Source organism: Oncorhynchus kisutch, linkage group LG24 (genome assembly GCF_002021735.2).
Source record: "Oncorhynchus kisutch isolate 150728-3 linkage group LG24, Okis_V2, whole genome shotgun sequence".
Classification (NCBI taxonomy): Eukaryota; Metazoa; Chordata; class Actinopteri; order Salmoniformes; family Salmonidae; genus Oncorhynchus; species Oncorhynchus kisutch.
This window is the reverse complement of record NC_034197.2, coordinates 40,691,181-40,763,269: the sequence shown is the minus strand read 5'-3', so window position 1 is coordinate 40,763,269 and position 72,089 is coordinate 40,691,181. Positions and strand designations below refer to the sequence as shown.

Genomic DNA, 72,089 nt, shown 5'->3' with positions numbered 1-72,089 from the left:
CAGCCAGTCCTACAACACCATCCAACACCACCAGTCCTACAACACCATCCAACACCGCCAGTCCTACAACACCATCCAACACCGCCAGTCCTACAACACTATCCAACACCGCCAGTCCTACAACACCATCCAACACAGCCAGTCCTACAACACCATCCAACACCGCCAGTCCTACTACACCATAAAACACCGCCAGTCCAACACCGCCAGTCCTACACCGCCAGTCCTACAACACCATCCAACACCGCCAGTCCAACACCTCCAGTCCAACACCACCAGTCCTACAACACCATCCAACACCGCCAGTCCTACAACACCGCCAGTCCAACACCGCCAGTCCAACACCGCCAGTCCAACACCGCCAGTTCTACAACACCATCCAACACCACCAGTCCTACAACACCATCCAACACCGCCAGTCCTACAACACTATCCAACACCTCTAGTCCTACAACACTATCCAACACCGCCAGTCCTACAACACCATCCAACACCGCCAGTCCTACAACACTATCCAACACCTCTAGTCCTACAACACTATCCAACACCGCCAGTCCTACAACACCATCCAACACCGCCAGTCCTACAACACCATCCAACACCGCCAGTCCTACAACACTATCCAACACCTCTAGTCCTACAACACTATCCAACACCGCCAGTCCAACACCGCCAGTCCTACAACACCATCCAACACCGCCAGTCCTACAACACCATCCAACACCGCCAGTCCTACAACACCATCCAACACCGCCAGTCCTACAACACCATCCAACACCGCCAGTCCTACAACACTATCCAACACCGCCAGTCCTACAACACCATCCAACACAGCCAGTCCTACAACACCATCCAACACCACCAGTCCTACAACACCATCCAACACCGCCAGTCCTACAACACCATCCAACACCGCCAGTCCTACAACACTATCCAACACCGCCAGTCCTACAACACCATCCAACACAGCCAGTCCTACAACACCATCCAACACCGCCAGTCCAACACCGCCAGTCCAACACCGCCAGTTCTACAACACCATCCAACACCACCAGTCCTACAACACCATCCAACACCGCCAGTCCTACAACACTATCCATCACCTCTAGTCCTACAACACCATCCAACACCACCAGTCCTACAACACCATCCAACACCGCCAGTCCTACAACACTATCCAACACCTCTAGTCCTACAACACTATCCAACACCGCCAGTCCTACAACACCATCCAACACCGCCAGTCCTACAACACCATCCAACACCGCCAGTCCTACAACACTATCCAACACCTCTAGTCCTACAACACTATCCAACACCGCCAGTCCAACACCGCCAGTCCTACAACACCATCCAATACCGTAGGTCCTACAACACCATCCAACACCACCAGTCCTACAACACCATCCAACACCACCAGTCCTACAACACCATCCAACACCGCCAGTCCTACAACACCATCCAACACCGCCAGTCCTACAACACTATCCAACACCGCCAGTCCTACAACACCATCCAACACCACCAGTCCTACAACACCATCCAACACCGCCAGTCCTACAACACCATCCAACACCGCCAGTCCTACAACACTATCCAACACCGCCAGTCCTACAACACCATCCAACACAGCCAGTCCTACAACACCATCCAACACCACCAGTCCTACAACACCATCCAACACCGCCAGTCCTACAACACCATCCAACACCGCCAGTCCTACAACACTATCCAACACCGCCAGTCCTACAACACCATCCAACACAGCCAGTCCTACAACACCATCCAACACCGCCAGTCCTACTACACCATCCAACACCGCCAGTCCAACACCGCCAGTCCTACACCGCCAGTCCTACAACACCATCCAACACCGCCAGTCCAACACCTCCAGTCCAACACCACCAGTCCTACAACACTATCCAACACCGCCAGTCCTACAACACCGCCAGTCCAACACCGCCAGTCCAACACCGCCAGTCCAACACCGCCAGTTCTACAACACCATCCAACACCACCAGTCCTACAACACCATCCAACACCGCCAGACCTACAACACTATCCAACACCTCTAGTCCTACAACACCATCCAACACCACCAGTCCTACAACACCATCCAACACCGCCAGTCCTACAACACTATCCAACACCTCTAGTCCTACAACACTATCCAACACCGCCAGTCCTACAACACCATCCAACACCGCCAGTCCTACAACACCATCCAACACCGCCAGTCCTACAACACTATCCAACACCTCTAGTCCTACAACACTATCCAACACCGCCAGTCCAACACCGCCAGTCCTACAACACCATCCAACACCGCTGGTCCTACAACACCATCCAACACCTCCGGTCCTACAACACTATCCAACACCGCCAGTCCTACAACACCATCCAACACCGCTAGTCCTACAACACTATCCAACACCGCCAGTCCAACACCGCCAGTCCTACAACACCATCCAACACCGCCAGTCCTACAACACCATCCAACACCGCCAGTCCTACAACACTATCCAACACCGCCAGTTCAACACCGCCAGTCCTACAACACCATCCAACACCGCCAGTCCTACAACACCATCCAACACCACCAGTCCTACAACACCATCCAACACCACCAGTCCTACAACACCATCCAACACCGCCAGTCCTACAACACTATCCAACACTGCCAGTCCAACACCGCCAGTCCTACAACACCATCCAACACCGCCAGTCCTACAACACCATCCAACACCGCCAGTCCTACAACACCATCCAACACCGCCAGTCCTACAACACCATCCAACACCGCCAGTCCAACACCTCCAGTCCAACACCACCAGTCCTACAACACCATCCAACACCGCCAGTCCTACAACACCATCCAACACCGCCAGTCCAACACCGCCAGTCCAACACCGCCAGTTCTACAACACCATCCAACACCACCAGTCCTACAACACCATCCAACACCGCCAGTCCTACAACACTATCCAACACCTCTAGTCCTACAACACCATCCAACACCACCAGTCCTACAACACCATCCAACACCGCCAGTCCTACAACACCATCCAACACCGCCAGTCCTACAACACCATCCAACACCGCCAGTCCTACAACACCATCCAACACCGCCAGTCCTACAACACCATCCAACACCGCCAGTCCTACAACACTATCCAACACCTCTAGTCCTACAACACTATCCAACACCGCCAGTCCAACACCGCCAGTCCTACAACACCATCCAACACCGCTGGTCCTACAACACCATCCAACACCTCCGGTCCTACAACACTATCCAACACCGCCAGTCCTACAACACCATCCAACACCGCTAGTCCTACAACACTATCCAACACCGCCAGTCCAACACCGCCAGTCCTACAACACCATCCAACACCGCCAGTCCTACAACACCATCCAACACCGCCAGTCCTACAACACTATCCAACACCGCCAGTTCAACACCGCCAGTCCTACAACACCATCCAACACCGCCAGTCCTACAACACCATCCAACACCACCAGTCCTACAACACCATCCAACACCGCCAGTCCTACAACACCATCCAACACCGCCAGTCCTACAACACTATCCAACACCGCCAGTCCTACAACACCATCCAACACAGCCAGTCCTACAACACCATCCAACACCACCAGTCCTACAACACCATCCAACACCACCAGTCCTACAACACCATCCAACACCACCAGTCCTACAACACCATCCAACACCGCCAGTCCTACAACACTATCCAACACTGCCAGTCCAACACCGCCAGTCCTACAACACCATCCAACACCGCCAGTCCTACAACACCATCCAACACCGCCAGTCCTACAACACCATCCAACACCGCCAGTCCTACAACACCATCCAACACCGCCAGTCCAACACCTCCAGTCCAACACCACCAGTCCTACAACACCATCCAACACCGCCAGTCCTACAACACCATCCAACACCGCCAGTCCAACACCGCCAGTTCTACAACACCATCCAACACCACCAGTCCTACAACACCATCCAACACCGCCAGTCCTACAACACTATCCAACACCTCTAGTCCTACAACACTATCCAACACCGCCAGTCCAACACCGCCAGTCCTACAACACCATCCAACACCGCTGGTCCTACAACACCATCCAACACCTCCGGTCCTACAACACTATCCAACACCGCCAGTCCTACAACACCATCCAACACCGCTAGTCCTACAACACTATCCAACACCGCCAGTCCAACACCGCCAGTCCTACAACACCATCCAACACCGCCAGTCCTACAACACCATCCAACACCGCCAGTCCTACAACACTATCCAACACCGCCAGTTCAACACCGCCAGTCCTACAACATCATCCAACACCGCCAGTCCTACAACACCATCCAACACCGCCAGTCCTACAACACTATCCAACACCGCCAGTCCTACAACACCATCCAACACAGCCAGTCCTACAACACCATCCAACACCACCAGTCCTACAACACCATCCAACACCACCAGTCCTACAACACCATCCAACACCACCAGTCCTACAACACCATCCAACACCGCCAGTCCTACAACACTATCCAACACTGCCAGTCCAACACCGCCAGTCCTACAACACCATCCAACACCGCCAGTCCTACAACACCATCCAACACCGCCAGTCCTACAACACCATCCAACACCGCCAGTCCTACAACACCATCCAACACCGCCAGTCCAACACCTCCAGTCCAACACCACCAGTCCTACAACACCATCCAACACCGCCAGTCCTACAACACCATCCAACACCGCCAGTCCAACACCGCCAGTCCAACACCGCCAGTTCTACAACACCATCCAACACCACCAGTCCTACTACACCATCCAACACCGCCAGTCCAACACCGCCAGTCCTACACCGCCAGTCCTACAACACCATCCAACACCGCCAGTCCAACACCTCCAGTCCAACACCACCAGTCCTACAACACTATCCAACACCGCCAGTCCTACAACACCGCCAGTCCAACACCGCCAGTCCAACACCGCCAGTCCAACACCGCCAGTTCTACAACACCATCCAACACCACCAGTCCTACAACACCATCCAACACCGCCAGACCTACAACACTATCCAACACCTCTAGTCCTACAACACCATCCAACACCACCAGTCCTACAACACCATCCAACACCGCCAGTCCTACAACACTATCCAACACCTCTAGTCCTACAACACTATCCAACACCGCCAGTCCTACAACACCATCCAACACCGCCAGTCCTACAACACCATCCAACACCGCCAGTCCTACAACACTATCCAACACCTCTAGTCCTACAACACTATCCAACACCGCCAGTCCAACACCGCCAGTCCTACAACACCATCCAACACCGCTGGTCCTACAACACCATCCAACACCTCCGGTCCTACAACACTATCCAACACCGCCAGTCCTACAACACCATCCAACACCGCTAGTCCTACAACACTATCCAACACCGCCAGTCCAACACCGCCAGTCCTACAACACCATCCAACACCGCCAGTCCTACAACACCATCCAACACCGCCAGTCCTACAACACTATCCAACACCGCCAGTTCAACACCGCCAGTCCTACAACACCATCCAACACCGCCAGTCCTACAACACCATCCAACACCACCAGTCCTACAACACCATCCAACACCACCAGTCCTACAACACCATCCAACACCGCCAGTCCTACAACACTATCCAACACTGCCAGTCCAACACCGCCAGTCCTACAACACCATCCAACACCGCCAGTCCTACAACACCATCCAACACCGCCAGTCCTACAACACCATCCAACACCGCCAGTCCTACAACACCATCCAACACCGCCAGTCCAACACCTCCAGTCCAACACCACCAGTCCTACAACACCATCCAACACCGCCAGTCCTACAACACCATCCAACACCGCCAGTCCAACACCGCCAGTCCAACACCGCCAGTTCTACAACACCATCCAACACCACCAGTCCTACAACACCATCCAACACCGCCAGTCCTACAACACTATCCAACACCTCTAGTCCTACAACACCATCCAACACCACCAGTCCTACAACACCATCCAACACCGCCAGTCCTACAACACCATCCAACACCGCCAGTCCTACAACACCATCCAACACCGCCAGTCCTACAACACCATCCAACACCGCCAGTCCTACAACACCATCCAACACCGCCAGTCCTACAACACTATCCAACACCTCTAGTCCTACAACACTATCCAACACCGCCAGTCCAACACCGCCAGTCCTACAACACCATCCAACACCGCTGGTCCTACAACACCATCCAACACCGCCAGTCCTACAACACCATCCAACACCGCCAGTCCTACAACACCATCCAACACCGCCAGTCCTACAACACTATCCAACACCGCCAGTTCAACACCGCCAGTCCTACAACATCATCCAACACCGCCAGTCCTACAACACCATCCAACACCGCCAGTCCTACAACACTATCCAACACCGCCAGTCCTACAACACCATCCAACACAGCCAGTCCTACAACACCATCCAACACCACCAGTCCTACAACACCATCCAACACCACCAGTCCTACAACACCATCCAACACCACCAGTCCTACAACACCATCCAACACCGCCAGTCCTACAACACTATCCAACACTGCCAGTCCAACACCGCCAGTCCTACAACACCATCCAACACCGCCAGTCCTACAACACCATCCAACACCGCCAGTCCTACAACACCATCCAACACCGCCAGTCCTACAACACCATCCAACACCGCCAGTCCAACACCTCCAGTCCAACACCACCAGTCCTACAACACCATCCAACACCGCCAGTCCTACAACACCATCCAACACCGCCAGTCCAACACCGCCAGTCCAACACCGCCAGTTCTACAACACCATCCAACACCACCAGTCCTACTACACCATCCAACACCGCCAGTCCAACACCGCCAGTCCTACACCGCCAGTCCTACAACACCATCCAACACCGCCAGTCCAACACCTCCAGTCCAACACCACCAGTCCTACAACACTATCCAACACCGCCAGTCCTACAACACCGCCAGTCCAACACCGCCAGTCCAACACCGCCAGTCCAACACCGCCAGTTCTACAACACCATCCAACACCACCAGTCCTACAACACCATCCAACACCGCCAGACCTACAACACTATCCAACACCTCTAGTCCTACAACACCATCCAACACCACCAGTCCTACAACACCATCCAACACCGCCAGTCCTACAACACTATCCAACACCTCTAGTCCTACAACACTATCCAACACCGCCAGTTCTACAACACCATCCAACACCACCAGTCCTACAACACCATCCAACACCGCCAGTCCTACAACACTATCCAACACCTCTAGTCCTACAACACTATCCAACACCGCCAGTCCAACACCGCCAGTCCTACAACACCATCCAACACCGCTGGTCCTACAACACCATCCAACACCTCCGGTCCTACAACACTATCCAACACCGCCAGTCCTACAACACCATCCAACACCGCTAGTCCTACAACACTATCCAACACCGCCAGTCCAACACCGCCAGTCCTACAACACCATCCAACACCGCCAGTCCTACAACACCATCCAACACCGCCAGTCCTACAACACTATCCAACACCGCCAGTTCAACACCGCCAGTCCTACAACACCATCCAACACCGCCAGTCCTACAACACCATCCAACACCACCAGTCCTACAACACCATCCAACACCGCCAGTCCTACAACACCATCCAACACCGCCAGTCCTACAACACTATCCAACACCGCCAGTCCTACAACACCATCCAACACAGCCAGTCCTACAACACCATCCAACACCACCAGTCCTACAACACCATCCAACACCACCAGTCCTACAACACCATCCAACACCACCAGTCCTACAACACCATCCAACACCGCCAGTCCTACAACACTATCCAACACTGCCAGTCCAACACCGCCAGTCCTACAACACCATCCAACACCGCCAGTCCTACAACACCATCCAACACCGCCAGTCCTACAACACCATCCAACACCGCCAGTCCTACAACACCATCCAACACCGCCAGTCCAACACCTCCAGTCCAACACCACCAGTCCTACAACACCATCCAACACCGCCAGTCCTACAACACCATCCAACACCGCCAGTCCAACACCGCCAGTCCAACACCGCCAGTTCTACAACACCATCCAACACCACCAGTCCTACAACACCATCCAACACCGCCAGTCCTACAACACCATCCAACACCGCCAGTCCTACAACACCATCCAACACCGCCAGTCCTACAACACCATCCAACACCGCCAGTCCAACACCTCCAGTCCAACACCACCAGTCCTACAACACCATCCAACACCGCCAGTCCTACAACACCATCCAACACCACCAGTCCAACACCACCAGTCCTACAACACCATCCAACACCACCAGTCCTACAACACCATCCAACACCACCAGTCCAACACCGCCAGTCCTACAACACCATCCAACACCACCAGTCCAATACTAGAGGTTGAATATCTGAAATATATATATATATATACTGTATATATAACATATATATATTCCTATTTTAATACTATTTTCTATAAATAATGCTCCGAAAACAAATAATTTCCAAAACATTCATGGTCACACCAAAAAACCTTTATTTTAAAAGGTAAAGGTTAACAATCTTATAAAAACAAAATCTGATTTTTTAACAATAATTTATTGCAACAAACCCAGAATGTGAATAGGTAATACTCAAGGGAACAGAAAAAGTGTTCCACACTTTAAATATTTACCTTTTTTAATTTATTTTTTAAAATCACTTTTGAGAACCTTTTTTCATCATTGACCCGTCTCTAGCTGTCTCTCTCACTCAGCTAAAACGCCCCCCCCCCCCCATATCCCTCATCCCCTCTACATGCAGCACTGCTCAGTAATGGCATACCTCTATAAATAACACATGAGGAGTGGCAAGGCCTAGCCTTTTTACATGTCTGATCATATTACTACTATCTCCTTGACTTACCTGACATGGTCAGCATTGTCAGAACGAACAGCTTCTCACTCTGCTCCGCTCTCATCCCCACATCCTCCTATCTACTACCGAAGGACAATGTGTACAGTGTTGAGTACATAGCTACTATACATCAGGGGTTCTCGACTACCTAGAAGCACATGAGGAGGATGTCCTTCAGGAGGGGGTTCTTTGGGAGGGGGTTCTTCAGGAGGGAGTTCTTCAGGAGGGGGTTCTTCAGGAGGGGGTTCTTCAGGAGGGTGTCCTTCAGGAGGGGGTTCTTCGGGAGGGGGTTCTTCAGGAGGGTGTCCTTCAGGAGGGTGTCCTTCAGGAGGGGGTTCTTCAGGAGGGTGTCCTTCAGGAGGGGGTTCTTCGGGAGGGTGTTCTTCAGGAGGGTGTCCTTCAGGAGGGTGTCCTTCAGGAGGGGGTTCTTCAGGAGGGTGTCCTTCAGGAGGGGGTTCTTCGGGAGGGTGTTTTTCAGGAGGGTGTCCTTCAGGAGGGTGTCCTTCAGGAGGGGGTTCTTCAGGAGGGTGTCCTTCAGGAGGGGGAGTTTCATGAGGGGGTTCTTCAGGAGGGGGAGTTTCATGAGGGGGTTCTTCAGGAGGGTGTTCTTCAGGAGGGTGTCCTTCAGGAGGGGGTTCTTCAGGAGGGTGTCCTTCAGGAGGGTGTCCTTCAGGAGGGGGAGTTTCATGAGGGGGTTCTTCAGGTGGGGGTCCTTCAGGGGTACTCCAGGCAGAGCAATATGTACTTGGTGGTACAGTAACCAGAAAAAGTTTGAGAACCACAGCTACAGATGAACGAACCTTCGTCTTTTCACCTAACATTGCATTATTATAACACGCAGGCCCGTAAGCGGTGCCCTGTCTAATAGCTCTTTTAGTCACAGTGTGAGTCTTCATTGTAAGCATATGGTTGCGGTCGTAGAAATAGATAGGTCTAGAACGAACATTACTGGCCATTCTATGAATAATATGGTTGCAGTGTGGCTTCCTGCTACTAGTCTATTGACTCATTCATTGGTTCGTTCATTGATTCAGCACCTTCAACAGCTTGCTTGGGTGTTTAACCATCAGGCTCAAAGTTCAATCTCGATAGTCTTCACTCAAAGTCAGGTGTTAAAGTGCCTCTGGATTCAGCGACTCTTGTACGGATCGCCTGTACGGCTGATGTTGCAGACGTTTCAAGTTGTTTTCCCTCCAGCACTACATCTTTCTTCTTATTATTATTTTTTTGGCAGTTGTATTACTAATCCTTCTCACCGTACTGTTACGCTGTACATCTGATTAATCTGTTTTCTCCAGTAGAGATAGAGAGAGAGAGAGAGAGATGTCTCTGGACTCACTGAGTCCAACATGGATACTTGACGTTTCAAGCACAGCCACGGGGTGAGAGGCACAGCCACGGGGTGAGAGGTAATCATCCTCTCCTCATTGTCACGGTAACTGTAACACGCTTGTCCTCGGTGATTCTCTTCTACCCAGTTGAAAAGGTTACACGACTTCTAGATCCTGTAAGCATGACTAATTATGCAAACGTTGTGGTTTTTTGTCTTGCAGATTTGTGGTGTAATTATTATATATTTTTTTGCCATACAACTGCTAGTGGACAATTTATTACTTGTATAAGCCTCACTGCATGTCAATGGGGCGGCAGGGTAGCCTAGTGGTTAGAGCGTTGGACTAGTAACCTCAAGGGTTGCAAGTTCGGATCCCCGAGCTGACAAGGTGCAAATCTGTCGTTCTCCCTCTGAACAAGGCAGTTAACCCATTGTTCCTAGGCCGTCATTGAAAATAAGGATTTGTTCTTAACTGACTTGGTTAAATGAGGTAAAATAATACACTTGTCTGTAAAGAATCTGGACAAGCTAACAGGACAGTCCTTTTCAGACAGACACCTTCAATGAGCAGAAACAGGACAGTCCTTTTCAGACAGACACCTTCAGTGAGCAGAAACAGGACAGTCCTTTTCAGACAGACACCTTCAGTGAGCAGAAACAGGACACTCCTTTTCATACAGACACCTTCAGTGAGCAGAAACATGACAGTCCTTTTCAGACAGACACCTTCAGTGAGCAGAAACATAGTAATTTCGGAATTACACAAAGCTAGAAATTTCTACCTTACAGAAAGTTTAAATATCTCAATGGGTCTCCTACGTGAGAGGTTTACATATCACTATGTAGGTCTACTGTTATAGAGGTTTACATATCACTATATTAGTCTACTACGAGAGAGGTTTACATATCACTATGGGTCTACTATTAGAGAGGTTTACATATCACTATGGGTCTACTATTAGAGAGGTTTACATATCACTATGGGTCTACTATTAGAGAGGTTTACATATCACTATGGGTCTACTATTAGAGAGGTTGACATATCACTATGGGTCCACTATTAGAGAGGTTTACATATCACTATGGGTCTACTATTATAGAGGTTTACATAGGGGCCTTCTAGGACAATTAAGAAAGTCAGATTACAAATACACTATCAACATCCTCCAGGTGCAATACAGTATCAACATCCTCCATGTGTAATACATCCTCCAGGTGTAATACAGTATCAACATCCTCCAGGTGTAATACATCCCCCAGGTGTAATACATCCTCCAGGTGCAATACAATATCAACATCCTCCAGGTGTAATACAGTATCAACATCCTCCATGTGTAATACATCCTCCATGTGTAATACAGTATCAACATCCTCCATGTGTAATACAGTACCAACATCCTCCAGGTGTAATACAGTATCAATATCCTCCAGGTGTAATACAGTACCAACATCCTCCAGGTGTAATACATCCTCCAGGTGTAATACAGTACCAACATCCTCCAGGTGTAATACAGTACCAACATCCTCCACGTGTAATACAGTATCAACATCCTCCAGGTGTAATACAGTACCAACATCCTCCACGTGTAATACAGTATCAACATCCTCCAGGTGTAATACAGTACCAACATCCTCCAGGTGTAATACAGTACCAACATCCTCCAGGTGTAATACAGTACCAACATCCTCCAGGTGTAATACAGTATCAACATCCTCCATGTGCAATACAGTATCAACATCCTCCATGTGTAATACAGTATCAACATCCTCCAGGTGTAATACAGTATCAACATCCTCCAGGTGTAATACAGTATCAACATCCTCCAGGTGTAATACATCCTCCAGGTGTAATACAGTACCAACATCCTCCAGGTGTAATACAGTATCAACATCCTCCATGTGTAATACAGTACCAACATCCTCCATGTGTAATACAGTACCAACATCCTCCAGGTGTAATACAGTACCAACATCCTCCAGGTGTAATACATCCTCCACGTGTAATACAGTATCAACATCCTCCAGGTGTAATACAGTACCAACATCCTCCATGTGTAATACAGTACCAACATCCTCCAGGTGTAATACAGTATCAACATCCTCCAGGTGTAATACAGTATCAACATCCTCCAGGTGTAATACATCCTCCATGTGTAATACAGTACCAACATCCTCCAGGTGTAATACATCCTCCAGGTGTAATACAGTATCAACATCCTCCAGGTGTAATACAGTATCAACATCCTCCAGGTGTAATACATCCTCCATGTGTAATACAGTATCAACATCCTCCATGTGTAATACAGTATCAACATCCTCCAGGTGTAATACAGTATCAACATCCTCCAGGTGTAATACAGTACCAACATCCTCCATGTGTAATACATCCTCCAGGTGTAATACAGTACCAACATCCTCCAGGTGTAATACATCCTCCATGTGTAATACAGTACCAACATCCTCCAGGTGTAATACATCCTCCAGGTGTAATACAGTACCAACATCCTCCAGGTGTAATACAGTACCAACATCCTCCAGGTGTAATACATCCTCCATGTGTAATACATCCTCCAGGTGTAATACAGTATCAACATCCTCCAGGTGTAATACAGTACCAACATCCTCCAGGTGTAATACAGTATCAACATCCTCCATGTGTAATACATCCTCCATGTGTAATACAGTATCAACATCCTCCATGTGTAATACATCCTCCATGTGTAATACAGTACCAACATCCTCCAGGTGTAATACAGTATCAACATCCTCCAGGTGTTCCACTGCGCCTAACCAATGCCTATTCTTTTTGCTGACCTGGTTTTTTGCTGAAGCAGGGCAGATTTCTCCCATAGCCAAGCCTGCCTAAACCGCTTTTAAAAAATGGACTCAGTCAATGATGCAGGCAGACACACGAGGTCATTCACTAGCTAAGGAGCAAATGTAGGAAATTTGTTCTAGACATCGAACAGTTACACAATATATATGGAAGGTTTTGAACTTTGAATCCACAATGTAAAGGGTTTCCTTTTTACTTTCACAAACATACCTTTGCTTTGAGGCACAACTTTCCTTCTAGATATTAATGAAACTATATGACGCTTTAAGGTTATTGCTGATATGGACTATAACTCGTAATTGTCTTAAATAGATTAAGTGTCAGGAGAGTTAAATGTCCTGTCAGTGATGTGTGGAGTTAAAAACAGGCCTCTATGTCTCACTCAGCATTGAAGAGATTGGATTAACAGCCCATGTGATCATGGATAGGTGTTCTGCACTAAGGCAGCAGCTCTGTGACTGAATAGAGCTGGCTGATCCATGTGATCATGGATAGGTGTTCTGCACTAAGGCAGCAGCTCTGTGATTGAATAGAGCTGGCTGATCCATGTGATCATGGATAGGTGTTCTGCACTAAGACAGCAGCTCTGTGACTGAATAGAGCTGGCTGATCCATGTGATCATGGATAGGTGTTCTGCACTAAGGCAGCAGCTCTGTGACTGGCTAGAGTTGGCTGATCCATGTGATCATGGATAGGTGTAATGCACTAAGGCAGCAGCTCTGTGACTGAATAGAGCTGGATGATCCATGTGATCATGGATAGGTGTTCTGCACTAAGGCTGCAGCTCTGTGACCGAATAGAGCTGGATGATCCATGTGATCATGGATAGGTGTTCTGCACTAAGGCAGCAGCTCTGTGACCGAATAGAGCTGGCTGATCCATGTGATCATGGATAGGTGTTCTGCACTAAGGCAGCAGCTCTGTGAACGAATAGAGCTGGCTGATCCATGTGATGATGGATAGGTGTTCTGCACTAAGGCTGCAGCTCTGTGACCGAATAGAGCTGGATGATCCATGTGATCATGGATAGGTGTTCTGCACTAAGGCAGCAGCTCTGTGACCGAATAGAGCTGGCTGATCCATGTGATCATGGATAGGTGTTCTGCACTAAGACAGCAGCTCTGTGACTGAATAGAGCTGGCTGATCCATGTGATCATGGATAGGTGTTCTGCACTAAGGCAGCAGCTCTGTGACTGAATAGAGCTGGCTGATCCATGTGATCATGGATAGGTGTTCTGCACTAAGACAGCAGCTCTGTGACCGAATAGAGCTGGCTGATCCACATGGGTAATGAGCTGTGTGAACCGGCTGCATTTTTGATGATCTTCCATAGTTCACAGCAACATAGTGACTCAACCACATTCATGTCAAGGAAAGAGACGTTTGGCCTGATCTATTGGTTCAACGTTTTCACATCTGGGACCGAGATAAAAGTACCAAAACAAGTCAGTATTTGTTTATATTTTGAATCTTGGATTTGAACTTATACATTGGCTGTAATATTTCATAGCAGTTTAAAAGTATTTCTATAATAGTAGACCCATAGTGATATGTAAACCTCTCTAATAGTAGACCCATAGTGATATGTAAACCTCTCTAATAGTAGACCCATAGTGATATGTAAACCTCTCTAATAGTAGACCCATAGTGATATGTAAACCTCTCTAATAGTAGACCCATAGTGATATGTAAACCTCTCTAATAGTAGACCCATAGTGATATGTAAACCTCTATAATAGTAGACCCATAGTGATATGTAAACCTCTCTAATAGTAGACCCATAGTGATATGTAAACCTCTCTAATAGTAGACCCATAGTGATATGTAAACCTCTATAATAGTAGACCCATAGTGATATGTAAACCTCTCTAATAGTAGACCCATAGTGATATGTAAACCTCTCTAATAGTAGACCCATAGTGATATGTAAACCTCTCTAATAGAAGACCCATAGTGATATGTAAACCTCTCTAGTAGTAGACCTACATAGTGATATGTAAACCTCTCTAATAGTAGACCCATAGTGATATGTAAACCTCTCTAATAGTAGACCCATAGTGATATGTAAACCTCTCTAATAGTAGACCCATAGTGATATGTAAACCTCTCTAATAGTAGACCCATAGTGATATGTAAACCTCTCTAGTAGTAGACCTACATAGTGATATGTAAACCTCTCTAATAGTGGACCCATAGTGATATGTAAACCTCTATAATAGTAGACCCATAGTGATATGTAAACCTCTCTAATAGTAGACCCATAGTGATATGTAAACCTCTCTAATAGTAGACCCATAGTGATATGTAAACCTCTCTAATAGTAGACCCATAGTGATATGTAAACCTCTCTAATAGTAGACCCATAGTGATATGTAAACCTCTCTAGTAGTAGACCTACATAGTGATATGTAAACCTCTCTAATAGTGGACCCATAGTGATATGTAAACCTCTCTAATAGTAGACCCATAGTGATATGTAAACCTCTCTAATAGTAGACCCATAGTGATATGTAAACCTCTCTAATAGTGGACCCATAGTGATATGTAAACCTCTCCAATAGTAGACCCATAGTGATATGTAAACCTCTATAATAGCAGATACCATAGTGATATGTAAACCTCTCTAATAGCAGACCCATAGTGATATGTAAACCTCTCTAATAGTAGACCCATAGTGATATGTAAACCTCTCTAGTAGTAGACCTACATAGTGATATGTTAACTTCAATAATAGCAGACCCATAGTGATATGTAAACCTCTATAATAGTAGACCCATAGTGATATGTAAACCTCTCTAATAGTAGACCCATAGTGATATGTAAACCTCTATAACAGTAGACCCATAGTGATATGTAAACCTCTCACATAGTAGGCCCATAGTGATATGTAAACGTCTCTAGTAGTAGACCTACATAGTGATATGTAAACCTCTCTAGTAGTAGACCTACATAGTGATATGTAAACCTCTATAATAGCAGATACCATAGTGATATGTAAACCTCTTTAGTAGTAGACCTACATAGTGATATGTTAACCTCTATAATAGCAGACTGTCACGAGAATTTTCAATCCCACTGATAATAACTATCAATAGCTAGTTATATCCTATATCCAATTATGACCCTTCATTTCAGGATTTCCGTCATAATCTTCATAAAAAAACAGCCTAATCATTAAAAATGGTCTCATCCAACATGGGCTCCTCGTAGTTAAAAGAAATGGAGCCTTCTCCTAGGCCTGGAGCTCTGTATTCGTCATCCCACTGGTCGGAGCTCGGAATCGGTCCGTATCTCACCATCTGTTGCATCATTAACCTCGCCAGAGTCCTGCTGATCAAACCTCTCACACATGGGACCAAACAACATCCACACAGAACCAAAACACTCATACAGGTGAAAGCAGCCCACAATACAGTACTTACAATATTTTTCCATTTCCCAAACATGCTATCGAACCACCCTGTCAGGGAAATATCCACTCCAGAGTTCTCTGCTAACTCATGAGCTAATGTGGTTAAACCAGCCAGGGCCTTGGTCACTGATCCGTCTGGAGCTGTGTTATTAAAAAAGAAACATACAGCAATGAACCCCAATCATTCTACATACCCCGCCTTTTTCTGCCAATAACATATCGAGAGCCAGCCTATTTGGCCAGGTCATGAGGGAGGTAGCGGATAATTGGTCAGAGAACCCTTTTACTGCATCCCCAGTATCATTCACAAATCTCTGTTGATTATAATAAATGTCATTAATCCAATCCACATTTTTATTTATTGTCATCCACCAAAATAATGTAGTGGGAAAGCCTTCACCTATTTGATTCATCTGGAACTTCCCTGAGGATGACAATAGCATCCATCTAGACTCCCATCCTGGTCCAAACTCCTCCTGTGCCTACTTTAGCCTCCTATAACTGGCCTCTGATGACTAACTCAAACTGGTTGGACCAATAACCCCGGGGCGCAAGTTCCTAACCACCTTTTTTGGTAGTTTCTGTCGTAGGCGTCCTTTGCTGGTACGAGCCCATCCTACATCAGTTATAGGTGCTGTGAGGTTAAGAATTTTCTCCTGTACTTCCAAACCGAAGTCAGTCACATTAACGATTACCTTTCAGCCATTAAAATCATCTAAGTTCTTGGTGCCATTCTTGTATCTATAACACTGGTACTCATCAGGAGTTAAAGTGAACAGAGGTGGGTTGGCCGAGTACTTCAATCTGGCCCACCCAATCCCTGTAAAGTTATCTGCTTTCCTAGGGAATTGTTTAATGTTTACCTTAAATCCTACATCTTGATCTTCTTTGACTCCTTATTCTGTAAGGCACTCATTAGTGTATTATATAGTTTGTCTTTTACTTCTTGTCAATGACAATGGCGTCCTGTAATTAGTACCGGAAGGTGGTGGATCTGGATGTATCAGAAAGATTACCAAGACTATGATGCAGCTCAGAGTCCCTACTCTTCCCAAAAACTGCCAACCCTCTCCTGCCCTTAGTCGGTCTGCTAGGTACCACCCCATACTCACACTTCTAGGAGCACACACAGTGATGAACGGTCGGGATAGGAAATCTTCGTTAAGGAGGTAACCCCCGTACTCTGTTGGTACTCGGTTCTTCTCCTAACTCTGTGTGTGATCAGCCGTGCTCATATGTGTACATACCTTCTTGCAGTGTGTAACGTGGACTCAAGTGACTCTCTCAGCAATTCTAATGGCAAAGGTGATGGTTTAAGAGAACCTGGTATGGGCCTTCCCAACGGGGCTGCTTCCAATCTATTCTCCTCAAGGACTGGATCCACACCCAGTCTCCTGGTTGGATTGAGTGAATCACCTTTTCCGGTAATTCACCTGTTGGACACAAAATCTTGGACATACGGGTTTGGTTAACAAACAGTCTTCTCATATGTTCTGCTAGTATATCTTCAACTTCTATGTCTACTTGTTCTGGTCCCAAACTCTGGCCTTCTATTTGTTCTACCTGATTAGCTAAAATGTCATCCGTTATTTGAAGACATAGATCCTAGTAAACCAAGTCTAGGGATAATATCTTGACCTAATATTTTAGCTACCATAATAGTGTCCGCCAAGTAAATTGGGAATGCTTCTACCCCTTTAATATACTTATCTATTATTGTCAAACACCCCTTCTTTCCCTCACTTCGGAATAGTTCAATGAAGTCCATTTCCAAATGTTGGAGTGGATATTCTACTAAAAAATAATACTTGTTAAGTAATTATCTTCTAGGCCATTAAGTCTTTCCTAATCTGCAGTATTTCCTAACCTGCTCTACCATCCTTCCTCTAATCTGCAGTGTTTCCTAACCTGCAGTGTTTCCTAACCTGCTCTACCATCCTTCCTCTAATCTGCAGTGTTTCCTAACCTGCAGTGTTTCCTAACCTGCTCTACCATCCTTCCTCTAACCTGCTCTACCATCCTTCCTCTAACGTGCAGTGTTTCCTAATCTGCTCTACCATCCTTCCTCTAACCTGCTCTACCATCCTTCCTCTAACCTGCTCTACCATCCTTCCTCTAACCTGCTCTACCATCCTTCCTTTAACCTGCTCTACCATCCTTCCTCTAACCTGCTCTACCATCCTTCCTCTAACCTGCAGTGTTTCCTAACCTGCTCTGCCATCCTTCCTCTAACCTGCAGTGTTTCCTAACCTGCAGTGTTTCCTAACCTGCTACCATCCTTCCTCTAACCTGCTCTACCATCCTTCCTCTAACCTGCTCTACCATCCTTCCTCTAACCTGCAGTGTTTCCTAACCTGCTCTGCCATCCTTCCTCTAACCTGCTCTACCATCCTTCCTCTAACCTGCTCTACCATCCTTCCTCTAACCTGCTCTACCATCCTTCCTCTAACCTGCTCTTCCATCCTTCCTCTAATCTGCTCTACCATCCTTCCTCTAACCTGCAGTGTTTCCTAACCTGCTCTGCCATCCTTCCTCTAACCTGCTCTACCATCCTTCCTCTAACCTGCTATACCATCCTTCCTCTAACCTGCTCTTCCATCCTTCCTCTAATCTGCTCTACCATCCTTCCTCTAACCTGCTCTACCATCCTTCCTCTAACCTGCTCTACCATCCTTCCTCTAACCTGCTCTACCATCCTTCCTCTAACCTGCTCTTCCATCCTTCCTCTAATCTGCTCTACCATCCTTCCTCTAACCTGCTCTACCATCCTTCCTCTAACCTGCTCTACCATCCTTCCTCTAACCTGCTCTACCATCCTTCCTCTAACCTGCTCTACCATCCTTCCTCTAACCTGCTCTACCATCCTTCCTCTAACCTGCTCTACCATCCTTCCTCTAACCTGCTCTACCATCCTTCCTCTAACCTGCAGTGTTTCCTAACCTGCTCTGCCATCCTTCCTCTAACCTGCAGTGTTTCCTAACCTGCAGTGTTCCTAACCTGCTCTACCATCCTTCCTCTAACCTGCTCTACCATCCTTCCTCTAACCTGCAGTGTTTCCTAACCTGCTCTTACCATCCTTCCTCTAACCTGCTCTGCCATCCTTCCTCTAACCTGCTCTACCATCCTTCCTCTAACCTGCAGTGTTTCCTAACCTGCTCTGCCATCCTTCCTCTAACCTGCTCTACCATCCTTCCTCTAACCTGCTCTACCATCCTTCCTCTAACCTGCTCTTCCATCCTTCCTCTAATCTGCTCTACCATCCTTCCTCTAACCTGCTCTACCATCCTTCCTCTAACCTACTCTACCATCCTTCCTCTAACCTGCTCTACCATCCTTCCTCTAACCTGCTCTACCATCCTTCCTCTAATCTGCAGTGTTTCCTAACCTGCTCTACCATCCTTCCTCTAACCTGCAGTGTTTCCTAACCTGCTCTACCATCCTTCCTCTAACCTGCAGTTTCCTAACCTGCAGTGTTTCCTAACCTGCTCTACCATCCTTCCTCTAACCTGCTCTACCATCCTTCCTCTAACCTGCTCTACCATCCTTCCTCTAACCTGCAGTGTTTCCTAACCTGCTCTACCATCCTTCCTCTAACCTGCTCTGCCATCCTTCCTCTAACCTGCTCTACCATCCTTCCTCTAACCTGCAGTGTTTCCTAACCTGCTCTGCCATCCTTCCTCTAACCTGCTCTACCATCCTTCCTCTAACCTGCTCTACCATCCTTCCTCTAACCTGCTCTACCATCCTTCCTCTAACCTGCTCTTCCATCCTTCCTCTAATCTGCTCTACCATCCTTCCTCTAACCTGCAGTGTTTCCTAACCTGCTCTGCCATCCTTCCTCTAACCTGCTCTACCATCCTTCCTCTAACCTGCTATACCATCCTTCCTCTAACCTGCTCTTCCATCCTTCCTCTAATCTGCTCTACCATCCTTCCTCTAACCTGCTCTACCATCCTTCCTCTAACCTGCTCTACCATCCTTCCTCTAACCTGCTCTACCATCCTTCCTCTAACCTGCTCTTCCATCCTTCCTCTAATCTGCTCTACCATCCTTCCTCTAACCTGCTCTACCATCCTTCCTCTAACCTGCTCTACCATCCTTCCTCTAACCTGCTCTACCATCCTTCCTCTAACCTGCTCTACCATCCTTCCTCTAACCTGCTCTACCATCCTTCCTCTAACCTGCTCTACCATCCTTCCTCTAACCTGCTCTACCATCCTTCCTCTAACCTGCAGTGTTTCCTAACCTGCTCTGCCATCCTTCCTCTAACCTGCAGTGTTTCCTAACCTGCAGTGTTTCCTAACCTGCTCTACCATCCTTCCTCTAACCTGCTCTACCATCCTTCCTCTAACCTGCAGTGTTTCCTAACCTGCTCTTACCATCCTTCCTCTAACCTGCTCTGCCATCCTTCCTCTAACCTGCTCTACCATCCTTCCTCTAACCTGCAGTGTTTCCTAACCTGCTCTGCCATCCTTCCTCTAACCTGCTCTACCATCCTTCCTCTAACCTGCTCTACCATCCTTCCTCTAACCTGCTCTTCCATCCTTCCTCTAATCTGCTCTACCATCCTTCCTCTAACCTGCTCTACCATCCTTCCTCTAACCTACTCTACCATCCTTCCTCTAACCTGCTCTACCATCCTTCCTCTAACCTGCTCTACCATCCTTCCTCTAATCTGCAGTGTTTCCTAACCTGCTCTACCATCCTTCCTCTAACCTGCAGTGTTTCCTAACCTGCTCTACCATCCTTCCTCTAACCTGCAGTTTCCTAACCTGCAGTGTTTCCTAACCTGCTCTACCATCCTTCCTCTAACCTGCTCTACCATCCTTCCTCTAACCTGCTCTACCATCCTTCCTCTAACCTGCAGTGTTTCCTAACCTGCTCTACCATCCTTCCTCTAACCTGCTCTGCCATCCTTCCTCTAACCTGCTCTACCATCCTTCCTCTAACCTGCAGTGTTTCCTAACCTGCTCTGCCATCCTTCCTCTAACCTGCTCTACCATCCTTCCTCTAACCTGCTCTACCATCCTTCCTCTAACCTGCTCTACCATCCTTCCTCTAACCTGCTCTACCATCCTTCCTCTAACCTGCTCTACCATCCTTCCTCTAACCTGCTCTACCATCCTTCCTCTAATCTGCAGTGTTTCCTAACCTGCTCTGCCATCCTTCCTCTAACCTGCTCTACCATCCTTCCTCTAACCTGCTCTACCATCCTTCCTCTAACCTGCTCTACCATCCTTCCTCTAACCTGCTCTACCATCCTTCCTCTAATCTGCTCTACCATCCTTCCTCTAACCTTCTCTACCATCCTTCCTCTAACCTGCAGTGTTTCCTAACCTGCTCTGCCATCCTTCCTCCCTGTTGACACCTGGCTCTGCCCATGTGACAATATTGCTGCATATCTAAACAATGACTTTCCTTTTCCACATTCTGCCTGGGGGCGTTCGTTCTTAGCTATCCTGTAACAATTCTGCCTGGGGGCGTTCATTCTTAGCTATCCTGTAACAATTCTGCCTGGGGGGGGCGTTCGTTCTTAGCTATCCTGTAACAATTCTGCCTGGGGGCGTTCGTTCTTAGCTATCCTGTAACAATTCTGCCTGGGGGGGGGGCGTTCGTTCTTAGCTATCCTGTAACAATTCTGCCTGGGGGCGTTCGTTCTTAGCTATCCTGTAACAATCCTCTGTCATGTGTGTTATCTTCTTTAAGATTTCTGTCCTGCTTTGTATGGGTTTAAATGCCTATGTGCTTGTCTGTGTAAATAGTAACCTTTCTCTCCTTTCTTATTTCGCAGGCTCTAGTTAATGCTACTATTTCAGGCCCGCTGTGCAGAATAATTTCTGGGCAATGGTTCAGTGTCTAACACCTTAGTTCCTGAAACCAACTAAGCTTTCATTCCACTTTTAGTTAGGGTAACAACTACTTCCAACAAAATCATCATATCTCTTCATAGCGAATTTACTAACCCTACACGTAATATAAAAACTAAAATAGCTGTCTCCTCTCCTAACTTTTCATATTTTTAAAACCAATGGAGGTGACAGTCTCTCCATGAATTAATATCCTAAAGCTAAACGAACCAAAATCTCTTCTGAATCCCTCTATTCCCGTCTTAGGATGTGCGTCTCCTTCTCATGCCCTGGCTACATCCCTCTGTGTCCATGCCCTATAGACGTGTCTGGTTATGTTCCTTCCCCAGCTCTGGGGTTGGGTTGGGGTATCTTCTCATCGTCATCTAACTATTCTGTGTCACTTCTATTTTCTCTCAATCCTGGCTTATTATGAGATTCTAACCTTCGTAACTCTCCAGGTCTCCTGCTCCTCACTCCCAGTCTCTCCCTCTCATTCTCCTCAAATTCCTTCTGCTCTCTCTCTATCTTGCTCACTTCCTGCCCCCCCTCCTAATACTCCCAAGCCATCAAGGTCACCTTAGGGCCCAGCATAGGGCGGGGGAGCCCTTCTCCGTCTGCCTTTTCTACCATCTGTCTGTCGCTCTTTCTTATAACCGTCAGTATCAAATATGGGTTGTTTCCAAATATTGACTAAATGTTTCACTGTCTCCTTGTCTGCACTCATGGATTTGTAGATTTTTTTTGTTGTTGAAAAATCAACATGTCTATGGGAGTAATCTCTAAGATCATTACCTGGTTGATAAAGTTTATCTCGATTACTCTCAATGATCCTGAATCACCACAGATGTCATATATCCCTGTCCTGTTGGCTTAGAATGTGTTCTAAATACGTAACATAAGTCTACCGTCATTAAACTTATTCTTGCTACTTTATAACCTTATTCAACAACAAAATATAATAATATTATTATATCAATTTCACAGCCTTGTTGTGTTTACATTTCTTACACTGCATACAACAACAGCTTGACTACCTAAGGGAAAATAAAACGTTGCTAGATTACTAAACGTTACTTAAGCCAAAATAGTGGGAGTTTCAAAATAACCTTCAGACAGTTTTTTATAAACCCACCTTCGCCCTGTAACGGCAGATTTCCTCCTCTTCGTCTGAAGAGGAGTAAGGATCGGACCAAGATGCAGCGCGGTAAGTGTTCATGACGATTTATTAAATACGAACTGAACACTGAAATACAAAACAATAAACGATGTGATAACCTGAAACAGTACCGTGTGGCGACAAACACTCACACGGAAACAAACACCCACAAACCAACAGTGAAACCCAGGCTACCTAAGTATGATTCTCAATCAGAGACAACTAACGACACCTGCCTCTGATTGAGAACCATACTAGGCTGAACACAAAAACCAATATAGAAAGACAAACATAGACTGCCCACCCCAACTCACGCCCTGTCCATACTAAAACACAGAATAAAATAGCAGAACTATGGTCAGAACGTGACACGCCCCATTTTTAACCCATAATTCTCCATGAGAGTATTTTATAAAAAATACTACTGGTCCAAAGATAAAACAAAGTTTCAAATAACATAATCAGATCAAAATCCCTACCCTGAAACCCTCCACAAAGAAAAATGATTGTACCCTTATGGCCATAGGAAGAGAGACTTAAGCAAGTCTACCCTTAATTCAAGGTTATGCTCTTTCTTTCTTCTTATTGGTTCAAATTACAAATATGTCAAAGACCTATAAACTCCATCATAATTATCAATTACACAAATTACCTTAAAAATCAGTATCACAAGTGACCTCAAATTCATTATCCAAATGGCCCTCCCGAGGCTGATCAGACCACACAGGAGAGCCATTGTCATGTTCTGACCCTAGTTCTTGTGTTATTTCTTTGTTTTAGTTGGTCAGGAAGTGAGTTGGGTGGGTATTCTATGTTTTGTGTTTCTAGGTTGGGTTTCTTGTTTGGTCTGATATGGTTCTCAATCAGAGGCAGGTGTTAGTTATTGTCTCTGATTGGGAACCATATTTAGGTAGCCTGTTTTCTGTTGGGGTTTGTGGGTGGTTATTTTCAGTCTTTGTGTGTCTCCACCAGATAGAACTGTTTCGGTTGTCACTTTGTTGTTTTGTATTTTTGAAGTGTTCAGTTTCTTATTAAAAAGATGAACACTAACCACGCTGCGCTTTGGTCCTCTCTTTCTTCCACCGACGACAACCCTTACAGAACCACCCACCAAAAAAGGACCAAGCAGCGAGGTAACAGGCAGCAGCAGCAGGAGCAGCGCTATAAGGAGGAATGGACATGGGAGGACATTCTGGACGGCAAGGGTTGCTACACACGGGAGGAGATCCTAGCTGGAAGGGATCGCCTTCCATGGGAACAGGTGGAGGCAGCCATTAGAGCGGAGGCAGCAGCTAAAGGGAGCCAGCGCTTTGAGGGAACACGGCTGGCAAGGAAGCCCGAGAGGCAGCCCCAAAAATCTATTGGGGGGAGGGACACGGGGAGTGTGGCTAAGGCAGGTAGGACCTGCGCCAACTCCCCGTGCTTATCGTGGCCAGAGAGGGTGTTGTACCGGGCAGGTACCGTGTTATGTAGTGGAGCGCACGGTGTCCCCGGTGCGTGTGCATATCCCGGTGCGGTACATTCCAGCTCCTCCTATCGGCCGGGCTAGAGTGGGCATCAAGCCAGGTGCCTACGCATCTGGTCTCCTCGGGCCGGCATACATGGCACCAGCCTTACGAATGGTGTCCCCGATTCGCCAGCACAGCCCAGTGCGGGCTATTCCACCTCGCCGCACTGGCCTGGCTATGGGGAGCATTCAACCAGGTAAGGTTGGGCAGGCTCGGTGCTCCAGATCTCCAGTACGCCTTCTCGGTCCGGTCTATCCGGTGCCATCTCCACGCACCAGCCCTCCGGTGGCAGCCCCCCGCACGACGGGAGACAGAAGGGAGACTCTGGCGGCTCAGGACAGACTGGAGACTCTGGCGGCTCAGGACAGACGGGAGACTCTGGCGGCTCAGGACAGACGGGAGACTCTGGCGGCTCAGGACAGACGGGAGACTCTGGCGGCTCAGGACAGACGGGAGACTCTGGCGGCTCAGGACAGATGGGAGACTCTGGCGGCTCAGGACAGACGGGAGACTCTGGCGGCTCAGGACAGACGGGAGACTCTGGCGGCTCAGGACAGACGGGAGACTCTGGCGGCTCAGGACAGACGGGAGACTCTGGCGGCACAGGACAGACGGGAGACTCTGGCGGCTCAGGACAGACGGGAGACTCTGGCGGCTCAGGACAGACGGGAGACTCTGGCGGCTCAGGACAGACGGGAGACTCTGGCGGCTCAGGACAGACGGGAGACTCTGGCGGCTCAGGACAGACGGGAGACTCTGGCGGCACAGGACAGACGGGAGACTCTGGCGGCTCAGGACAGACGGGAGACTCTGGCGGCTCAGGACAGACGGGAGACTCTGGCGGCTCAGGACAGACGGGAGACTCTGGCGGCTCAGGACAGACGGGAGACTCTGGCGGCTCAGGACAGATGGGAGACTCTGGCGCACTGTAGGCCTGGTGCGTGATGCCGGCACTGGTGGTATCGGGCTGGGGACACGCACCTCAGGGCGAGTGCGAGGAGCAGGAACAGGGAGTACTGGACCCTGAAGGCGCACTGGTGGCCTGGTGCGTGAGCCAGCCAGGAGCCTCCAGAGCCGCCAGCCAGCCAGGAGCGTCCAGAGCCGCCAGCCAGCCAGGAGCGTCCAGAGCCGCCAGTCAGGAGCGTCCAGAGCCGCCAGCCAGGAGTGTCCAGAGCTGCCAGCCAGCCAGGAGCTGCCAGAGCCGCCAGCCAGCCAGGACCTGCCAGAGCCGCCAGCCAGCCAGGAGCTGCCAGAGCCGCCAGCCAGGAGCTGCGTGAGCCGCCAGCCAGCCAGGAGCTGCCAGAGCCGCCTGTCACGCCGGCGATGCCAGAATTGCCCTTCAGTCCGGAGCTGCCCTTCAGTCTGGAGCTGCCCCTCAGCCCTTTAGTAGGGTTGCCAGTCCTAGGTTGGCGGCGGGGGTCGCCGTTCCTAGGAGGCCACAGAAGCGGACTAAGACTATGGTGGAGTGGGGTCCACGTCCAGCGTCCTCCTCTCTTTCTGCCAACGATGAACATTACAAGTAGACCCGTAGTGATATGTAAACCTCTATAATAGTAGACCCATAGTGATATGTAAACCTCTATAATAGTAGACCCATAGTGATATGTAAACCTCTCTAATAGTAGACCCATAGTGATATGTAATCCTCTCTAATAGTAGACCCATAGTGATATGTAAACCTCTCTAATAGTAGACCCATAGTGATATGTAAACCTCTCTAATAGTAGACCCATAGTGATATGTAAACCTCTCTAATAGTAGACCCATAGTGATATGTAAACCTCTCTAATAGTAGACCCATAGTGATATGTAATCCTCTCTAATAGTAGACCCATAGTGATATGTAAACCTCTCTAATAGTAGACCCATAGTGATATGTAAACCTCTCTAATAGTAGACCCATAGTGATATGTAATCCTCTCTAATAGTAGACCCATAGTGATATGTAATCCTCTCTAATAGTAGACCCATAGTGATATGTAAACCTCTCTCGTAGTAGACTTATATAGTGATATGTAAACCTCTCTAATAGTAGACCCATAGTGATATGTAAACCTCTCTAATAGTAGACCCATAGTGATATGTAATCCTCTCTAATAGTAGACCCATAGTGATATGTAATCCTCTCTAATAGTAGACCCATAGTGATATGTAATCCTCTCTAATAGTAGACCCATAGTGATATGTAAACCTCTCTAATAGTAGACCCATAGTGATATGTAAACCTCTCTAATAGTAGACCCATAGTGATATGTAAACCTCTCTAATAGTGGACCCATAGTGATATGTAAACCTCTCTAATAGTAGACCCATAGTGATATGTAAACCTCTCTAATAGTAGACCCATAGTGATATGTAATCCTCTCTAATAGTAGACCCATAGTGATATGTAATCCTCTCTAATAGTAGACCCATAGTGATATGTAAACCTCTCTAATAGTAGACCCATAGTGATATGTAATCCTCTCTAATAGTAGACCCATAGTGATATGTAATCCTCTCTAATAGTAGACCCATAGTGATATGTAATCCTCTCTAATAGTAGACCCATAGTGATATGTAATCCTCTCTAATAGTAGACCCATAGTGATATGTAAACCTCTCTAATAGTAGACCCATAGTGATATGTAAACCTCTCTAATAGTAGACCCATAGTGATATGTAAACCTCTCTAATAGTAGACCCATAGTGATATGTAAACCTCTCTAATAGTAGACCCATAGTGATATGTAAACCTCTCTAATAGTAGACCCATAGTGATATGTAAACCTCTCTAATAGTAGACCCATAGTGATATGTAAACCTCTCTAATAGTAGACCCATAGTGATATGTAAACCTCTCTAATAGTAGACCCATAGTGATATGTAAACCTCTCTAATAGTAGACCCATAGTGATATGTAAACCTCTCTAATAGTAGACCCATAGTGATATGTAAACCTCTCTAATAGTAGACCCATGGTGATATGTAAACCTCTCTAATAGTAGACCCATAGTGATATGTAAACCTCTCTAATAGTAGACCCATAGTGATATGTAAACCTCTCTAATAGTAGACCCATAGTGATATGTAATCCTCTCTAATAGTAGACCCATAGTGATATGTAAACCTCTCTAATAGTAGACCCATGGTGATATGTAAACCTCTCTAATAGTAGACCCATAGTGATATGTAAACCTCTCTAATAGTAGACCCATAGTGATATGTAAACCTCTCTAATAGTAGACCCATAGTGATATGTAAACCTCTCTAATAGTAGACCCATAGTGATATGTAAACCTCTATAATAGTAGACCCATAGTGATATGTAAACCTCTCTAATAGTAGACCCATAGTGATATGTAAACCTCTCTAATAGTAGACCCATAGTGATATGTAAACCTCTCTAATAGTAGACCCATAGTGATATGTAAACCTCTCTAATAGTAGACCCATAGTGATATGTAAACCTCTCTAATAGTAGACCCATAGTGATATGTAAACCTCTATAATAGTAGACCCATAGTGATATGTAAACCTCTCTAATAGTAGACCCATAGTGATATGTAAACCTCTCTAATAGTAGACCCATAGTGATATGTAAACCTCTATGTACATTTGTGTAAATATATTAAATATGAATGTTTATGATTTATATTTACCTGATTGAGATATATTCATTTGTTATTAGTGTAACTTAGTTTTGACCCCCCCCCCCCTCTCCCCTCATTGTACTGTTGTAAATGTGTTATGATAAAGGCAGGAAGTTGGGCCTTCGGGGGCAGGGGAGGTCCTAGCTAGACGCGGGAGCGATATAGTCTTTTGACCAGACAGACGTACAAACAGACCATATTATGTATTTTCCATGTCAAGTAATCTATGCTTTAATTTGATTGGAGAATCTTTTTTTTTTTTTTGTTAGATAGAAGAAGAAGAAAAATATTTGTTGCACCATATCCCTGGATCTCATTGAATGTTTTGGACGTTTGGAAACCTTGAGTGTGGACTGTATGTGTACGAAACAACCCTGCTTCAGGCTAGGGCAGTGGCTATGGTCAAGAGGAAAGGAAGACACTACAGTTATTATTATCTTATTATATTATTTTATATTATTATTATGTGAATTCCACGGGTCGACCTGTGGACAGTCGTGGCCAAAAGTTGAGAATGACACAAATATTAATTTTCACAAAATCTGCTGCCTCAGTTTGTATGATGTCAATCTGCATATACTCCAGAATGTTATGAAGAGTGATCAGATGAATTGCAATTAATTGCAAAGTCCCTCTTTGCCATGCAAATGAACTGAATCCCCCGAAAAACATTTCCACTGCATTTCAGCCCTGCCACAAAAGGACCAGCTGACATCATTACAGTGATTCTCTCGTTAACACAGGTGTGAGTGTTGACGAGGACAAGGCTGGAGATCACTCTGTCATGCTGATTGAGTTCGAATAACAGACTGGAAGCTTCAAATGGAGGATGGTGCTTGGAATCATTGTTCTTCCTCTGTCAACCATGGTCACCTGCAAGGAAACACATGCCATCATCATTGCTTTGCACAAAAAGGGCTTCACAGGCAAGGATGTTGCTGCCAGTAAGATTGCACCTCAATCAACCATTTATCGGAACATCAAAAACTTCAAGGAAAGCGGCTCACATGTCGTGAAGAAGGTTTCAGGGCACCCAAAATGTCCAGCAAGTGCCAGGACCGTCTCCTAAAGTTGATTAATCTGCGGGATTGGGGCACCACCAGTACAGAGCTTGCTCAGGAATGGCAGCAGGCAGGTGTGCGTGCATCTGCACGCACAGTGAGGCAAAGACTTTTGGAGGATGGCCTGGTGTCAAGAAGGGCAGCAAAGAAGCCACTTCTCTCCACAAAATACATCAGGGACAGACTGATATTCTGCAAAAGGTACAGGGATTGGACTGCTGAGGACTGGGGTAAAGTAATTTTCTCTGATGAATCCCCTTTCCGATTGTTTGTGGGCATCTGGAAAAAAGCTTGTCCGGAGAAGACAAGGTGAGCGCTACCATCAGTCCTGTGTCATGCCAACAGTAAAGCATCCTGAGAGCATTCATGTGTGGGGTTGCTTCTCAGCCAAGGGAGTGGGCTCACTCACAATTTTGCCAAAGAACACAGCCATGAATAAAGAATGGTACCAACCCATCCTCCGAGAGCAACTTCTCCCAACCATCCAGGAACAGTTTGGTGACGAATAATGCCTTTTCCAGCAAGATGGAACACCTTGCCATAAGGCAAAAGTGATAACTAAGTGACTCGGGGAACAAAACATCAATATTTTGGGTCCATGGCCAGGAAACTCCCCAGACCTTAATCCCATTGAGAACTTGTGGTCAATCCTCAAGAGGCGGGTGGACAAACAAAAACACACAAATTCTGACAAACTCCAAGGATTGATTATGCAAGAATGGGCTGCCAATCAATGTGGCCCAGAAGTTAATTGACAGCATGCCAGGGCGGATTGCAGAGGTCTTGAAAAAGAAGGGTCAACACTACAAATATTGACTCTTTGCATTAACTTCATGTAATTGTCAATAAAAGCCTTTGACACTTATGAAATGCCTGTAATTATACTTCAGTATTCCATAGTAACATCTGACAAAAAAATATCTAAAGACACTGAGGCAGCAAACTTTGTGGAAATTTATATTTGTGTCATTCTCAAAACTTTTGGCCACGACTGTACATATCAGCCTACCATATCAGTCTACCATATCTACAGCTGTACATATCAGCCTACCATATCAGTCTACCATATCTACAGCTGTACATATCAGTCTACCATATCAGTCTACCATATCTACAGCTGTACATATCAGTCTACGACTCTACTGTCATGACCAAACCAAACCCATGGTGAACACCATGACAGTGTTTGGGTACCTCCATGGAGAATAGGACTGTACTGCTACAATGCAACACTAAAGTCTCTCAATTCTGAAACATTGCATGACGAATTTCTGTAATAACGATTAAATGATAACAATATTATTCATATTTTTGTTTGTATTCTTTAAAACAAATTGAACAAAATACAAACTGAAACGTCCTTTTCATTAAAACATGCTTCCTTCCAGTGAAGCATTAATCTAATTTAATTCCCCGACCTGACGCCAATGTAGCAGATATTTCCCCTACCTGACGCCAATGTAGCAGATAATTCCCCGACCTGACGCCAATGTAGTGGTTTAGTACCCCCAGTCTCTAGATCTCTAGATCACCCAAGGAGCCTGTCATTTTGGGATGCACACCACACTAGATCACCCAAGGAGACTGTCATTTTGGGATGCACACCACACTAGATCACCCAAGGAGACTGCCTCGTCCACCTGGAACGCCCCCTAGATGTGTAACGGCTCTCAAAGCTGATTGCTTCTGTTTTAGCAGCAATGCACCACTCAAGTCTACTCTGCAGGCAACTTGACAAAGGAGTAGCAGTGGGATAGGAGCGGAGCAGAGGAGAGAAGAGGAGAGGAGAGAGCAGAGGAGAAGAGAGGGGAGCAGAGCAGAGGAGAGGAGAAGAGAGGAGAGGAGGACAGAGCAGCGAGGAGAGCAGAGGGGAAGAGAGGAGAGCAGAGCAGAGGAGAGGAGAGGAGAGGAGAGGAGAGGAGAGGAGAGGAGAGGAGAGGAGAGGAGAGGAGAGGAGAGGAGAGGAGAGGAGAGGAGAGGAGAGGAGAGGAGAGGAGAGGAGGAGAGGAGAGCAGGAGAGGAGAGCAGAGGACAGCAGGAGAGGACAGCAGTAGAGGAGGTTAGAGCAGGGGGAGAGGGGTGCTTGGTGCTTGGTGCTTGGTGCACTATACTGCACCACCGTTCCATCTCACATTGGAACACCCTTCCCAGCTAATGTAAGACGTCCCTGCTGCATGCGCTCTATTCCTCCTGCATACTCAGGGATACACAGAGTTACACATTCACACACACACACATACACACACATACACATGCACACACACGCACGCACACACATGCACACGCACGCACACACGCGCACACACACGCGCGCGCGCGCACACACACACACACACACGCACGCACGCACGCACACGCACGCACGCACACACGCGCAGACGGACACACACACACGGACACACACACACACACACACACACACACACACACACACACACAACCTCAGTGGTTCAGTGCTCATTGCCCTCTATGGCCTGTTGAAGGTATCAGGTATCAGTGGTCTTCAACCATTTCGCACTGCATTTCATAAACTCCCTAGTGGTCCAGAGCAAACATAGAAAATCCATGTTTAAATTTATAATCTACACAACAAAAAACCACCATATAGTGGGTGAGAGGAGTCATTTCTGTGTGTTTTTTACTGCAATGCAGAATGGATCTATTTTCAGCATCATAATTGATTTAATTATGTTCCAGGAACAATGTCTTTTTTCGTGTGAATTTCACAGCCATTTGAAAAAAAACATAACACAAATATTCTGGAATGTTTAAAAGAACATCTTGATTTCTAGTCTTTTACGTTGTAGGCATATGTCAAATTCTGAGAAAACAATTTTGTCTGATTTATGACACTGTCAAGAATGCGTCTTTGTTAGCTGGGCAAGTGAACAATCTCTGTTGATATTCTAGAATGTTCCTGAATCCAGGTATCACAGGAACTACTATCGACAGCTGTTACGTACAGCCCCGGCGCGCCATCAAATCTTTTCAAATCTTCACTTCCACGTCCTTCAAAATAAAAAAAATTAAAAACACCACGAATGTCAAAAAAAGGGTGGAGACAGGGTGTATCAGATCCACCAGCGCTGACTCAGTCACTGTTGTACATCAGTGTCATGTCCTGACCTTAGTTCCTTTGTTACGTTTCTTGTTTAGGTTGGTCAAGGCGTGAGTTGGGGTGGGCAATTCGATGTGTTGTTCTAGTTTTGGTTTTCTATGTGTTTGGCCTGGTATGGTTGTCAATCAGAGGCAGCTGTCAATCGTTGTCTCTGATTGAGAACCATACTTAGGTAGTCTGTTTTTCCCCACTGGATTTGTGGGTAGTTGTTTTCTGGTTTGTGTGTTTGCACCTTACATGACTGTTTCGTTTCACTCTCTTTGTTGTTTTGTTATTCAGTGGTCAGTTGATTTATTAAATATTAACATGGACACATACCACGCTGCGCATTGGTCCCGATCTTGACTACTCTTCCTCAGATGACGAGGAGAACAATCAGTGGGAGTTTCTAAAACAGAGAAATATAGTAATGAGCAAAAAGGGAAAGGAACAAGGTGCATGAAGTGAGGAAGAAATTCAGCAATATAGTTTGGAGAACAGTGTGTTTTACAGTAGTAGCCCGCTGTAGAAATACAGTAGTAGCCCGCTGTAGAAATACAGTAGTAGCCTGCAGTAGAAATACAGTAGTAGCCCGCTGTAGAAATACAGTAGTAGCCTGCAGTAGAAATACAGTAGTGAACACAGTAGAAATACAGTAGTAAACACAGTAGAAATACAGTAGTAGCCCACAGTAGAAATACAGTAGTAGCCTGCAGTAGAAATACAGTAGTAGCCCGCTGTAGAAATACAGTAGTAGCCCGCAGTAGAAATACAGTAGGAGCCTGCAGTAGAAATACAGTAGTAGCCCACAGTAGAAATACAGTAGTAGCCTGCAGTAGAAATACAGTAGTAGCCCGCTGTAGAAATACAGTAGTAAACACAGTAGAAATACAGTAGTAGTCCGCAGTAGAAATACAGTAGGAGCCCGCTGTAGAAATACAGTAGTAGCCCGCTATAGAAATACAGTAGTAGCCCACTGCAGAAATACAGTAGTAGCCCGCTGTAGAAATACAGTAGTAGCCTGCAGTAGAAATACAGTAGTAGCTCGCTATAGAAATACAGTAGTAGCCCTGCTATAGAAATACAGTAGTAGCCCTGCTATAGAAATACAGTAGTAGCCCTGCTATAGAAATACAGTAGTAGCCCTGCTACAGAAATACAGTAGTAGCCCTGCTATAGAAATACAGTAGTAGCCCTGCTATAGAAATACAGTAGTAGCCCTGCTACAGAAATACAGTAGTAGCCCTGCTATAGAAATACAGTAGTAGCCCTGCTATAGAAATACAGTAGTAGCCCTGCTACAGAAATACAGTAGTAGCCCTGCTATAGAAATACAGTAGTAGCCCCCTGTAGAAATACAGTAGTAGCCCTGCTATAGAAATACAGTAGTAGCCCCCTGTAGAAATACAGTAGTAGCCCTGCTACAGAAATACAGTAGTAGCCCCCTGTAGAAATACAGTAGTAGCCCCCTGTAGAAATACAGTAGTAGCCTGCAGTAGAAATACAGTAGTAGCCCCCTGTAGAAATACAGTACTTTAGTTGATGTTGCTCCAGTCTAACCTCTTTCTTCCCACAGCTGCTGTCAGTTTGGGCAAATTCATTTTACAATAACTAGCCTCTTACAAAAGTACTAATGCCCTTAGCTCTGGTCCAGGGTGTTACTGCGCATTCACAGCGGCAGGGTAGCCTGGTGGTTAGAGCGTTGGACTAGTAACCGGAAGGTTGCAAGTTCAAATCCCAGACCTGACGAGGTACAAATCTGTCGTTCTGCCCCTGAACAGGCAGTTAACCCACTGTTCCTAGGCCGTCATTGAAAATAAGAATTTGTTCTTAACTGACTTGCCTGGTTAAATAAAGGTCAATAAAGGTTAAATAAAAATAAAAAATTCCTCCAGATGAAGCAATGAGCACTAATGCCCTTATCTCTGGTCCAGGGTGTTACTGCACATTCCTCCAGATGAAGCAATGAGCACTAATGCCCTTATCTCTGGTCCAGGGTGTTACTGCACATTCCTCCAGATGAAGCAATGAGCACTAATGCCCTTATCTCTGGTCCAGGGTGTTACTGCGCATTCCTCCAGATGAAGCAATGAGCACTAATGCCCTTATCTCTGGTCCAGGGTGTTACTGCACATTCCTCCAGATGAAGCAATGAGCACTAATGCCCTTATCTCTGGTCCAGGGTGTTACTGCACATTCCTCCAGATGAAGCAATGAGCACTAATGCCCTTATCTCTGGTCCAGGGTGTTACTGCACATTCCTCCAGGTGAAGCAATGAGCACTAATGCCCTTATCTCTGGTCCAGGGTGTTACTGCGCATTCCTCCGAATGAAGCACTGCGCACTAATGCCCTTATCTCTGGTCCAGGGTGTTACTGCGCATTCCTCCGAATGAAGCACTGCGCACTAATGCCCTTATCTCTGGTCCAGGGTGTTACTGCGCATTCCTCCGAATGAAGCACTGCGCACTAATGCCCTGAGCTACCAGAGATATACTGTTACTTTGGATGGTGTTTGGTGCTGTCCTGCAGCAAATATAACCACAGACTACCTTGGACCTAGTATCCCCCCCCACTGGCTTTAACCTGAAACTGCACCTTGTAAAGAGTCCTGTTCTGTCCTGCACAAGCACTGAGCTGGCACGCTGTCTGACGAAGCATGGCTTTTATTCAGATTGGCTGTGTCCAGCGGAGGCTGCTTAGTGGAGCACGGCTCATAATAATGTCTGGAACGGAGCGGATGGAATGGCATCAAACACATGGAAAACGGTGTCTGATGTATTTGATACCATTCCACCTATTCCGCTCTAGCCATGACCACAAGCATGTCCTCCCTAATTAAGATGCCACCATCCTCCTGTGTGTGTGTTCCAAATGGCAACCTATTCTGGAGCAGATCAGAGACCTTTGGGACCTGGGTAAATGCAATGCACTAGATAAAGACTAGGATGCCATGTGGGACACAGCTCTTCTTGGCTCTACGACTCGCTACTCTCCTCTACATGATGCCATCATCATTACCCAGATACACATGCTCTGCTCTAAGGCCAATAGAATCTCTCTCTCTCTCTCTCTCTCTCTCTCTCTCTCTCTCTCTCTCTCTCTCTCTCTCTCTCTCTCTCTCTCCTCTCTCTCTCTCTCTCTCTCTCTCTCTCTCTCTCTCTCTCTCTCTCTCTCTCTCTCTCTCTCTCTCTCTCTCTCTCTCTCTCTCTCTCTCTCTCTCTCTCTCTCTCTCTCTCTCTCTCTCTCTCTCTCTCTCTCTCTCTCTCTCTCTCTCTCTCTCTCTCTCTCTCTCTCTCTCTCTCTCTCTCTCTCTCTCTCTCTCTCTCTCTCTCTCTCTCTCTCTCTCTCTCTCTCTCTCTCTCTCTCTCTCTCTCTCTCTCTCTCTCTCTCTCTCTCTCTCTCTCTCTCTCTCTCTCTCTCTCTCTCTCTCTCTCTCTCTCTAATAGAATTGTGGTGTGACTCTGTAAAGCTGTAGATTGGGACGTTCTATCGATCTGCTGCTTTTGAAAAGACAGGCAGAAAAGACAAGAGGAGCGCTGTCTCAGCTCACACACACACACACACTCAAGGACAAGCACACGCACACACACACACACACGACAATGATGAGACAGCCTACAGGGAGGAGGTCAGAGACCTGGCAGTGTGGTGCCAGGACAACAACCTCTCCCTCAACGTCATCAAGACAAAGGAGCTGATCGTGGACTACAGGAAAATGAGGACGAGCACGCTCCCATTCTCATCAACGGGGCTGATCGTGGACTACAGGAAAAGGAGGACCGAGCCATTCTCATCAACGGGGCTGAAGTGGAGCGGATCGAGAGCTTCAAGTTCCTTGGTGTCCACATCACCAACAAACTATCATGGTCAAAATATACCAAGGCAGACTTGAAGTTGGCACAACAAAGGCCTATTCCCCCTCAGGAGACCTACTTGGCGCATGTGACAAATAAAATTAGATTTGATATGACATACACACACACACTGTGAGGCCGGACTCGGCCCTGGCGTGTCTATAGCCAGAGAGAGATATCAGCATCACCACCACATTGCCCTACAGCCAGCCAGTCAGCCACACACACACGCGCACACGCACACACACACACGCACACGCACACACACACGCGCGCACACACACACACACGCGCGCACACACACACACACAGAGGGGAAAATAGGATTTGTGCTCCCAGATAGCTGAGTGGAGAGTAATTTTAGTCCATGGCTGTGTTACTGTTCTACGCAGACAGAGACGGAACATGAGCTGTGTTACTGTTCTACGCAGACAGAGACGGAACATGAGCTGTGTTACTGTTCTACGCAGACAGAGACGGAACATGAGCTGTGTTACTGTTCTACGCAGACAGAGACGGAACATGAGCTGTGTTACTGTTCTACGCAGACAGAGACGGAACATGAGCTGTGTTACCTACAGACAACACTTCACCACACATTCATGGACATAATAAGGTCACTTATTGGTCTTGTCATAGGCATATTAAAAGGTTATTGTTATCCAGAGATCAGGTGATAAGACCTTTAAAATCAACGTCACCTGGATGTCAAAAAAAGGGGTTGACTGAGTGAACTACTGTAGAATAATAACACAGGTTCTTACAAGTGGAACAACTGGTGTTATAAGGGGGTTTTGATCGTTTTGAAAGGATGGTCAAGTTGTGTGATTTTAAATTTTTAAAATCTATTGCACAGGATAGTCAAAGTCAGCCTGTCACTTTGGAGAAGTGTGCCTGAAATCTAATCGGAAGGTATACAGTCAGTATCAGGAATGTTGAAGCCACTAGGTGGCAATATAGTGCTATACTGGTATCTTATCATCAGATACATATATTTAGAGAATAGGTACATATATTTAGAGAATAGATACATATATTTAGAGAATAGATACATATATTTAGAGAATAGGTACATATATTTAGAGGATAGATTCATATATTTAGAGAATAGGTACATATATTTAGAGAATAGATACATATATTTAGAGAATATATACATATATTTAGAGAATAGATACATATATTTACAGAATAGATACATATATTTACAGAATAGATACATATATTTACAGAATAGATACATATATTTAGAGAACAAATACATATATTTAGAGAATAGGTACATATATTTAGAGAATAGATACATATATTTAGAGAATAGATACATATATTTAGAGTGCTTTTGAACCCTCAAATAGAAAGGAATCATATGAACCTTGTGGCAAGCATAAAACCCTAATATTGATTTTGTTAGTCAGCCTCACTCAGACATCATAGTAATAACTGCAAACATATCTCTCCACCCTGTGGCTCTCTCACGAGGAGTTCAGATATTCGGTGTCCCTCACACCCCTATCAAAGTCGCCCATTCCTGCTTTAGATAATGCAACATTGGCTGTGGCTTTTATGACTTGCGAACCACAGGAGGTTGATGGCACCTTAATGAGGGAGGACGGGCTCGTGGGTAATGACTGGAGTGGAATGTTGGTATCAAATACATCAAACACACGGTTTGATGCAATTCCATTTGCTTCGTTCCAACCATTATTATGGAGCTGGAGACTCATATCTCCCTCACTAGTTTTAAGCACCAGCTCATAGATCACTGCACCTGTACATAGCCCATCTGTAAACAGCCCATCCAACTACCTCATCCCCATACGGGTATCTATTTGATTTATTTTGCACCTTTGCACCCCAGTATCTCTACTTGTACACTCATCTTCTGCACATCTATCACTCCAGTGTTTAATTGCTATATTATAATTATTTTGCCACCATGGCCTATTTACTGCCTTACCTCTCTTATCCTACCTAATTTGCACACACTATATATAGACTTTTTCTACTGTACTATTGACTATATGTTTGTTTTACTCCATGTGTAATTATGTGTTGTTGTTTTTGTCGCACTGCTTTGCTTTATCTTGGCCAGGTCGCAGTTGTAAAATGAGAACTTGTTCTCAACTGGCCTACCTGATTAAATAAAGGTGAAATAAATGTAAAAATCAAATGAATAGTAGTAATTAGTAATTAGTCATTCCCTCGGAAGCCTCCTGTGCTGTGAACGGGATAGTTTATCTGTAACACACCTCACTATACGGATATAGTTCCCCCTACGTTGTCTGAGAACTGCCAGCACACAGCTGACACGAAGGAATGTCGTAAACAAAAAAGTAGTTGGGATGTGTATAACAGTATTATTTCTCTTCCCATGTCCTTACACTATCATCAAGCTGTAATAGCAGGTTGTAATATAAAATCAGGTTTCCAGGTAGCCACCGTGGCAGGTTGTAATATAAAATCAGGTTTCCAGGTAGCCACCGTGGCAGGTTGTAATATAAAATCAGGTTTCCAGGTAGCCACCGTGGCAGGTTGTAATATAAAATCAGGTTTCTAGGTAGCCACCGTGGCAGGTTGTAATATAAAATCAGGTTTCTAGGTAGCCACCGTGGCAGGTTGTAATATAAAATCAGGTTTCCAGGTAGCCACCGTGGCAGGTTGTAATATAAAATCAGATTTCCAGGTAGCCACCGTGGCAGGTTGTAATATAAAATCAGGTTTCCAGGTAGCCACCGTGGCAGGTTGTAATATAAAATCAGGTTTCTAGGTAGCCACCGTGGCAGGTTGTAATATAAAATCAGGTTTCTAGGTAGCCACCGTGGCAGGTTGTAATATAAAATCAGGTTTCCAGGTAGCCACCGTGGCAGGTTGTAATATAAAATCAGGTTTCTAGGTAGCCACCGTGGCAGGTTGTAATATAAAATCAGGTTTCCAGGTAGCCACCGTGGCAGGTTGTAATATAAAATCAGGTTTCCAGGTAGCCACCGTGGCAGGTTGTAATATAAAATCAGGTTTCTAGGTAGCCACCGTGGCAGGTTGTAATATAAAATCAGGTTTCTAGGTAGCCACCGTGGCAGGTTGTAATATAAAATCAGGTTTCCAGGTTGCCACCGTGGCAGGTTGTAATATAAAATCAGGTTTCTAGGTAGCCACCGTGGCAGGTTGTAATATAAAATCAGGTTTCTAGGTAGCCACCGTGGCAGGTTGTAATATAAAATCAGGTTTCCAGGTAGCCACCGTGGCAGGTTGTAATATAAAATCAGGTTTCTAGGTAGCCACCGTGGCAGGTTGTAATATAAAATCAGGTTTCCAGGTAGCCACCGTGGCAGGTTGTAATATAAAATCAGGTTTCTAGGTAGCCACCGTGGCAGGTTGTAATATAAAATCAGGTTTCTAGGTAGCCACCGTGGCAGGTTGTAATATAAAATCAGGTTTTCTAGGTAGCCACCGTGGTAGGTTGTAATATAAAATCAGGTTTCCAGGTAGCCACCGTGGCAGGTTGTAATATAAAATCAGGTTTCCAGGTAGCCACCGTGGCAGGTTGTAATATAAAATCAGGTTTCCAGGTAGCCACCGTGGCAGGTTGTAATATAAAATCAGGTTTCCAGGTAGCCACCGTGGCAGGTTGTAATACAAAATCAGGTTTCCAGGTAGCCACCGTGGCAGGTTGTAATATAAAATCAGGTTTCCAGGTAGCCACCGTGGCAGGTTGTAATATAAAATCAGGTTTCCAGGTAGCCACCGTGGCAGGTTGTAATATAAAATCAGGTTTCCAGGTAGCCACCGTGGCAGGTTGTAATATAAAATCAGGTTTCCAGGTAGCCACCGTGGCAGGTTGTAATATAAATCAGGTTTCCAGGTAGCCACCGTGGCAGGTTGTAATATAAAATCAGGTTTCCAGGTTGCCACCGTGGCAGGTTGTAATATAAAATCAGGTTTCCAGGTAGCCACCGTGGCAGGTTGTAATATAAAATCATGTTTCCAGGTTGCCACCGTGGCAGGTTGTAATATAAAATCAGGTTTCTAGGTAGCCACCGTGGCAGGTTGTAATACAAAATCAGGTTTCCAGGTAGCCACCGTGGCAGGTTGTAATATAAAATCAGGTTTCCAGGTAGCCACCGTGGCAGGTTGTAATATAAAATCAGGTTTCCAGGTAGCCACCGTGGCAGGTTGTAATATAAAATCAGGTTTCCAGGTAGCCACCGTGGCAGGTTGTAATATAAAATCAGGTTTCCAGGTTGCCACCGTGGCAGGTTGTAATATAAAATCAGGTTTCCAGGTAGCCACAGTGGCAGGTTGTAATATAAAATCAGGTTTCCAGGTTGCCACCGTGGCAGGTTGTAATATAAAATCAGGTTTCCAGGTAGCCACCGTGGCAGGTTGTAATATAAAATCATGTTTCCAGGTTGCCACCGTGGCAGGTTGTAATATAAAATCAGGTTTCCAGGTAACCACCGTGGCAGGTTGTAATATAAAATCAGGTTTCCAGGTAGCCACCGTGGCAGGTTGTAATACAAAATCAGGTTTCCAGGTTGCCACCGTGGCAGGTTGTAATATAAAATCAGGTTTCCAGGTAGCCACAGTGGCAGGTTGTAATATAAAATCAGGTTTCCAGGTTGCCACCGTGGCAGGTTGTAATATAAAATCAGGTTTCCAGGTAGCCACCGTGGCAGGTTGTAATATAAAATCATGTTTCCAGGTTGCCACCGTGGCAGGTTGTAATATAAAATCAGGTTTCCAGGTAACCACCGTGGCAGGTTGTAATATAAAATCAGGTTTCCAGGTAGCCACCGTGGCAGGTTGTAATATAAAATCAGGTTTCCCATGTCAAAGAATGGGGGATATGCTGTGAAGTCTATGAAGATAGACCCAACGTACTGTAAGTCACAGTTGTTCATTGCAAATCAATTGAGCATTTCAGGCACACAAATTCCAAATACTGACATTGAAAAGTTTCACTAAAAAAGTGTACAACTAAATATCGCATATTTAAAATTGAGTACAAAGATAGCAGAAAACACATTTAATAAGTAGATCGCAACATCAACGAAATGATAGCATCATAACTCAGAACATTACATTAAAGGATATTAAATTCACTACCTATTTTACCAAACATGTCCCTTTTCAAAAAACTTAAATGAGATCACCCGTGCTTCTACACCTGCATTGCTTGCTGTTTGGGGTTTTAGGCTGGGTTTCTGTACAGCACTTTGAGATATCAGCTGATGTACGAAGGGCTATATAAATACATTTGATTTGATTTGATGAGCTCTGTACATGGGGAAGCTGTGCTTGCTGTCCATCCCAAGACCCCTGTCTGCCCAGTGAGAGAGGCCTGAGCTATCCATCCCAGGACCCCTGTCTGCCCAGTGAGAGAGGCCTGAGCTATCCATCCCAGGACCCCTGTCTGCCCAGTGAGAGAGGCCTGAGCTATCCATCCCAGGACCCCTGTCTGCCCAGTGAGAGAGGCCTGAGCTATCCATCCCAGGATCCCTGTCTGCCTAATGAGAGAGGCCTGAGATGTCCATCCCAGGACCCCTGCATGCCTAATGAGAGAGGCCTGATCTATCCATCCAAGGATCCCTGTCTGCCTAATGAGAGAGGCCTGAGATGTCCATCCCAGGACCCCTGCATGCCTAATGAGAGAGGCCTGATCTATCCATCCAAGGATCCCTGTCTGCCTAATGAGAGAGGCCTGAGATGTCCATCCCAGGACCCCTGCCTGCCTAATGAGAGAGGCCTGATCTATCCATCCCAGGACCCCTGTCTGCCTAATGAGAGAGGCCTGATCTGTCCATCCCAGGACCCCTGTCTGCCTAATGAGAGAGGCCTGAGCTGTCCATCCCAGGACCCCTGTCTGCCTAATGAGAGAGAGGCCATTAATGATAATGCAGAGGCACCAATACATTGTCCAATACACTTATTGTATGCTGTTTTCAAGTACATTCCCTTCTGTCTAAGCTTCTAAGGTGAATCAGGGTTTACTAATTATTGTGAAGAAGTGTATCAGTGAAATGTATTCTGTCATTAGTTACAAAATAATAGAAAATGCAATTGTGTATTGCAATTGTGTATTGCTGCTGTTTGTCTAACCGTCCATGATCAGCTCTGTTGACCATGAGAGCATTTAGAAGAGAAAATGGGTTTGAGGTATACTATTTAAACTCACAATGACATATGGTTAGTGCTTAGAGCGTTGGACTAGTAACCGAAAGGTTGCAAGTTCGAATCCCCGAGCTGACAAGGTACAAATCTGTCGTTCTCCCCCTGAACAGGCAGTTAACCCACTGTTAACCCACTGTTAACCTAGGGCCGTCATTGAAAATAAGAATTTGTTCTTAACTTGCCTAGTTAAATACAGGTAAAATATAAAATTTAAATAAATGTGGCCCATTGTTCACCTAGTCAATGACACGTGACCCATTGTTTACCTTGTTACCTGGCAACGACCACAAGGGCGTTTCAAAGAGCTGTCAGTCAAGGCGAACTCATGAATATAAATTCCCCGCCCAGTCATCCTGTTCTTTCAGGCTTCCTTGACAGTTAGAGATGAGAGAAAAGGTACTATTTCTTCAATTCTGAGCATTTTAATAGTGTAAAAATGTTATGAGTGATGTTTTGGTCATTCAAATGCTATTTTTACTTAGGATAGGATGACTGTGCGGGAACTTTAAACAGTCTGTGGGATATAGAGTAAGTGGCATCTCTGTGAAAAGTGTAATCGTCACAAAAACCTCACATAAACTGTTGATCGAACAGGGTTAGTTATGAAGGCCCTATTGAGCCTATAGTTTTACCTTTGTATGTCCTTGTCACAGTCCAGTGACTCCTCAGGGTTGTCAAATGAAAGAAAAAACGTCAATGTTGAGTCTGGTGCATAACTGAACAGTCCCTGACCAAATGTTTCCCACAGCACAAGCCATCTCAGGGCCTTGCTGTAATAAACAGTCACATAAACAGAAAAACATTTATATGGCGGAGTCGCTCTGTCGGGAAGCGCTTATATATAGGAGTGTATTCATTAGTGCACAGAGTTTTTATTGAACGAATTCAGGTAGGTCCCTCCCCGTTTTGTCCCGTTTGCTTCCGTGTAAGAAGCGTTTCGCAACAGAAACGGCGTAATGAATTCGCCCCTGCTGGGATCTATTGGACCACGTGACTGGATAGTACACGTTAGGGCAGCCATCGTTTTACCTAATTCATGTCCAACCCAAAATGGGAAAGAGGTGGAAGGATTGGAGAGGATAGAACGAACAGCAATGCAATAGCTTGGGTATTGTGTTTAAATTGGAGAAAAAAAACTCGCTTTTCCAATCCTCTCTGTAGGTTTTATTGGTTGAAAACAAGAAGTTGCCAAGCCAAGGTGAGTTTTATTTCGTTCGTGTGTGTTTTTTGTTGTTGTAGATCTTTTGTTTCGGCTTTTACTTTGGCTTTCCTGTCTGAATAATTGACTATTCATGGGTTTTTAGACGCAAATCAATATGTCATGAATAAGGATATAGCTTGGTTAATTTATCATATTTAAATGACACGAAGTCAGAATTGTATTTATTTATTTTCAACGAGGGAATCTATCTCATCAGTCTCTTTGCCGCCACACCCGCACTTCTCTAAATGATTATGAGTAGGAACACGCTTCCTGTGTTAAGGATACAAAGTAACCGTACCTTCTTCACCTTGCTAGTGGGCCAGTCCAGTGGTCGTAGCTGACTTCCTGCCGGGGTGTATGTTCTGAGTGTTAGGGATTAGGCTAGATACCTTGCTAGTGGGCCAGTCCAGTGGTCGTAGCTGACTTCCTGCTGGGTGTATGTTCTGTGTGTTAGGGATTAGGCTAGATACCTTGCTAGTGGGTCAGTCCAGTGGTCGTAGCTGACTTCCTGCCGGGGTGTATGTTCTGTGTGTTAGGGATTAGGCTAGATACCTTGCTAGTGGACCAGTCCAGTGGTCGTAGCTGACTTCCTGCCGGGGTGTATGTTCTGTGTGTTAGGGATTAGGCTAGATTCCTTGCTAGTGGGCCAGTCCAGTGGTCGTAGCTGACTTCCTGCCGGGGTGTATGTTCTGTGTGTTAGGGATTAGGCTAGATACCTTGCTAGTGGGCCAGTCCAGTGGTCGTAGCTGACTTCCTGCCGGGGTGTATGTTCTGTGTGTTAGGGATTAGGCTAGATACCTTGCTAGTGGGCCACTCCAGTGGTCGTAGCTGACTTCCTGCTGGGTGTATGTTCTGTGTGTTAGGGATTAGGCTAGATACCTTGCTAGTGGGCCAGTCCAGTGGTCGTAGCTGACTTCCTGCTGGGTGTATGTTCTGTGTGTTAGGGATTAGGCTAGATACCTTGCTAGTGGGCCAGTCCAGTGGTCGTAGCTGACTTCCTGCTGGGTGTATGTTATGTGTGTTAGGGATTAGGCTAGATACCTTGCTATTGGGCCAGTCCAGTGGTCGTAGCTGACTTCCTGCTGGGTGTATGTTCTGTGTGTTAGGGATTAGGCTAGATACCTCGCTAGTGGGCCAGTCCAGTGGTCGTAGCTGACTTCCTGCCGGGTGTATGTTCTGTGTGTTAGGGATTAGGCTAGATACCTTGCTATATAGGTCAGGTAATGACTAACTCGTGTCATCAGCTGCCCTGAGTTGTGGTAGGTTTAGAAAAGCAGTAACCTCGGGAATCCTTGACCATCCATGTGTATTTGACAAATAAAATTTGATTTGATTCTAGCAATACGATAGACTTGTTAAATGTCATTCAAACAAATGTCTTTGTGTGCTATGCTGATTTAAAAAAATGTTTTTGCCTACTGGCATATCATAACCAACGGTGTCTGTCGCATTTAGGTCCAAAACAGATCTATAGTACCAGGTTAGCTAGATCCTGTTATCGGAGATGTATCAGGTCTGTTACCAGGCTAGCTACATCCTGTTATTGGAGATGTATCAGGTCTGTTACCTGGCTAGCTAGATCCTGTTATCGGAGATGTATCAGGTCTGTTACCAGGCTAGCTAGATGCTGTTATTGGAGATGTATCAGGTCTGTTACCAGGCTAGCTAGATCCTGTTATCGGAGATGTATCAGGTCTGTTACCAGGCTAGCTAGATCCTGTTATCGGAGATGTATCAGGTCTGTTACCTGGCTAGCTAGATCCTGTTATCGGAGATGTATCAGGTCTGTTACCAGGCTAGCTAGATCCTGTTATTGGAGATATATCAGGTCTGTTACCAGGCTAGCTAGATCCTGTTATCGGAGATATATCAGGTCTGTTACCAGGCTAGCTAGATCCTGTTATTGGAGAGGCGTCTTGATTAGGTCATTGGTGATAGTCCTCTGTTTGTAGTACTGTAGCGTCTACACTTCAACCGCAAGACCAGAACCCGGGACGTTATGATCGCTGGCGACCTACACACCTAAACTAAATCTTAATTTGACACAAAAGAAGTTCAGGTAGTATTCAGCCTAAATGTAGACTTTGTCAACACAAGAGACCAAGTGTTCCCTTGGCTCAGCTAAATCCTTTAGAGTCCCCTCTGCATCTCAATCAGCTCCTTACTAACCCAGGGGCCTGGAAACCCCCCAAGACAATCAGCGACAGGACCGAACTCGCCAGCCTCTCTACTCGTCCACCTTCCCTCACATTCATTTCAAGTGTATATGAATAGGGACGGATACGAGCACCCAATGTGCTGCACCATAGTGTTGTATCTCAGGCAAATGTTCAGCAAGCGTCCTTGGGAAAGGGGGCATTAGTTACCATCACTATATGCTAATCATTTTAAATGTAATCTATTTCTGCTATTACCTATAGCCTGTGAAGCGTGTGGTATAAAATTCAGTCACCACAACAGTGGTGGTTCTTCTGAGAAAGTGGGGAATGAATGGTTAAATTTGAGCCCCAAATGACACCCTATTCCCTACATAGTGCACTACTTTTGACCAGAGCCCTATCAAAAGTAGTGCACTAGATAGGGACTAGGGTGATATTTGAGTCAAAAGCCAAAGTCTCTAGCACAAAGCATGTGCAAATTAACATGTTTCATTCTCCCGTGGACTGAGGCCCTGAAGGCTGGACGGGCTTTGAGAAGGACGATTGTTTACATCAGGCGGTGATCCCAAATGATACCCTGTTCCCTATTTAGTGCACTACTTTTGACTAAGGTCTATAGGGTACTGGTCAAAAGTAGGGCACTATGTAGGGCATAGGGTGCCATTTGGGAAGTAGTCCCAGAGAGTGGCCACCCGCTGCTGGGGTATTCTTCCCCTCTGTCTGGCCATCATTGAGGAGACATGCCCCATTTTAAATGGTTGTTTACTTGTATTAGAAAAAGAGCCAAAATGCTTCTCAATGAACTCTTGTCTACAATTCAATTAGTGGGGCCTAACCTTTCCCTTCTCAGCAGCAGCTAGCACGGTTTAGTTCCTGTTACCACAGTTCCCTGGCTGTCTTTAGTTCCCTGGCTGTCTTTAGTTCCCTGGCTGTCTTTAGTTCCCTGGCTGTCTTTAGTTCCCTGGCTGTCTTTAGTTCCCTGGCTGTCTTTAGTTCCCTGGCTGTCTTTAGTTCCCTGGCTGTCTGTTACCACAGTTCCCTGTCTGTCTTTAGTTCCCTGTCTGTCTTTAGTACCCTGGTTGTCTTTAGTACCCTGGTTGTCTTTAGTTCCCTGGTTGTCTGTCTGTTACCACAGTTCCCTGTCTGTCTTTAGTACCCTGGTTGTCTTTAGTTCCCTGGTTGTCTGTCTGTTACCACAGTTCCCTGGCTGTCTTTAGTTCCCTGGCTGTCTGTTACCACAGTTCCCTGGTTGCTTTAGTTCCCTGGCTGTCTGTTACCACAGTTCCCTGTCTGTCTTTAGTTCCCTGGCTGTCTGTTACCACAGTTCCCTGTCTGTCTTTAGTTCCCTGTCTGTCTTTAGTTCCCTGTCTGTCTTTAGTTCCCTGTCTGTCTTTAGTTCCCTGGCTGTCTTTAGTTCCCTGGCTGTCTTTAGTTCCCTGGCTGTCTTTAGTTCCCTGGCTGTCTTTAGTTCCCTGGCTGTCTTTAGTTCCCTGGCTGTCTTTAGTTCCCTGGCTGTCTTTAGTTCCCTGGCTGTCTTTAGTTCCCTGGCTGTCTTTATTTCCCTCGCTGTCTGTTACCACAGTTCCCTGGCTGTCTTTAGTTCCCTGGCTGTCTGTTACCACAGTTCCCTGTCTGTCTTTAGTTCCCTGTCTGTCTTTAGTTCCCTGGCTGTCTTTAGTTCCCTGGCTGTCTTTAGTTCCCTGGCTGTCTTTAGTTCCCTGGCTGTCTTTAGTTCCCTGGCTGTCTTTAGTTCCCTGGCTGTCTTTAGTTCCCTGGCTGTCTTTAGTTCCCTGGCTGTCTTTAGTTCCCTGGCTGTCTTTAGTTCCCTGGCTGTCTTTAGTTCCCTGGCTGTCTTTAGTTCCCTGGCTGTCTTTAGTTCCCTGGCTGTCTTTAGTTCCCTGGCTGTCTGTTACCACAGTTCCCTGGCTGTCTGTTACCACAGTTCCCTGGCTGTCTTTAGTTCCCTGGCTGTCTTTAGTTCCCTGGCTGTCTTTAGTTCCCTGGCTGTCTTTAGTTCCCTGGCTGTCTTTAGTTCCCTGGCTGTCTTTAGTTCCCTGTCTGTCTTTAGTTCCCTGGCTGTGTGATACCACAGTTCCCTGTCTGTCTTTAGTTCCCTGGTTGTATGCTTGTCCCCAAGCAACATGGACAGAATACAGATAGAATTGATCAGACATGCTGATGATCGGCAGTGACACCAGAGCCGAGCCAGTGAAGTGGATCATTTTGTTCACGTGACATCCTATTAGACAATGTGGAACACATGACGACAATAAACACACATTTTAAATTTGAATTGAACCATTGATTTAAGCTGTCATTTGGTGCAATACAATGTTCCAAGCAATGCGCCAAGCTACACCAGCCGTTACATAAGATTGCAACATTTGAGTGGGGCAAGAAATTGGCAAAACCAGATCTGGGCCGCACAGCACAAACGCACGTAGGAGCTGCTGTATGTTACCAGGCAAATTTCTCCTAAAAGTATTTCATTTGAAATTGATTCAAAACATCACAGATGGGTCTGGGACCAAGCTACAGTGAATCAGGTTCTCATCTTGTGTTTGGTGCCAAGTCTTTGGTGTTGATTTGTAGGTCTGTCCAGTAAGCAGGGCAAGTACTGCACTATGAATGGAATATGGTGCACTATGAATGGAATATGGTGCACTGTGAAGGGAATATGGTGCCTTTTGGTGCACTGTGAAGGGAATATGGTGTCTTGGTGCACTATGAAGGGAATATGGTGTCTTTTGGTGCACTATGAAGGGGATATGGTGTCTTTTGGTGCACTATGAAGGGAATATGGTGTCTTTTGGTGCACTATGAAGGGAATAGGGTGCCTTTTGGTGTACTGTGAAGGGAATAGGGTGCCTTTTGGTGCACTGTGGAGGGAATAGGGTGCCTTTTGGTGCACTGTGGAGGGAATAGGGTGCCTTTTGGTGCACTGGAGGGAATAGGGTGCCTTTTGGTGCACTGTGGAGGGAATATGGTGTCTTTTGGTGCACTGTGGAGGGAATATGGTGTCTTTTGGTGCACTGTGAAGGGAATATGGTGCCTTTTGGTGCACTGTGAAGGGAATGTGGTGCACTGTGAAGGGAATGTGGTTCCTTTTGGTGCACTGTGGAGGGAATACGGTGCCTTTTGGTGCACTGTGGAGGGAATACGGTGCCTTTTGGTGCACTGTGGAGGGAATACGGTGCCTTTTGGTGCACTGTGGAGGGAATATGGTGCCTTTTGGTGCACTGTGGGGGGAATATGGTGCACTGTGGGGGGAATATGGTGCACTGTGGAGGGAATGTGGTGCACTATGAAGGGAATATGGTGCCTTTTGGTGCACTGTGAAGGGAATATGGTGCCTTTTGGTGCACTGTGAAGGGAATATGGTGCCTTTTGGTGCACTGTGGAGGGAATATGGTGCCTTTTGGGACTGAGACTCTGTGTTCTGTAACTCTGTCTTGTAGCTGGTCACTGCATTCACAGTGTAGCCAGACCAGTAGCCTTGTGATTTCTTGCCCTGGAAAACCAGACTGTAACAGCGTGTGTTATATGTTTAAGCCAGAAGCAGTATGAATATTTTTCCTACTATCCCCTGACCAGACAACTGTATCATAAGAAATGTCTTTCTGCCCTCCTTATTTCCTATTTTTGGAAATTGTGGTCATTTTATTTTATTTTGGCTGAACAGCAGAGATGGAAGTAATCTGTATATTTCCTAGTAGTGTCACAGTCTTCCTTTCCACGGTCGGTAGCAGGGCCCTTTCCACGGTCGGTAGCAGGGCCCTTTCCACGGTCGGTAGCAGGGCCCTTTCCACGGTCGGTAGCAGGGCCCTTTCCACGGTCGGTAGCAGGGCCCTTTCCACGGTCGGTAGCAGGGCCCTTTCCACGGTCGGTAGCAGGGCCCTTTCCACGGTCGGTAGCAGGGCCCTTTCCACGGTCGGTAGCAGGGCCCTTTCCACGGTCGGTAGCAGGGCCCTTTCCACGGTCGGTAGCAGGGCCCCTTTCCACGGTCGGTAGCAGGGCCCTTTCCACGGTCGGTAGCAGGGCCCTTTCCACGGTCGGTAGCAGGGCCCTTTCCACGGTCGGGTAGCAGGGCCCTTTCCACGGTCGGTAGCAGGGCCCTTTCCACGGTCGGTAGCAGGGCCCTTTCCACGGTCGGTAGCAGGGCCCTTTCCACGGTCGGTAGCAGGGCCCTTTCCACGGTCGGTAGCAGGGCCCTTTCCACGGTCGGTAGCAGGGCCCTTTCCACGGTCGGTAGCAGGGCCCTTTCCACGGTCGGTAGCAGGGCCCTTTCCACGGTCGGTAGCAGGGCCCTTTCCACGGTCGGTAGCAGGGCCCTTTCCACGGTCGGTAGCAGGGCCCTTTCCACGGTCGGTAGCAGGGCCCTTTCCACGGTCGGTAGCAGGGCCCTTTCCACGGTCGGTAGCAGGGCCCTTTCCACGGTCGTAGCAGGGCCCTTTCCACGGTCGGTAGCAGGGCCCTTTCCACGGTCGGTAGCAGGGCCCTTTCCACGGTCGGTAGCAGGGCCCTTTCCACGGTCGGTAGCAGGGTCTCCCAGTTGCAAATTATGCTCTTGTGTTTGTTTTTTTTCCCCAAAAATTTTCTTTATGTGAAACCACATTTGGTTTACACACCCAAACCAGACTACCCCAGTGACCTAGTAACAGTTAGTTAGTCCTTGTAGAAGACTGTCAGTTATTTTTGCGAGTGTCATTCTGATAGTAATTTTAGCTGTGAAAAACATGAAATTGAATTCAGCTAATCAACCCTCTCATCATCCCAGTGAGCTCAAAGTTGTATTTTTATGCGCTGTTATTTAGGCATAATAAGACTTTCTGGGGGGGGGGGGTCTTTCAGCAATGGGTGGTGTTGCCCCCAATCTTCTTGGAGTCATTTCATGGAATATTTCAAATATTCTGAAGACAAAATGATTTCGTAATGTTGTAGTGTGTTCCAGTGATTGGACACAGTATAATATTAACATCAAAGCCTCTGACCTCTTATAGTGTTTAAGGGTCAGTTGCACATATATAACCAGCCATAGTCAGTTGATTAGCCAGCAGCTGTGGGTTAAAGAGCTGAGCTGAGGCAGTTTTAAAATACTAATCTCATATACAGTGGGGCAAAAAAGTATTTAGTCAGCCATCAATTGTGCAAGTTCTCCCACTTAAAAAGATGAGAGAGGTCTGTAATTTTCATCATAGGTACACTTCAACTATGACAGACAATGAGAAAAAAAAATCTAGAAAATCACATTGTAGGATTTTTAATGAATTTATTTGCAAATTATGGTGGAAAATAAGTATTTGGTCAATAACAAAAGTTCCTCAATATTTGTCATTGCCAACAAAGGGTATATAACAGAGGTCAAATGTTTTCTGTAAGTCTTCACAAGGTTTTCACACACTGTTGCTGGTATTTTGGCCCATTCCTCCATGCAGATCTCCTCTAGAGCTGTGACGTTTTGGGGCTGTTGCTGGGTAACACGGACTTTCAACTCCCTCCAAAGATTTTCTATGGGGTTGTGATCTGGAAACTGGCTAGGCCACTCCAGGACCTTGAAATGCTTCTTACGAAGCCACTCCTTCATTGCCTGGGCGGTGTGTTTGGGATCATTGTCATGCTGAAAGACCCAGCCACGTTTCATCTTCAATGCCCTTGCTGATGGAAGGAGGTTTTCACTCAAAATCTCACGATACATGGCCCCATTCATTCTTTCCTTTACACGGATCAGTCGTCCTGGTCCCTTTGCAGAAAAACAGCCCCAAAACATGATGTTTCCACCCCCATGCTTCACAGTAGGTATGGTGTTCTTTGGATGCAACTCAGCATTCTTTGTCCTCCAAACACGACAAGTTGAGTTTTTACCAAAAAGTTATATTTTGGTTTCATCTGACCATATGACATTCTCCCAATCTTCTTCTGGATCATCCAAATGCTCTCTAGCAAACTTCAGACGGGCCTGGACATGTACTGGCTTAAGCAGGGGGACACGTCTGGCACTGCAGGATTTGAGTCCCTGGCGGCGTAGTGTGTTACTGATGGTAGGCTTTGTTACTTTGGTCCCAGCTCTCTGCAGGTCATTCACTAGGTCCCCCCGTGTTGTTCTGGGATTTTTGCTCACCGTTCTTGTGATCATTTTGACCCCACGGGGTGAGATCTTGCGTGGAGCCCCAGATCGAGAGAGATTATCAGTGGTCTTGTATGTCTTCCATTTCCTAATAATTGCTCCCACAGTTGATTTCTTCAAACCAAGCTGCTTACCTATTTCAGATTCAGTCTTCCCAGCCTGGTGCAGGGCTACAATTTTGTTTCTGGTGTCCTTTGACAGCTCTTTGGTCTTGGCCATAGTGGAGTTTGGAGTGTGACTGTTTGAAGTTGTGGACAGGTGTCTTTTATACTGATAACAAGTTCAAACAGGTGCCATTAATACAGGTAACGAGTGGGGGACAGAGGAGCCTCTTAAAGAAGAAGTTACAGGTCTGTGAGAGCCAGAAATCTTGCTTGTTTGTAGGTGACCAAATACAGTGCCTTGCGAAAGTATTCGGCCCCCTTGAACTTTGCGACCTTTTGCCACATTTCAGGCTTCAAACATAAAGATAGAAAACTGTATTTTTTTTGTGAAGAATCAACAACAAGTGGGACACAATCATGAAGTGGAACGACATTTATTGGATATTTCAAACTTTTTTAACAAATCAAAAACTGAAAAATTGGGCGCGCAAAATTATTCAGCCCCCTTAAGTTAATACTTTGTAGCGCCACCTTTTGCTGCGATTACAGCTGTAAGTCGCTTGGGGTATGTCTCTATCAGTTTTGCGCATCGAGAGACTGAAATGTTTTCCCATTCCTCCTTGCAAAACAGCTCGAGCTCAGTGAGGTTGGATGGAGAGCATTTGTGAACAGCAGTTTTCAGTTCTTTCCACAGATTCTCGATTGGATTCAGGTCTGGACTTTGACTTGGCCATTCTAACACCTGGATATGTTTATTTTTGAACCATTCCATTGTAGATTTTGCTTTATGTTTTGGATCATTGTCTTGTTGGAAGACAAATCTCCGTCCCAGTCTCAGGTCTTTTGCAGACTCCATCAGGTTTTCTTCCAGAATGGTCCTGTATTTGGCTCCATCCATCTTCCCATCAATTTTAACCATCTTCCCTGTCCCTGCTGAAGAAAAGCAGGCCCAAACCATGATGCTGCCACCACCATGTTTGACAGTGGGGATGGTGTGTTCAGGGTGATGAGCTGTGTTGCTTTTACACCAAACATAACATTTTGCATTGTTGTCAAAAAGTTCAATTTTGGTTTCATCTGACCAGAGCGAGCACCTTCTTCCACATGTTTGGTGTGTCTCCCAGGTGGCTTGTGGCAAACTTTAAACGACACTTTTTATGGATATCTTTAAGAAATGGCTTTCTTCTTGCCACTCTTCCATAATGGCCAGATTTGTGCAATATACGACTGATTGTTGTCCTATGGACGGAGTCTCCCACCTCAGCTGTAGATCTCTGCAGTTCATCCAGAGTGATCATGGGCCTCTTGGCTGCATCTCTGATCATTCTTCTCCTTTTATGAGCTGAAAGTTTAGAGGGACGGCCAGGTCTTGGTAGATTTGCAGTGGTCTGATACTCCTTCCATTTCAATATTATCGCTTGCACAGTGGGATGTTTAAAGCTTGGGAAATCTTTTTGTATCCAAATCCGGCTTTAAACTTCTTCACAACAGTATCTCGGACATGCCTGGTGTGTTCCTTGTTCTTCATGATGCTCTTTGCACTTTTAACGGACCTCTGAGACTATCACAGTGCAGGTGCATTTATACGGAGACTTGATTACACACAGGTGGATTGTATTTATCATCATTAGTCATTTAGGTCAACATTGGATCATTCAGAGATCCTCACTGAACTTCTGGAGAGAGTTTGCTGCACTGAAAGTAAAGGGGCTGAATAATTTTGCACGCCCAATTTTTCAGTTTTTGATTTGTTAAAAAAGTTTGAAATATCCAATAAATGTCGTTCCACTTCATGATTATGTCCCACTTGTTGTTGATTCTTCACAAAAAATACAGTTTTATATCTTTATGTTTGAAGCCTGAAATGTGGCAAAAGGTCGCAAAGTTCAAGGGGGCCGAATACTTTCGCAAGGCATTTTCCACCATAATTTGCAAATAAATTCATAAAAAAATCCAGAAAATCACTTTTCTCATTTTGTCTGTCATAGTTGAAGTGTACCTATGATGAAAATTACAGACCTCAACTTTTTAAGTGGGAGAACTTGCACAATTGGTGGCTGACTAAATACTTTTTTGCCCCACTTAGCAGATGCTTTTTATCCAGAGTGATTTACAATACATTGAGTGCATACATTTTGTCTGTGATTCCTGCATGTGGGAATTGAACCCACAACCTTGCTAACCTTACTTGCACCAGGCCCTTACTGAACCACACATTATAGTAATAGGGGAATAGGAAGTCAATGTAAGTTGTTGGTGTAATGATTTGTGTTCGACCTCTTCTCATCCATCTTCCCTTCCTACTGGCTCTTCTCCTCCTCATCCATCTCTCCTTCCTCCTCTCTCTTCTCCTCCTATTTCTTCCCAGGTGGGCTTGAACCAAGACCTGGCCTGATCCTGTTACCTGGCAACCAGTGACAGGGCACCAATCCTAGCCTCCTGATTGGCTGTGACAGAAGCAGGCTGTAGAGGTGGTGAGGAGGGGGAAACCGAAAACAAACTACTTTGCTCACCCCCTTTTTTTGTTTCTTCTTTGTTTTGAAGGGGGGGGGGGAAGAGGAGCACTCGACAGAAGGAGGAGTGCTCTGTGGGCGCTCTAACTTCACAAAGGAGTATGGGGCAGAGTGTTCCTGGAGGCATAAAGACTATTGACATGAGGGACCCGGCATTCAGGCCTCTGGAGCTGGCAGCTCTGGACCATAACAAGCCCTCCAGGCTGGATCTGCTGCTGGACATGCCCCCTGCTGGACAGGAGGTCCAGATGCAGCACTCGTGGAACAACAACGACCGATCGCTCAACATCTTCGTCAAGGACGACAACAAACTGGTCTTCCATCGGCACCCCGTTGCTCAGAGCACAGATGCCATCCGGGCCTGTATCGGCTACACCCGGGGGCTACACATCTGGGAGATCAGCTGGGCCATGAGACAGCGGGGCACGCACGCCATCGTCGGCGTGGCGACGGGAGAGGCGCCGCTTCATTCCGTAGGCTACACGACCCTGGTGGGTAATAACCACGAGTCCTGGGGCTGGGACCTGGGACGGAATAGACTTCACCACGATGGAAAGAATCAGCCCAGTAAGATGTACCCTGCGTTCCTGGAGCCGGATGAGACGTTTATAGTCCCCGATTCATTCCTGGTAGTGTTGGACATGGACGAGGGGACTCTGAGCTATATTGTGGACGGACAATACTTAGGGGTGGCTTTCAGGGGACTCAAGGGGAGGAAGCTGTACCCTGTCGTCAGTGCTGTGTGGGGGCACTGTGAAATACGAATCCGCTACATCAATGGACTCGATCGTAAGTAGTGCCTATAACAGAGCTCTCCAACCCTGTTCCTCGTCAGCTTACCCTCCTTGTAGGTTTAAACTCCAACCCTGTTCCTGGAGAGATACCCTCCTGTAGGTTCACACCAGGGCTCTCCAAACCCTGTCACTGGAAAGCTACCCTCCTGTAGGTTCACACCAGGGCTCTCCAACCCTGTTCCTGGAGATCTACCCTCCTGTAGGTTTACACTCCAACCCTGTTCCTGGTCAGCTACCCTCCAGTAGGTTTAAACTCCAACCCTGTTCCTGGTCAGCTACCCTCCTGTAGGTTTACACTCCAACCCTGTTCCTGGTCAGCTACCCTCCAGTAGGTTTAAACTTCAACCTTGTTCCTGGTCAGCTACCCTCCTGTAGGTTTAAACTCTAACCTTGTTCCTGCTGTTCCTGGTCAGCTACCCTTCTGTAGGTTTAAACTCCAACCTTATTCCTGGTCAGCTACCCTCCTGTAGGTTTAAACTCCAACCTTGTTCCTCGTCAGCTACCCTACTGTAGGTTTAAACTCCAACCCTGTTCCTCGTCAGTTACCCTACTGTAGGTTTAAACTCCAACCCTGTTCCTGGAGAGCTACCCTCCTGTAGGTTTAAACTCCAACCTTGTTCCTGCTGTTCCTGGTCAGCTACCCTTCTGTAGGTTTAAACTCCAACCCTGTTCCTGGTCAGCTACCCTCCTGTAGGTTCACTCCAGCCCTGTTCCTGCTGAGCTACCCTCCTATAGGTTCACTCCAGCCCCAGTTGTAACTAACCTGATTCAGTTAATCATCCAGTTAATAATGAGAATGAGGTGGACTAGATTAGGATTGGAGCTCAAACTAGCTTTTCATGAACAGGGTTGGAGTTAAACCCTACAGGAATGTAGCTTTTCATGAACAGGGTTGGAGTGCCCTGGCCTATAATATATTTTCTAAACTGTAATTGTTCAGAGTTGGCTTGGGTCTGGGATATGATTTGAGACTCTTTTCTTTTTTTTCTAAACGCCATAGGAATCTACTATAGGCTTGTCTCACAGCCAGCTGTTGTCTTGGGTTCTTTGGAACGCATAGAAATATTCTATGTAGAACAAACATGCCTCTCTGACATGCATTAGGATAAGGAATCATGTTGGCTCTAGCTATCTCACTTCTATATGTTCCAGTTGAAAAGATGAGTGCTACTGCACGTGTTCCTAGCTATCACGTAATACTTCCTCCTCGGGAACTATAGCAACAGTGTCTGTCTGGACATTGGTTGGAATCTGGCAAATGTAACTCCACCAATCAATGGCAGGTAAAATGAGAGAATCTACCAGACACTTTTTTTTTTTTTACCAGAAAAATATTAGACAAAAAATAACTGAATGAGCATTCTTTAATGTTTTTAAAAACAAGAAACTTCTAACTAGTAATACAGAATGTATTGCTCAATTACCTTCATGACCTGAGTTTTAAATCATTAGTTAAAATAAGTAATTTTGATACAATAGTCAAACTGATAAACGGTTGTACAACTGAACATCAACAATCAACTAAGTTCCAAAATACTGAGTGATACGGTTGATTTATTATTAGTTCAGGGCTCAAACACTGACATTAGTACAGTGTACATAAGTTCATATTTAGGAACACAAATAAATGTAGGATCGCAATATAATTGAGTGTTTTTAATTATTTAAATGACACAGTTTTTTGGGGTGTGTTCCATGCTCAATGTACCCCCAAATATGAGTCATTAGGTGAGACAAACGTGTTCACCTGACCCTTTTAAGTTAACAGCACATATTATTGTTTAATATTTTTATTTGACCTTTATTTAACTCGGCAAGTCAGTTAAGAACAAATTCTTATTTTCAATGACGGCCTAGGAACAGTGGGTTAACTGCCTGTTCAGGGGCAGGACGACAGATTTGTACCTTGTCAGCTCGGGGTTTGAACTTGCAACCTTCCGGTTACTAGTCCAACGCTCTAACCACTAGGCTACCTGCCTCCTCTACACTCTAACCACTAGGCTACCCTGCCGCCTCTAGACTCTAACCACTAGGCTACCTGCCTCCTCTACACTCTAACCACTAGGCTACCTGCCTCCTCTACACTCTAACCACTAGGCTACCTGCCACCTCTACACTCTAACCACTAGGCTACCTGCCACCTCTACACTCTAACCACTAGGCTACCTGCCACCTCTACACTCTAACCACTAGGCTACCTGCCACCTCTACACTCTAACCACTAGGCTACCTGCCTCCTCTACACTCTAACCACTAGGCTACCCAGCAGCCACATGTGTCTGTCTATCAGAGATGAGAATCTCTGTCTACGTTTGCAGCAGTCCGTTCCAGCAAACTCAAACTAATATTGAAGAACAACCTAGCGTGTGAACAAAACGATGTAACTAAGCCAATCACCACCAGGATAATGTCACATTTCACTAGCCTTTCAGGTCAATTCAACCAACTTCTACATTTGGGCTTTGGATTGGGGAGGGGGGTGGATTAAAAACTGTTCTGTGTGATCACCCGCCAACGTGGCTGGTGAAATAGACATCTTACCCGCTAATGCCAAAATCTACCCTCATTTGGCTGGTGACGGGGTGTTCATTTCCCACCCTGGTTGTAAATGCTTCCTCCTAGGGAGCTTTAGGAGCTAGACATTGGGTTGTACAGACGGATGTGATTCAGAACTAGGTCAAAGACACAATTTCAGGGCTGCATTTGACATGTTGTTAAAAAAAACTCTAAAATGTATCGTATATATATATATATATATATGTCAAGAAATCTGTAATTGATTTTTTTTAAACGTTTCTTTTTTTTGCTGAGAAGATCTTAGTCGTAACAGTTTAGTCGCCAACTACTATATATTTAACAGTGGACCATTGGAATTGACCAAGAGAACACAAACAGATCTGAGATCAGGCTTCTCTGGTGTTGCCTTGGTGTTGCGTTCATGTTTTTAATGATGTTTTTAATGAGGTCAACCTTTGAACATAACACACCCAAGTTAATTACATCCCAAATGGCACTCTATTCCCTACATAGTGCACTACTTTAGACCAGGGCCAATAGGACTCTGTAGTAGTGGTGCACTACTTTTGACCAGGGCCAATAGGACTCTGTAGTAGTGGTGCACTACTTTAGACCAGGGCCAATAGGACTCTGTAGTAGTGGTGCACTACTTTAGACCAGGGCCAATAGGACTCTGTAGTAGTGGTGCACTACTTTAGACCAGGGCCAATAGGACTCTGTAGTAGTGGTGCACTACTTTAGACCAGGGCCAATAGGACTCTGTAGTAGTGGTGCACTACTTTAGACCAGGGCCAATAGGACTCTGTAGTAGTGGTGCACTACTTTAGACCAGGGCCAATAGGACTCTGTAGTAGTGGTGCACTACTTTAGACCAGGGCCAATAGGACTCTGTAGTAGTGGTGCACTACTTTAGACCAGGGCCAATAGGACTCTGTAGTAGTGGTGCACTACTTTAGACCAGGGCCAATAGGACTCTGTAGTAGTGGTGCACTACTTTAGACCAGGACCAATAGGACTCTGTTGTAGTAGTAGTAGTAGTAGTGCACTACTTTAGACCAGGGCCAATAGGACTCTGTAGTAGTAGTCCACTACTTTAGACCAGGGCCAATAGGACTCTGTAGTAGTGGTGCACTACTTTAGACCAGGGCCAATAGGACTCTGTAGTAGTGGTGCACTACTTTAGACCAGGGCCAATAGGACTCTGTAGTAGTGGTGCACTACTTTAGACCAGGGCCAATAGGACTCTGTAGTAGTGGTGCACTACTTTAGACCAGGGCCAATAGGACTCTGTAGTAGTGGTGCACTACTTTAGACCAGGGCCAATAGGACTCTGTAGTAGTGGTGCACTACTTTAGACCAGGGCCAATGGGACTCTGTAGTAGTGGTGCACTACTTTAGACCAGGGCCAATGGGACTCTGTAGTAGTGGTGCACTACTTTAGACCAGGGCCAATGGGACTCTGTAGTAGTGGTGCACTACTTTAGACCAGGGCCAATGGGACTCTGTAGTAGTGGTGCACTACTTTAGACCAGGGCCAATGGGACTCTGTAGTAGTGGTGCACTACTTTAGACCAGGGCCAATGGGACTCTGTAGTAGTGGTGCACTACTTTAGACCAGGGCCAATGGGACTCTGTAGTAGTGGTGCACTACTTTAGACCAGGGCCAATGGGACTCTGTAGTAGTGGTGCACTACTTTAGACCAGGGCCAATGGGACTCTGTAGTAGTGGTGCACTACTTTAGACCAGGGCCAATGGGACTCTGTAGTAGTGGTGCACTACTTTAGACCAGGGCCAATGGGACTCTGTAGTAGTGGTGCACTACTTTAGACCAGGGCCAATGGGACTCTGTAGTAGTGGTGCACTACTTTAGACCAGGGCCAATGGGACTCTGTAGTAGTGGTGCACTACTTTAGACCAGGGCCAATGGGACTCTGTAGTAGTGGTGCACTACTTTAGACCAGGGCCAATGGGACTCTGTAGTAGTGGTGCACTACTTTAGACCAGGGCCAATGGGACTCTGTAGTAGTGGTGCACTACTTTAGACCAGGGCCAATGGGACTCTGTAGTAGTGGTGCACTACTTTAGACCACAGTTTTGAGTAGAACTTGGTGATGTAATGGACTTGGGTGTAACAGTACATTGCAAAGGTCGACCCCGTTTTACTGCACATCAAGGTTACACCAGAGAACTGAGGATTTGTAGCCTGGACCCAGACCTTTGTTCTCTCTTGCCAGTTCCTATGGTCACTGTTAATGTAAAGGAGTTGGCAAGACAAAACAAACAGATCTGGAACCAAGCTAGAACAGACTTCAGTTAGGCTAGCCTGGTCCCAGATCTGATAGTGTTGTCTTGCCTACTTCTATGATAAATGGCAAAAATCGATCTGGGATCAAGTTAGAGGCATCTACAGATAACACTGTTAGGCTAGCCTGGTCCCAGATCTATTTGTACTGTTTTCCCAAACTTTAGCCTGCCAATTCAGCAAGCCAGCCTAAACAGATCTGGGACCAGGCTAGAGCCACTGATTACAACTACTATGTAAGCCAGTTGGGCACAACCTGATAATGTGCCATTGGCATTGTGATTAAATCTTTATTTTTATCTCTCTATGCCCCAGATACAACAACTGTATACATTTCACAAACCTGTTGATCACTTTGATCTAGGTCTGGGTAGTATTTTCTGTAGTAAGGAGTGTCAAGAGAATAGTCCCTTCAAGTTATTGATCTGACAACTAGAATAGTATCCTGTAAAACCTGTATGTTTCCCAGGTCCAACGCACACTGAACAGCAACGTAACATGCAACAATCTCAATGATTTTTACTGAGTTACAGTTCATATAAGGAAATCCGTCCATTTGAAATACATTTTATTAGGCCCAAATCTATACATTTCACATGACTGGGCAGAGGCGCATCCATGTGTGGGCCTGGGAGGGCATAGGCCCACCCACTTGGGAGCCATGCCCATCCACTGGGAAGCCAGGCCCATCCAGTCAGAATGTCTTGTTTTTTCCCCACAAAGGGGCTTTGTTACAGACATAAATACTCCTTAGTTTCATCAGCTGTCCCGGTGGCTGGTCTCAGACGATCCCGCAGGTGAAGAAGCTGGATGTGGCAGTCCTGGGCTGATGTAGTTACACGTGGCCTGAAGGTTGTGAGGCTGGTTGAACGTACTGCCAAATTCTCTTAAATGACGTTGGAAGCTGCTTATGGTAGAGAAATGAACATTAAATTCTCTGACAACAGCTCTGGTGGACATTCCTGCATTCAGCATGCCAATTACACGCTCCCTCAAAACTTGAGACATCTGTGGCATTGTGTTGTGTTACAAGGTGCATGTATGTAACGACCATGCTTTTTAATCAGCTTCTTGATATGCCGCACCTGTCAGGTGGATAGATTCCCTTGGCAAAGGAAAAATGCTTAGTAACTGGGATGTAAACAAATTAGTGCACAACATTTAAGAGAAAATCTTTTTTGTGCGTATAGAACATTTCAGGGAACTTTTATTTCAGCTTATGAAACATGGGACCAACACTTTACATGTTGCATTTTATATTATGACTGATGTTTTGGTGACGTTTTGGTGTTTGGTAGTTTTTTTTTTTTTTGGCTGTTCGCACACATTCTTTACTTGAGGCAAGTTGAAGTTCGGTAACCGAAGTCGACGCCCCTTCATCTGTGATTGGTCAATAGTAGTACTAGTAGGAGTCGACTATGGATGCGATTCTTCAACCAAGTGTTTGTCAATGAGACGACGACTAGTTGTAGTGTAATATTTGTCAAGTGAAATAATTTGCATCAAACATCTTAGATGTAAAATAATGCAACCTAAGATCTCTGCAAAAAAAAAAAAACGTCATCGAGAAATTTGTAATTAATTGACTATTTTGAGGAAGTTTATACTGGCTATGTTGCTGCAGTGAGACAAACAGTAATATTACTGCCTTCTTTCTTCTCATTTTCCAAGCGAAGGTCTTTTTTAAGGGAGTGTGCGAGAGGCACCGTCGTCCACCTAGCTGAGGTCTGCGAGTAAACCGAGCCTGGTATGCAGGCGCCTTAAGCCAGCTTTTCCATTTGCATTGCTTTCACCAATTTATGTGAAAAGCCATTTAAGGAAGGAGTATTCAAACGGGCAACCTGGAGTTTCTTTTTCCCTCTCGGCATGTGATCTGACCATGATGAACTCTGACCCCAAGTCCTTCTCTATTCTAGAACGTCTCATTCTGCAGCAAGAATCTAATCAAATGTTATTTGTCCAAGGGTGTGTCAACCAACCCATGTACTTCGTAAGAAAATATTTTGTAAATAAACTAAAGTAACAATGTGGCTATGTACAGGGGGTACCAGTACCGAGTCAATGTGCTGGGATCCAGGTAATTGTAGGTCGGGGTAAAGTGGCTATGCATAGATAATAAACATTGAGTAGCAGTAGTGTAAAAACAAAGGGGGTCGGTCGATGTAAACAGTCCAGGTGACCATTTGATTAGCTGTTCAGGGGTATTCTGGCTTGGGGGGTTGAAGCTGTTAATAAGGAGCCTTTTGGACCTCGACTTGGCACTCCGGTACCGCTTGCTGTGCAGTAGCAGAAAGTCTCCAACAATCTTTTGAGGGCCTTCCTCTGACACTGCCTAGTATACAGGTCCTGGATGGCAGAGAGCTCCAGTGATGTACTGGGCTGTACGCACTACCCTCTGATTATAGAGGTTCTGGATGGCAGGAAGCTTGGCCCCAGTGATGTACTGGGCTGTACGCACTACCCTCTGTAGAGCCTTACGGATGCCATAACAGGCGGTGATGCAACTGGTCTCCTGAGGGGGAATAGGCCTTTGTTGTGCCCTCTTCATGACTGTCTTGGTGTGTTTGGACCATGATAGTTTGTTGGTGATGTGGACACCGAGGAACTTGAAGCTCTCGATCCGCTCCACTTCAGCCCCGTTGATGAGAATGGGGACGTGGCTCGGTCCTCCTTTTCCTGTAGTCCACGATCAGCCCCGTTGTCTTCATCAAGTTGAGGGAGAGGTTGTTGTCCTGGCAACACACTGCCAGGTCTCTGACCTCCTCCCTATAGGCTGTCTCATCGTTGAGGGAGAGGTTGTTGTCCTGGCACCACACTGCCAGGTCTCTGACCTCCTCCCTATAGGCTGTCTCATCGTTGAGGGAGAGGTTGTTGTCCTGGCAACACACTGCCAGGTCTCTGACCACCTCCCTATAGGCTGTCTCATCGTTGAGGGAGAGGTTGTTGGCCTGGCAACACACTGCCAGGTCTCTGACCTCCTCCCTATAGGCTGTCTCATCATTGTCGGTGATCAGGCCTACCTACCACCGTTGTGTTGTCAGCAAACTTAATGATGGTGTTTGAAACAGTGGGGAGCTTGACGTTCTCGCTCTCTCTCTCTCTCCTTCCAAAGGGCTTTTTTTTGTGGCATGGGAAACATGCTTATATTGTTTGTTTCACTTGCTTTGGCAATCAGAAATGAATAGTAAACATTACCTTAAGTTAATCGTTACATTATACTGAAAAGTTTTTAAATAATAAAAAATGTTTATATTATGGCCATGTGTTGTAACGATATGAAAATAGTTGGGGCTGGGCGATATTGCCAAAATAAATATATTACACTATTTTTCACTTTCTTTTTAAAAATGTATTTCTATTTTTAGTGTTTTGTTTTTGAACAATGTAAGTTCTAAGTTTGCTTCATGGCTAGTGCTTGACCCTAGGGAGGCAACACACACTAGGTCAATGGGTCTTCCTCCATTCTGATTGGTTTATACTGTTCTATTCAACCAAAAACCATTTTCAGCCATTTTCTTGATTTCAGTTGAGATCATTTCCACACTGCCACTTGGCCTGTACGATATGGGCAAACAATTATCTAAGCTTTTATTTTTTACCAAATGTTGCAATTGCGATTTGACTTGTGATTTAGAATAAAACACTTGGGTGAACTGTTGGAATCATGGAAATAGAATGATTATATATACATGCATACATACGTACATACGTACATACATACATACGTACATACATACATACATACGTACGTACATACATACGTACATACATACGTACATACATACATACGTACATACATACATACATACATACGTACATACGTACATACATACATACATACATACATATGTACGTACATACGTACATACGTACATACGTACATACGTACATACGTACGTACATACGTACATACGTACATACATACGTACATACGTACATACATACGTACATACGTACATACGTACATACGTACATACGTACATACATACATACATACATACATACATACATACGTACATACATACGTACATACGTACATACATACGTACATACGTACATACGTACATACGTACATACATACATACATACATACATACATACATACATACATACATACGTGAGATATTTATATATATATATATATATACTGCTCAATAAATAAAGGGAACACTTAAACAACACAATGTAACTCCAAGTCAATCACACTTCTGTGAAATCAAACTGTCCACTTAGGAAGCAACACTGATTGACAATACATTTCAAATGCTGTTGTGCAAATGGAATAGACAACAGGTGGAAATGTATAGGAAATTAGCAAGACACCCCCAATAAAAGAGTGGTTCTGCAGGTGGTGACCACAGACCACTTCTCAGTTCCTATGCTTCCTGGCTGATGTTTTGGTCACTTTTGAATGCTGGCGGTGCTTTCACTCTAGTGGTAGCATGAGACGGAGTCTACAACCCACACAAGTAGCTCAGGTAGTGCAGCTCATCCAGGATGGCACATCAATGCAAGCTGTGGCAAAAAGGTTTGCTGTGTCTGTCAGCGTAGTGTCCAGATTATGGAGGCGCTACCAGGAGACAGGCCAGTACATCAGGAGACGTGGAGGAGGCCGTAGGAGGGCAACAACTCAGCAGCAGGACCACTACCTCTGCCTTTGTGCAAGGAGGAGCAGGAGGAGCACTGCCAGAGCCCTGCAAAATGACCACCAGCAGGCCACAAATGTCCATGTGTCTGCTCAAACGGTCAGAAACAGACTCCATGAGGGTGGTATGAGGGCCCGACGTCCACAGGTGGGGGTTGTGCTTACAGCCCAACACCGTGCAGGACGTTTGGCATTTGCCAGAGAACACCAAGATTGGCAAATTCGCCACTGGTGCCCTGTGCTCTTCACAGATGTGCTCAGTGTGAACCTGTTTTCATGTGACAGAGTCTGGAGACGCCGTGGAGAATGTTCTGCTGCCTGCAACATCCTCCAGCATGACCGGTTTGGCTGTGGGTCAGTCATTGTGTGGGGTGGCATTTCTTTGGGGGGCCGCACAGCCCTCCATGTGCTCGCCAGAGGTAGCCTGACTGCCATTAGTTACCGAGGTGAGATCCTCAGACCCCTTGTGAGACCATATGCTGGTGTGGTTGGCCCTGGGTTCCTCCTAATGCAAGACAATGCTAGACCTCATGTGGCTGGAGTGTGTCAGCAGTTCCTGCAAGAGGAAGGCATTGATGCTATGGACTGGCCCGCCCGTTTCCCATACCTGAATCCAATTGAGCACATCTGGGACATCATGTCTCGCTCCATCCACCAACGCCACGTTGCACCAGAGACTGTCCAGGAGTTGGTGGATGCTTTAGTCCAGGTCTGGGAGGAGATCCCTCAGGAGACCATCCGCCACCTCATCAGGAGCATGCCCAGGCGTTGTAGGGAGGTCATACAGGCACGTGGAGGCCACACACACTACTGAGCCTCATTTTGACTTGTTTTAAGGACATTACATCAAAGTTGGATCAGCCTGTAGTGTGGTTTTCCACTTTAATTTTGAGTGTGACTCCAAATCCAGACCTCCATGGGTTGATAAATTTGATTTCCATTGATCATTTTTTGGGTTATTTTGTTGTCAGCACATTCAACTATGTAAAGAAAAAAGTATATTTAATTCATTCAGATCTAGGATGTGTTATTTTAGTGTTCCCTTATTTTTTTTTAGCTATATATATATATATATAATGCGCGCACACAAAGAAAGGGCTAGGGGGTACAATATCACATTAGAAGTTATTAATCTGTTACCGGCCTTGTGGCAGTTCATGTCCCATCACTTCCCACATGCACTATTTCTCAACCACTACTGGATGGAACAATCATTACTGTGGAAATAAATATCACTGAATTAAGAAAATATTGGAATTAAAAGTAGGCTAATGGCATTTTTGAAGGCATTTATCATATTGTTGCTTACTGAAACTCCCCAAAGTCATCTAACCATTTTAAATATTTTATTAAATTAATAGCTGTGAACTATAATTTCAGCACCGCTACGATTGAGACAGTGTTATCGCGCTACTATGTGACAAGCTTGTGGACTCCTCAATCAATCCGATTGTTTTCACAGACTCTCTGTTTAAAAAAAGTGTATATATATATATATATATATATATATATTTAGTTATAATTAGGCTGGGAAAATGTTAGCCAAATTGAGGTTTGTTCACGACGATAATAATCTTTAGTCTAGGTAATCTAACAGTGTTATCAGAACATTTTAACTAGCATGTTTTGTAGCTTAGTGGGTTATTTTGCTCTTCTCTTGCGAAGTAGCCTATGCTTTATTCCTGCTGAAGGGTGAATTAATCTCCCAGTATCTGGTGGAAAACAGACTGAACCAGGTTTTCCTCTAGGATTTTGCCTGTGCTTAGTTCCATTTATTTATTTTTATCCAAAAAATTTAGAAAAAAACTCCCCAGTCCTTAACGATTACAAGCATACCCATAACATGATGCAACCACCACTGTACTTGTGCATGTGACATTAAAACTATGCTTGAAATAAGTAATACACTTTGTAATCAAGAAAAAGTTTATTGCTTTGCCACATTTTTTGCAGTTTTACTTTAGTGCCTTGTTGCAAACAGGATGCATGTTTTGGAATATTTGTATTCTGTACAGGCTTCCTTTTCACTCTGTCAATTAGGTTAATATTGAGGAGTAACTACAATGTTGTTGATCCATCCTCAGTTTTCTCCTCTATCACAGCCATTAAACTTTGTAACTGTTTTAAAATCACCATTGGTATCATGGTGAAAATCCCTGAGAAGTTTCCTTCCTCTCCGGCAACTGAGTTAGGAAGGACGCCTGTATGTTTGTAGTGACTGGGTGTATTGATACACCATCAAAGTGTAATTAATAACTTCACAATGCTCAAAGGGATATTTCATTATTGCACACAGCGAGTCCAAGTCCATGAAGCTTGTGACTTGTCAAGCAAAGTTCTTGCTGAACTTGAACCTGAACTTATTTAGGCCATAACAAAGGGGTTGAATACTTATTGAGTCAAGACATTTCAGCTTTTCATTTTTAATTCATTTGTAAACATTTCAGAAAAATAATTCCACTTTGACATTATGGGGTGTTATCTATAGGCAGGCCAGTGACAAAATAATTTAAATTAAACCCATTTTAAATGCAGGCTGTGAGACAACAAAATGTGGAAAAAGTTGAGGGGTGTGACTGCTCTGTCTCGCTCTCTATTTAAGTTAAACTAAAATGTTCTATTTTGCTGTGCTGTACTCTAAATATCTCTCTTCCCTCCCCAGCTGAGCCTCTCCCTCTGATGGACCTGTGTCGGCGCTCCGTGAGGGTAGCTCTGGGAAGAGAACGACTGAGTGAGATCCATGGTCTGCCTCTACCAGCCTCTCTCAAGAATTACCTTCTCTACCAATGACCCCCTCAGCACAACATAGAGAACATCTCTTAGATCCGTGGACTGCCCCGTCTGTTGCCTCAATACATACACAGAACATGTCTCTCTCTCTCCTCTGACTGCCCCGTCTGTTGCCTCAATACATACACAGAACATGTCTCTCTCTCTCCTCTGACTGCCCCGTCTGTTGCCTCAATACATACACAGAACATGTCTCTCTCTCTCCTCTGACTGCCCCGTCTGTTGCCTCAATACATACACAGAACATGTCTCTCTCTCTCCTCTGACTGCCCCGTCTGTTGCCTCAATACATACACAGAACATGTCTCTCTCTCTCTCCTCTGACTGCCCCGTCTGTTGCCTCAATACATACACAGAACATGTCTCTCTCTCTCCTCTGACTGCCCCGTCTGTTGCCTCAATACATACACAGAACATGTCTCTCTCTCTCCTCTGACTGCCCCGTCTGTTGCCTCAATACATACACAGAACATGTCTCTCTCTCTCCTCTGACTGCCCCGTCTGTTGCCTCAATACATACACAGAACATGTCTCTCTCTCTCCTCTGACTGCCCCGTCTGTTGCCTCAATACATACACAGAACATGTCTCTCTCTCTCCTCTGACTGCCCCGTCTGTTGCCTCAATACATACACAGAACATGTCTCTCTCTCTCTCCTCTGACTGCCCCGTCTGTTGCCTCAATACATACACAGAACATGTCTCTCTCTCTCCTCTGACTGCCCCGTCTGTTGCCTCAATACATACACAGAACATGTCTCTCTCTCTCCTCTGACTGCCCCGTCTGTTGCCTCAATACATACACAGAACATCTCTCTCTCTCTCTCTCCTCTGACTGCCCCTTCTGTTGTCTCGATACATACACAGAACATGTCTCTCTCTCTCTCTCCTCTGACTGCCCCGTCTGTTGCCTCAATACATACACAGAACATCTCTCTCTCTCTCTCTCCTCTGACTGCCCCGTCTGTTGTCTCGATACATACACAGAACATGTCTCTCTCTCTCTCTCCTCTGACTGCCCCGTCTGTTGCCTCAATACATACACAGAACATGTCTCTCTCTCTCCTCTGACTGCCCCGTCTGTTGCCTCAATACATACACAGAACATGTCTCTCTCCTCTGACTGCACTGTCTGTTGTCTCGATACATACACAGAACATGTCTCTCTCTCTCTCTCTCTCTCTCTCCTCTGACTGCCCTGTCTGTTGTCTCTATACATACACAGAACATGTCTCTCTCTCTCTCCTCTGACTGCCCTGTATGTTGTCTCAATACACACAGAAAACATGTCTCTCCCTCTCTCTGTCTGTCTCTGGGATTTTCCCCCTCAGAAGTGTAGCTCAACCAGTTCAACAACTCAACACATCACTCCAGCCTCTCGGTTCGAGCTCTGACTCATCCTTCCCAGCCCTCAGGGTTGGTTTGTACCAATCACACCACAGAGTGAGAAGAATATCATTGTGTGATGCCTGGAGTGTTCAGGAAGCCGTAGAGACCATGGTTGGTAATGGGTCAAGTTTTTTTTTAAATTTTCGTTCTATAATCCTGTTTATGATGGTTTACTTCAATCATATACTGAGATATCCACGTCGATGACGGGCATGATATGCAGAGGGCTTTATGCGTATCTTTGCTGGTCCTGAGGGCTTTGAGATGACTGCCATAGTGGTACTACAATATGTCTTGTCTGACTGTGTGTTGAAGTGCAATGAGTTTAACTGGTACCGTCAGTCTGTTGTGACCGCAACACCTCCTTAATAGTGATTTTTGACTTTCTCTCCTTTTCCGTTTTGTCATCTTAAATGAAAATTCAATCAAGTGATTGATTGCTGTCTGACATGTCCTGTTGGCCCTCCACCTCTTCAGTTTGGTGGAGGGCCGTTGTGTGGTATAACAGATGGCTTTGTTGCATGTTGAAAACTATTTGTAAACATTTTCCAAGCACAAGGTGGTGCCATTTCTCATCTTTACTTGTTCCTCCTCTTTTAGTGGTCCATCAGGAAATGGTACTCCTTTTTATATACTTGAGAGAGATTTTATGAGATTTCCTTGGAATGTTTTTAATAAAGTTAGTTAGTGCTCACCTTCCACTCTCCAGTAGATGATGGTTGATCTCAGCCCAGACGGTGTGTGCCTGGTGATGGCCATGCACTGACCACCTGCCATATTATTGTGGTGTGTGATATATACCACACAACAATGACCACCTGTTACGAAGGTGGTGATACAACTCCATTACTCCTGGAAACACCAGCACTGCAGTTTGTCCTTCAAGGTGACCGTACACCTACCCCCAACCTTTTAAAGGGACAGTTCACCCAAATTACCCCCCCCCCCCCCCCCCCCCCATGATAGTATAAGCTGTCTGGACAAGGACGGAGTACAATCCAAGCTTTGGGTTCGTTTACCTAGAATCCCGTTATCCATAGACCTGCTTTCGGGGTAAAAAATACATTTTAAAAAGTATAATTTTATTTGGGTGAACTCTGCTCTGCTGCGCTATCAGGTTTTCTCCCTGCAATATTTGAAGCACCTGTTAAATGTACCGATGTCCCCAACATATTTTTATTGACGAGCTTTATGTATATAAATGATGACATCGCTGTGAGAATTTCTAACATTCTAACTAGCAGACTGTTTTGTCATTGGTCGCCAAGCCATTCACTGTACAATGTCCGTGACCATAGTCTTCTCTCTGCTTCGGACCCATGGACTCTTTCGTGTGTATCAAGGACTTGTTTGGGTATAAGGGATGGTTAGGTAATTCTGAAATGTGTGGGGATGTCATTGGAAGGTGTGGGGTCTTTTTTAATTTTTTTAAAACTATTTTGATTTAGTTGGAAAGCATATGTTCAAACAGTACTCTGTTTCCTGGATAGGGGTCTACCTTTTTTCTTTTTAAATGGGCGGATGTAGTTGGCGTTGTGCTGGGCATCGATCGTTTTTATTTCTTGTTTTTTTTTCTAGTTTGCTCATTTTAATTTTGTTTATGTAGTAACTTCCATAATAAAAGTGTATTTCGAATTATATTTTGTGTTGTGTGTAATTTCATGGAGTCCTCAAAGTATTGACATGGTAATAGAACCAAGTGGGTGTGTTTTTTTTTTTTAAATATTTTTTTTTGTGTGTAAAATTTGAAATATGGTAAACATTTGAAACTCAACTGTCGCTTCCAATAATCATGGGGTTTGATTTCCGCTGGGGCCACCCACACAAAAAAAATATGCACTCACTTTGGATGAAGACTTCTGGTTTAGTAGGAAATGGGAGCTCCGCCAGGTTCTTCCTTATCTAGTCGTCAGGGGGTACCAAAGAGCAGATTTACTGGCCTTCTAGCATCAACTACCTGTATGAACGTTCAGCCGAATCTCTTTCTAAAACATTTCACTCCAAGTGAATCATTTGCTGTAGCGACTTGGCACTGTGTGATCATAAAGACCATATCAAAACGGATTTTCGCTCAAGATAATTCTGCAGTGTTGCCTCTTGGTTCTTGCATCAAAAAAACAAAAAGACCGTCCACTACTTTTCTATAAGTCAACATACCTGTTTTTAATGTCTCCCTGGGTATAAATAAATAATGAAGATATTTGTCATTGTTCATAATATGATGCAATAGCCTTTATGACACCAGACATATTTGTATAATATTAAGTGAATTGTTGAGGTTTTAAATGCTCTAAAAATGACAAAATGGTGATGATTTCCTGGAGGTGTTTTATTTTTTTATTACCCTGACCAATAAAACCGGTTCCCTGAAGTCAGCAACTTTCCACTGACAAACAGCACTATTTCCAGGTGGTTGAATAACCTCCTTATCTGTCTATTTCATAGGTGATGAACCCTTGATATCATCGTCGAGTAGTACTTTTATTGATCCCAACTTGGGGAAATTGTTTTCTCACTCCACCTCAATAAATCATGAGGACAAGACCTGTAATCATGACAAACACATGATTTAAAAAAAATAAATGA

General features: G+C 45.6%; 1 protein-coding gene across 2 annotated transcripts; it reads left to right on the top strand.

Annotated features, from left to right (window-relative positions):
* The first annotated feature begins 43,943 nt into the window (after positions 1 to 43,943).
* LOC109869409 (SPRY domain-containing SOCS box protein 1) lies at positions 43,944 to 70,969 on the top strand. Of its 2 annotated transcripts, none has more exons than XM_031803970.1 (3): positions 43,944 to 44,160; positions 55,098 to 55,855; positions 67,988 to 70,969. In XM_031803970.1, exons 2-3 carry the CDS (start codon positions 55,168 to 55,170, stop codon positions 68,113 to 68,115), a joined length of 816 nt encoding a protein of 271 aa, XP_031659830.1. In that variant the 5' UTR covers positions 43,944 to 44,160; positions 55,098 to 55,167; the 3' UTR covers positions 68,116 to 70,969. The 2 variants fall into 2 exon arrangements, with proteins under 2 accessions (XP_031659830.1, XP_031659829.1); XM_031803969.1 differs by having other exon boundaries at positions 54,922 to 55,855.
* Positions 70,970 to 72,089: the final 1,120 nt, after the last annotated feature.

What these genes read in the sequence shown, in the direction of transcription:
- LOC109869409 (XM_031803970.1), top strand. Translation starts at nt 55,168, where the DNA reads ATGGGGCAGAGTGTTCCTGGAGGCATAAAGACTATTGACATGAGGGAC. An exon ending in CTACATCAATGGACTCGATC is followed by an intron (nt 55,856 to 67,987) that starts GTAAGTAGTGCC and finishes TTCCCTCCCCAG; the next exon opens with CTGAGCCTCTCCCTCTGATG.